General features: G+C 43.4%; 4 protein-coding genes across 4 annotated transcripts; 2 read left to right on the top strand and 2 right to left on the bottom strand.

Annotated features, from left to right (window-relative positions):
* The first annotated feature begins 1,333 nt into the window (after positions 1–1,333).
* On the top strand, positions 1,334–3,395 carry Swt1 (Swt1 RNA endoribonuclease). The gene is made up of 2 exons (XM_065236364.1): positions 1,334–2,792; positions 2,848–3,395. Exons 1-2 carry the CDS (start codon positions 1,334–1,336, stop codon positions 3,252–3,254), a joined length of 1,866 nt encoding a protein of 621 aa, XP_065092436.1. The 3' UTR covers positions 3,255–3,395.
* A 12,872-nt stretch (positions 3,396–16,267) lies between these two features.
* LOC135713335 (probable E3 ubiquitin-protein ligase makorin-1) lies at positions 16,268–33,561 on the top strand. Its single transcript, XM_065236438.1, has 4 exons — positions 16,268–16,432; positions 30,229–31,147; positions 31,209–31,470; positions 32,967–33,561. Exons 2-4 carry the CDS (start codon positions 30,246–30,248, stop codon positions 33,084–33,086), a joined length of 1,284 nt encoding a protein of 427 aa, XP_065092510.1. The 5' UTR covers positions 16,268–16,432; positions 30,229–30,245; the 3' UTR covers positions 33,087–33,561.
* A 2,783-nt stretch (positions 33,562–36,344) lies between these two features.
* LOC135713278 (uncharacterized) lies at positions 36,345–37,559 on the bottom strand. The gene has a single exon (XM_065236363.1). It carries the CDS (start codon positions 37,557–37,559, stop codon positions 36,345–36,347), a length of 1,215 nt encoding a protein of 404 aa, XP_065092435.1.
* A 4,456-nt stretch (positions 37,560–42,015) lies between these two features.
* On the bottom strand, positions 42,016–44,239 carry Orc2 (origin recognition complex subunit 2). Its single transcript, XM_065236384.1, has 3 exons — positions 43,484–44,239; positions 42,558–43,424; positions 42,016–42,485 (listed from the first exon to the last, which is right to left on the bottom strand). The coding sequence occupies exons 1-3, from the start codon at positions 44,166–44,168 to the stop codon at positions 42,049–42,051; spliced, it is 1,989 nt and encodes a 662-aa protein (XP_065092456.1). The 5' UTR covers positions 44,169–44,239; the 3' UTR covers positions 42,016–42,048.
* Between the last annotated feature and the right edge of the window lie 27,623 nt (positions 44,240–71,862).

The raw sequence follows: 71,862 nt of genomic DNA, 5'->3' as shown, positions 1-71,862 counted from the left end.
TACACGGGCTCCGTAATCTCAGCGTCCATGGTTCGGTTCCAGTCTGCTCCGATTTATTATTTTTTGTCAACATTATGTTTCATATAAGGCAAATCAATGAAATTCATGCTGATTTCTTGTGGCTAAAATTCATAAGTGTTTCTAATGGAATTCTTACGTTCTTTTGCCTGCGTGTATACTATTATACCATAGAGGTAACTCTAAGACCACTGGGTCCCGAAGAAAATCATTATTATTTTTGGCTCACTCAGTACCAGAACAACGGTCCCAAGCAGTCCCAAGCTATTTCACTCACCCCTGCATGTTCTGCATGAATCCACACACCCCTGATGTTATCTGTCAAACTTTCATAGCGAATCAAAACAAACATAGTGTAGTAATAGAATTTCAACTAGAATAGGGTACGTTAATCGTTTGCTTGGGACCAATAGGCTACTAAAGTGGTGAGCCAATTTAAAATCGTTAGTTTCGTATTGATTGTTGATTATACTCCCCGTAAATCGGATCCTCATCATACTGCGACACACGGGAAATGGTCGATCCGGTTCAGGTTGTTGTACGACGAAACTAATCTCTCCCAGATACAGTACACCTTCTTCTCGCATGGAAGCACCTTGTTTTAAATGGTGTACAATTTTTCGATCACGTTGCCATCTTATTGATTCGCCAAGGCACTTTCCATCCGTATACATCAACTCAGACCCGGAAGTAGCCCAACGACCGAGTGTTTTTTATGTAGATCTGGCGTTGAAATGACCAGAAGTTTTGACTATAGGAAGAACCTCAGAAGACTCGATCACCGAACGGAATAGGCCATAGTTAAAACATCACCATCTAAAATAATGATGCTGCATTTAAAGAATGATTTATAAGCACTTACTGAAGTTTTTTTTACACTTGAAGCTTGGATAAAAATACTTGTTTGAGACTTTTTATGTCGATTCATGACAAGAGCTAAACAGAGAAACGAATTGTTATACATAATCATGAACTATGACATGTTATTCATACTCATGCATAAAAACAAAACTGGAATAGATTACTTTTTAATCAAAGCTATGAATAAACAAAGCTAAATAAAATAAAGATTAAATTTTAATCTATTTTCGATTAGTAATATTTTTGAGTGTAGATTCAGAATAGCGTGCAGTCTATTTTGTAAATTTTTGTCAATCTTCCAAATTTGGGTTGTTCTCAAGTGGCCGTGCAGGTATTTTTCTACGAACGTGTAATATTTGTTTTTGTTTTCATTTTCGCATCTGCAGTCATGCCTGGGACCGAAAAAAACGGGAAAATCCAGCGCGCGTAGTTCCGACAGATAAACGGATTGTGAATGTCCTCCAAGGCAACGTCCATTGATCCTGCAGAAGACGCCAAATCAGTGCGGCAACAACAGGAACCAAAAGTGAGCAGCAGCAGCAGCAATAACAATGAACAGCAGGAAGATGAGCTTCCGCAGCATTGGACCAAGATCGCTTCCAAGAAGCATCCGGGCAAGTACTACTATTTCAACGTGACCACCAAGGAAAGCCTTTGGGAACATCCAGGTAAGACGAAAGCACTTGACGCGGAGAAGAATATTATTCGGAATGTTAAAGCGTCCAAGGAAAAGTCCAGTCCCAAATCGGAGAAGGTGATTCAACTGAAGAATGACACTGTACAGTTTAAGAAGAAGAACTTGGCCAAGAACCGATTGGAAAAGTTGCAGAAGCAGCTGGAGGTTGAGCGGAAGCAAGATGCCGGAAAAAAGAAGGTGGAATTGGAGAAGGTTGAAAAGGAAGCGAAGACTCCGGAGACTCCAAAGAAGAAATCTCCGGTCAAATCTTCACATGTAAAAGAAACCGAAACCGAAAAGACAACACCTTCGAGGCAGAAGCGAAAACTAGTTGGATCGGATAATTTGTCGGGTTCGCCTTCGAGCAGGTCGAAAACAAGTAAGCTGAGTCCGAAGAGTAAGGTGATTTCCAAGAAGGTTTCCCCTAAAGTTGAACAGAAGAAATTAAGCAATGCTGAAAATACCAAGAAAAAGGGTCAGGAAGAACCGGGAGCAAGTAAAATATTGAAGTCGTTTAAAATTCCGAAAAAAACCAAGCTGGAATCTGTTTCGTCTTCCATTTTTGTGGACATTCAAAAATTGACTGAAGCGAAGCCAGTTGATTCCCAATCTCCAAAGACTGATTCGATAAGAAGTCTACCTCTAAAAGATCCTGTTCCGAAAGAACGGAAAAAAGTTCCAGAAGCAGTTGCAAAATCTTCTCCTAAGGTCTCATATGCTCAAAAGCTGCTAGAGGCTATCGAACGACCTCAAGCTTCACCATCGCCGAGGACCGTAAGCGGAAAGGCACCTGCCTTTACTTCAACCCCAAAAGTACAAACCCTAATCCGAGCTGAAGTTGACAGTCCCAGTTTTGTGAAATCTCCAGCCAACGAGCGTTTGGTTGGAATTCGTGAGAAACTCGCCCAGGAAGTGGCCCTCGAGTCCACCCTTCTAGACGAGGATGCCGAGATGACCGATTTGAGCGATGCACTTCCTCAGGAGCAACACTCTAGCGTGATGGCGGAAGCAATGGACTGGGAAGACATTCCGGAAGACGTTGCCCTTCGGGAAGTGGTTGCCGTTCGACAGCTGCCAATTAGCAAGGAATCCGTACTGGATGCAACGATTCCGGGATACGGCACGCAACTGTTTGAGCAGGGCCACTTCCAGAGATACGTTTTACTGGTGATGGACACCAACGTCTTCCTATCGCATCTTAAAGGTGTTGAACGGCTGCTGGAGAAAGGATTTCCCCGTAAGTCTGTTTTGGCAGTTGTACTGAACGATTTGATATCGATTTTTTGTTTCAGACATTGGTCAACCGATTCTGATCGTTCCGTACATTGTTCTCCAGGAATTGGACCGGATCAAGCACAGAGAACAGGGAACACCGCTCTCGCAAGCGGCAGCTCGCTCAATCCGGTTTCTTAACGATCACCTCAAGCGGCGTGACCCACGCGTGATAGGGCAATCCTCCATGGAAGCAGCTAAGCAGCTGATCCCGGTGGAAAATGCCGACGATAACATCATGAACTGTTGTCTGCAGGTGCGGCTGATTATTGCGGGAATTGCGACAGATCTGATGCTGCTGTCGAACGATGTCAATCTGCGCAACAAGGCCTTGGTGAACGGAATACAGGCCTTCGGCTATGGGGAACTGATGGCCGAAGCGGATCGTATCCGGTTCGCGGCGGATGAGCAGATCGCGGGTCGGTGATGTCCGGGGTTGGTTATGGCTTCAACGGTGGTATTATCGTATTGTTACTTGGTACTTGGAAACGTGAAACATTTCCGAACTGATATATATTTTGAATTTGTAGAAAGTAACGAAGATGTTGAATTATTTTTTGATAACATGTTATTGCAGGAACATTATGTGAGATTTTGAATTTTTTGAAGAAATCCTTGGGAACAAGTGTGGTTGATTGCATACGGAAATAGTTGGAGAAAGGGATTCTTATTCGTCGGGACAAGTGGGTCAGGAGAGGCAATTTGGGGGGTTTTAGATGGGACAAAGGAACGAACGACAGCCTTGCGTTGCTTCCTACTGAAATTCAACTGGCTAATGCACGAAAACAGCAATAAATGGGATCAGTTTTCCTGGACTTCAAGCGAGCTTTTTATTCTATGTGTGTCGATATCCTTTTGGACTCTCGAGCAAGGATGTCAGAGATCAGGATTGCAAATTGGAAAGCTGATGAAATGACTGTATCAGGAATTTTTAATAGTGAGAGCGACGGAAGGCTAGGTTGTTTGATGGTTATTTCAGAACAAGGTTGCAAATGCTCATTTATTGTTGTTGTTGTTTATTGTTTATTGAAAAATTCAACTGACAATTACTGTCTAAATGAATAAAACTTAAACTAAATAGTTACGGTCAACGGTACGGAAAAGGCCAAGTAGCATCCACAGCAGTTGACGAGATGCCAAGTATCTCCAGCTTGGCCAGCAAGATATTATGGTCCACGGTGTCAAATGCAGCTTTTAGATCCATATACGCCGTATCGACTTGCCATCCTGAATCCATGCATCGCAGACAGTTAGAAGTGAACTGCACCAGGTTCGTGGATAGGAGCGCTACGGGTAGAAACCGTGTTGTTCTGTATCGATATAATTATTGCAGCGTGCGAACAGAGCACCTTTTATGATAATCTCGAACAGTTTTGAGCGGCACACAGGGAGGTGATTCCACGATAATTTATGACATTCCGTTTATCTCCTTTTTTGTGCACTGGGAACAGATAAGAAAGTTTCCAGCGGCAGGGGAACTCACATTGCTGTGCCGAGAGATTGAATAGCCTCGCAAGTGGAAGGCAGAGATTGGCTACACAACGTTTTAGAACTGATGACGGAATGCCGTCAGGTCCGGAGGCGAACGAGAGCTTCAGTTTGCGTGTTGCGGCTATCACCATGTCTTCTGAAATGCGCGGAATAACGAAACTAAACACATCACGTGGCATCCCAACAGCAGCATCCAGCACTTGTGTTGGCGAAGCGGAGAAATCGTTGAACACTTGCTTGAAATGACGAGCAAACAAGTCGCATTTTTCTCTTTCACTATTAGCCGAGTCATTCCCGAGAAACATGGAACAAGGCAACCCGGATTCCTTCCGTTTTGAGTTGACAAACGACCAACAACTTTTCGGATTCGTGCGAAGGTTTGCATCCGTGCGTCTCACGTGTCGATTATAGAGAAAACGATTGTAATTTCGATAACTACGACTCGCAAAATTGAACAGTCGTTTGTAGTACGGCGAGCGAGAGTTACAATACTTTCGGAGGGCGACAGAGCGTTGACGTTTTAGCACGCGTAGGCGTGGGTTAGACCATGCAGGCTTTAGCGGAGGTCGTCGAGCTGGGACAATGCGGAAAATAGCATCTTCCAGTGCAGCACTGAAAAAATCCACTGCATCATTCACGCTAGCGGCAGTTTCGATAAATTGCCAATCAATTTCCGCAAGTGCATTGTTCAATGCAACATAATCGGCCCGGCGAAAGTCCAAAGAGTAGCACTTAGATGACGGCGTAAAATAATCGGCGCAGGTAAACTAAATGACACGACGAGAGCGGGATGATCGGCATCTAGAAACAGAAGTGCCCGGTAGTGCGGAATCATTTGCCAGGAAAAGATCTAGCAAACGTCCATTTCGGTTTGGAAAAGTATTCACTTGTGTGAACCCGTAAAAGTTAAAACCGTCAAAAAGAGCACAGCAAGCAACCGGCATATGCGAAAGCAGTGGATCAATTAATGGTGTGCCACTGTCTGTAAAGCGCCACTGCAGACCAGCTTGATTGTAGTCACCAAATACGAAAGCGGGAGAGCAGGGACTTAATTGTGACGAAATTGACCCTAACGATTCCACAGTCGTTTTTGCGGTCGGGAGGCAGGTAGATTGCGCCTACACTAAGCTTGCTTTGTGGAAGTTCTACGACAATCCACAGCTGTTCCAGTTGACTGGAAATGGGTGACGTACTTACGTAGCTGGCTAGTCTAGTAGATACTGCAATCAGGACTCCGCCTCCGCGCGATTTTTGACTGTTTAGGGCAGACCGGTCAGTTCTGAAGACGGAATAGAGTGACCCGAAAAGTTGCGATGAGTAAATTCCGTCCGTCCGGCCACGTTTCCGTCAGCACAATCAAATCATATTCGGCCTCCGCAACAGCCAGGAAAAACGAGTCGATTTTAGTCCTCAGCCCACACACGTTTTGGTAGTAGTTCCGGAGACCATTCGAGGAGCAATCACGGGAAGTAGAAATCGAAAGGACATCAGGTACCGAAAGCTCGGAATCGCTAACATACTCGCCTGAGGTTGCAGGCCGGAAGCCCCCGATACCATCACCGACCACAGGACCGGAACGATTACGATGGCGGATGACTGCAGCAAGCGCGACTGGGTCGGGAGGTTCGGAAGCTTCCTCAGTGCCTGTTTTAGGGTGTCCCGGATTCGAGGAAGAGCAGGTGGCGGCATAAACTTGCTGGTAGTTGGCAGGACGGATGCATGGACATGATGTGGCTAGTGTGGAGATCGCAGAACCGGAAACACAGCTAGAAGTTGAAGCGGTATCAGGCAAAGGAGAAGCTGAATCGTCAATATACTTGCCAGTAATAGCTGGTTGGAAGACCCCCGACCTACATCTACACTCAGGGCCGAGACGACTATGCAGAGCGCTGGCTGGAATAAGCGCGACTGAGGCAGAGAAATCAGGGGCTTCCACAGTGCTATCCACGATGCGTCTCGGTGGTGATGGTGGTGGTCCAGAAGCAATAGAGGTAGCAGCATTATTCTTGGAAATCGTGGAAACATCATGAAGCTTTGCACTGGAACACGGAAAGTGATCAGGCAAATTACTTTAACTAATGTATACACACTTGCCTAAAGACGATGCTTGGGAAACCCCACCACCGAATTGAACGACTATGATGGCAGGAAATAGAAGGACTTTGTTGGAGTAAATCGGTAACGCAGTGTGCTGATCACCTCCTTGGAGACCGAACGTCACCCCTAGCAACCTAAGTTTTCTTAAATAAACAACGGTGGAAAACTTTTCATTCCTGTTCAAGACTCCACTCAAGCTAGTCGTTAAATAAAATCCATTCTACTTTTAAACTTTGCTGTTCCGGTTCTTTCTAACAATCAAGAGGTTATGGGCGACTCACGCAAGGATTTGGTCCACGGGATCCCGCAGTTCTCGGGCACCGGTTTCGACAATTGGCAATTTCGAGTGGAGAAGTATCTGAAGTCCGTGAAGCTGTTGGATATCATCAAGAAGGATCCTCCGATGGAAGCGGCCGAGCTCACGAAGTTCCAGGAAGATGACGGTAAGGCGGCGTTCCTGCTGACGTCATTTGTTCATGACGATTTGCTGCATTTGGTGCGGGACAAGGAGACGTCCAAGGAGATGTGGATGAGCCTTGAATCCGCCTACGCCAAGAAGTCCGTCTCGTCGCAGACATTCGTCAGGAAGCAACTTGCGAAGCTACGAATGATGGAAGGTTCGTCTGTGAAAGATCACCTGAAAACCTTCGAAGAGCTGATCCGACAACTGAAGCTGGCCGGAGCGAAGCTTGAAGAGAACGATATTGTGTCCCAGCTGTTTGCTACCCTTCCCGAGTCGTTCGATCCGTTGGTTACGGCACTGGAAAATCTAGGTGAGGAAAACCTAAAACTGGATGTTGTTCGCGAGCGCCTTCTTGCCGAGGAGCTCAAGAAAACCGACCGGGCAGCGAATTCCTGCCAAGAGAAACCTGCAGCATTCCAAGGATCGAAACAGAAGCCTGGTAAGTTCACCGGAAAGTGTAACCGTTGCCAGAAGAAGGGGCACAAGGCCAAGGACTGTCGTGTGAAGTTGAAGACAGATGGGCGCGCTGAAGCTAACGCTGCTGCTGGAGGTAAGGCGGTGGCTTTTATGACCGGGAGATGCTCCCAAACAAAGGACGAGGGAGCAGTTTCCTTTAAGATGGATTCCGGAGCCTCGGACCACCTTGTGAATGTGAAGCACTGTTTCGCCGACCTCAGGAAGCTGAAGCACCCTGTCGTCATAAACGTGGCGAAGGATGATCAATCCCTGATTTCCCAGCACAGTGGCACGATCAACGGCGTCAACAAGGAAGGTAACTATATCAGCTTGAAGAACGTCCTCTTCGTACCAGATCTTCGAGCGAACTTGCTATCTGTGAAGAAGATGGCAAAAGCGGATCTTGATGTCACATTCACGAAAAAGGAAGCGATCATGAAGCAAGGTCGTGACCTGATTGCGAGATGTCCCATGCGGGGCGATTTTTACGAGCTCGATCTCCGTGTCGATACGGTGGCGGCCAACATGTGTGGAGCTGTGACTGGTAACCTGTGGCATCGTCGACTGGCTCATTTGGGGAGCAAGAGTTTGCAGACACTCGCGAAGCATGGCATGGTAACAGGTATTCCCGAGAAACCAGATAAATTGGATTTTTGTGATGTTTGTGTTCTCGGAAAGCAGTGCCGAGAACCATTCACGGGTACTAGAGTCCGTGCTACAAGACCTCTAGAACGAGTGCACTCCGATGTGTGCGGTCCAATTACACCAGCGGCTTGGGATGATTCTCGGTACTTCGTCACCTTTATTGATGATTACACGCACTTTGCAGTAGTATATCCCATCAAGAAGAAGTCCGAGGTGTTCCAGAAGTTTCGAGAGTACGAGGCCATGGCGAGTGCCGCTCTGGGACATTCGATTTCGAAGCTGACTGTCGACCAAGGGCGCGAGTATTGCTCCAATGACCAGCGTGATTGGTACGTTTCCAAGGGGATCCAAGTCGAGCCAACCGCAGCGTACACACCACAGCAGAATGGAGTGTCCGAACGGTTCAATCGGACAATCGTCGAAAAGGTGCGTGCGATGCTGATTGAAGCCCAAACTCCGAAGAATCTGTGGAATGAAGCGGTTCTAGCGGCGGTATACCTGACGAACAGAAGTCCAACCACCGCGGTATCTGATTGGAAGACTCCTGCGGAAATGTGGACTGGTCACAAGCCGGACGTTAGTAAACTACGTGTGTAAACTGCTGTGATGATCGGCTATGCGCCGAACGCCTACCGCCTGTGGAACAAAGAGAAGAAGCAGTTATTCCTAGCCAGAGATGTCAAGTTCGATGAAAACAGTTTTCCGTTTGCCACCCAGATCCGTGACGAAACTCCTTTGGTTGTTGCTCCGTACGAGTTCGAGGATCAAGATGAGGAAGACGTGCAAACCCCTGAACAGTCCGTTCAACCCGATGAGCCGCTGGTGGCTCAACATGACGACATCCTGACTGATGATGAAGAAGGCGAGGTTGAAGACGACGGTGTTGAAGAAACCGGAGCGCTCCCTTCGCAACTAGACCGTGGTTCAAACCTCGAAATGGAAACCCCGAGGCGCAGCGAACGGGAGCGCTGACTCCCCGGTAAGTTGAAAGAATTTCTGGTTGGAAAAATTTTCACTGCCGCGCAATCCCATTCTGCAGATGTTCCCCATAACGTTTCCGATGTACTATTTGACGGTTCCGTTGGACGAGATGAGGCCGAGCGTTCGATCTTCGATATCCCGGAGGCGTACAAGGAGATCGCTGGACGAGCCGACGAAGCTCTTTGGCAGCAAGCGGTCCGTGAGGAACTGCAGTCGCTAGCGGACAACCATGCTTGGCGATTGGTGAGATGCCCTGCTGGTGTGGTTCCGCTCAAATCGAAATGGGTCTTCCGAATCAAGCCGGACGAGCATGGCGAACCGATCCGTTACAAGGCGCGCTTGGTGGCGAAGGGATTCCAACAGAAGCCCGGAGTCGACTACAACGAAACATATTCCCCCGTAGCAAAGCCACGATACGAACCGTTCTTGCTGTAGCAACCCACCGAAGGATGCACTGTCTATATACCAGGATCGACGATCGAGGGGGGGTATACATAATCATCTACGTGGACGATTTGCTCATTGCTGGCGATCGACTGGACCTGGTGAAGGAGATCAAGCGTGCTCTTTCCAAGAAGCTCCAGATGACGGATTGCGGCGTGGTTAATCATTTCCTTGGAATGAAGATCCGATACGACCGCGCCACCGGATGCATGTACCTGGCGCAAGAAGCTGCTGTGGATCGTGTGCTGACGAAGTTCGGCATGCAAGACTGTAACCATGTCAAAACCCCAATGGAGAAAGGCTGTTTCCTGCCACCACAAGCTGCGAATCCTGTGTCGCATCCATACCGTCAATTGCTGGGCAGCCTGATGTATACGATGCTGTGTGTTCGACCGGACATATGCTACGTTGTTGGATACCTAGGGCGCTTCCAAGTTCAACCTGATGAGGCCCACTGGCAAGCCCTGAAGAGAGTGGTCCGTTACGTGAAGGGAACGAAGAACTTGAAGCTCCAGTACAAGCAAAACGACGACGCCGAGGCACTTGTCGGGTACGCAGACGCTGACTGGGCATCGGATGCTGAGGATAGGAAATCCGTTAGTGGCTTCGTCTTTAAGGTCTTTGGGAACACCGTGTCTTGGGCAAGCCGCAAGCAACAAACCGTTGCACTGTCGTCGTGTGAAGCCGAGTATGCAGCTTTAAGTGCCGCGGCCTCCGAAGGGCTGTGGCTGCACGGAATCCTTGAAGACCTGAAGCAAGTTCGACCGGACACGGCATTCAAGGTGTACGAAGACAACCGTGGGTGCATTGCAATGGCCACAAACACCGAAAGCAAGCGTGTCAAGCACATCGATGTAAAGCACCATTTTTTGCGCGACCATGTGGCACAAGGAAGACTTCAAATCGAAGCAATTGATACAGCAAACCAAATAGCGGACACGCTCACCAAGCCCCTGGAACCTGGACGTTTCCGCGAACTGAGGACCCTCCTAGGACTGACCGATTCAGGGGGGGTGTTGGAGTAAATCGGTAACGCAGTGTGCTGATCACCTCCTTGGAGACCGAACGTCACCCCTAGCAACCTAAGTTTTCTTAAATAAACAACGGTGAAAAACTTTTCATTCCTGTTCAAGACTCCACTCAAGCTAGTCGTTAAATAAAATCCATTCTACTTTTAAACTTTGCTGTTCCGGTTCTTTCTAACAATCAAGAGACTTCGATGGCGGGAAACAGCTAGCGTGACTGGATCGAGTGGTTCGAGGTCTCCCATAATGCGACAGGCAGTGCGTTCTGGTCTACAGCGCTCCAATTCACAACGCAAAATCCAATTCTGAATCAGCAGACTGGGTCTAGTCCGGAAATGGGAGTTGAGAACTCGGAAGGTCCCGGAATAGGATAGATCGTGATGGTAGGCGTGTTCAAACGAGGCAACCACATGTTTTTTTGAACCGTCTTCAAATTCACGGAACAAAATTCCTTTCGGCCATGTATCCGATCTAAGAGCAGCTTCGCGTAGTTTGGGATCCATTCCGCCTTTGTACGAGATGAAGCTCATACGGCTGATGTCGGATCCTTTTTTGACTAGCGGCACAACCTTAATCGGATCTTTACACTGTACACAACCTTTGACCAGCTTCTCGATTGATTCAGATTTCACGCTAGGATGAATACGAGAAAGGTAAAGCCAAAACAGCTCGGTGGGTTCAGGGACAGTAAGGACCTCGGTAAAGGCATTGTCACCTGTTACTGCTTTAGAACCACCAACAAGTGGTTTGCTAGTGAGCGATCCTTCATCGCGGCGCCGTTTTAATGGCGGTTGACGCATGAAATCGGAGTTTGTCGGAGTTATCAATGCGATTCGTTTCGATAGCTGAGCGATCTGCTGTTCTTGCTTAGCCATTTCCTTCCTAAGCTCAGCGTGTGCGATTTCCTGTCTCTCAGTGATAGAATTAATCACACTGCCAAACGACGAGACGGCAGTTTTGAACCGAGCACATTTCATCAGCTTGGCGCACTCGTTACACATCCAAAACAGGTTCGGGCTAGTGTGGACAATATTCAAAAAAGCCTTATTCAGCTTTGTGCCGCCGCACTTTAGGTGAATCATCCTGTCGCAAAAAGCCATGCAGTAGTAAGTATTTTTGAGGATCCTTGAATTATGTTAAGTTTCTTTGGACCTCTTTATAGTACTAAAGTTCTTAAATTTCCTGTAACTTTCTTAGATCTTAATAAAGGTTTCCAAAGGAATTTCGAGATTGAGGCGCTTCTAAAATTACCTAAGCTTCCCTCAGGTTCCTTAGAACGTCTCCGAAGAGCCTTTCTGAGGTTCCCAAACTTTTCTGAGGTATTATCTGAGTCTTTCTGGTATTCCCTAAACTATGTAAAATTAAGTTCCTTTAGCTAGAATTTATCTGAAGTTCATTGATTAAAACTTCAATCAAACTTCAAACAATTTCTCCAAAATGTTGCTAGACTTATCTAGAGTTTACTACTGTGTTACCTGACTTATAACGAATATACGTTCTATAAGAGTACCCCGAATACAACGTATGACTCGTCTAATTTTGCATAGCATTTGCAATGTTCAATTAGACGAACTATACGTTGTATTCGGGGTACACGTATACAACGTATATTCGTTATAAGTAAGGTAACACAGTAGTCTCCTCTGAAATTAACCCAGACATCGTTGAAGTGTTCCCTGAGTCTTTTTGATTTTGTTTTAAACTATTATGAAGTTCCTTGTGCTTCTCTAAATTTCATTGAATTTCTCTGAAATCTGATAGGTATCCACTGACCTTTTTTAAATACAGGAAAATTATATATATAATTTGCAAGACTGGAGTTTACTGAACTTCTCTAAGACAATTAAGAAGGTAATGCAAAGAAGAAACGGCGAAGCTTGAAGAACTTCGGAATTTGACAAACTATATATAGATTCAGTGAAAAGCGAAGACCTATGTGCCTAAGAGATAGTCTCCAAACTTTAGAGCTATTCAGAGGACTTCGGAAAGCTTCAGAGATCTCCGAATGAATCCATATAGCTTAACTGGTGATCAAGAAGCTGATGAGGTCGTAGAAGTTCTGAAAGATTTTGGAAGTAACGATAGGTTTCAAATAGTGCACGGGTCTTCCAACTCGATGTCAAAGGCAAGTACGATGATTTAGTGTACTCGATGACTCCTGATCCATTCATCGCTTGCAGCCAATTTCCGACAGCCTTACCTCATCAGCTATCACAATGCAACTCGACACTGCAGCAGTCGTCTCGGCCCTGCGTGCGGGAGTAGTGCAGGGGTCTTCTAACTCGACAGCATAGGCAAGTCAACTTCTGTTATCGATTCAACGACTCCTGATCCGTCCCTCGATCCGTCCATTGTTTCCAGCCAATATTTCCCTGCATCATCAAGGCATCCTTCGCAAGTTGCTCAGACTCTAGGACGTATTGAAACTATACCTGCTGCTTCAGACTTGCTGGTTGTTGCATACGACCTTTGCTTGTATGGGAAAGCTTGGGTCGGATCGGCTAGCAAAATAAACACCCCAAAAAATTACACAATCAACATAGGCAAGCTTTTATTATTTGCATATTCTGCCACCTCATTCTCTCCTACCTGCCTCCTTATCCCTGTCCTTGCCTCCTTTCATCGCGCTTTGCGCCTCCGCTCTTAAACTACTGTTCTTTCTAACTATACATAATTTTCTTCATATGAGTACTCACGAAATACCGGCCGGGTGCGCCCTTTACCGCCGCTCCATGTGGGTGAAGCTGCGCCGCTCGAATTGGATGGGCACGACACACACGGCACACCGATGCTCCCTTTCACTTCGTCGCTTGGGATCCACGCCGCTTCGCATCCGCCAGACACGATCGAAAATCGGTCGCTCCGATGACCTCTCAACTTGAGGAGACTCGCGAGTAGGTACGCCTCCCTCTCGCGCTCGTCGTGGATGGTTCTTGCCGATTGTGATGACCTGTGCCCGGTCAATGCAGCCTCTTGTCATCAGCGTGATCTGCTGCTTCGAATCCGTGCATCCTGACAATACTTTGTTACCTGACTTATAACGAATATACGTTGTATACGTGTACCCCGAATACAACGTATAGTTCGCCCAACAAACATTGCATTCAGAATAAGAGCTTATTCAGGCAAAAATATGCTTGTTCAGCTAAAAAATGGCTTATTCAGCCATTATTCAGCTCAAATTGTTTGTTGGGCGTCTAATTTTACATTGCAAATGCTATGCAAATTAGACGAGTCATACGTTGTATTCGGGGTACTCGTATACAACGTATATTCGTTATAAGTCAGGTAACACAGTAGGAATCGTACGGCCAACACGTCGCTCGATGAGCCTACCGTTCTGGTGCCTACCCTGTACCACCGCGAGGAGATCCGACCTGTGAATAGAGCACTCGAAACTAAAGCCCTAGGACACCTTTGGTTAGTTTCAAAGGGATGGCGGTTTCATCTGAAGCAACACACTTCTTCGAGAAGGCTTTTGTTTCCCAACGTGGTAATGTGCCGTAATCGAACACCGCCAGGGTGATTTTGACTCGCGCTGTCATGGTATTGATCTGCGCAAATATCAGAAGAGAACTCAGTACAGGCTATATCATCGTACGAATGGTTCCTGCGTCCACCTTACCGGTTACTTCGATGGTGATACCATAGAGGTAACTCTAAGACCACTGGGTCCCGAAGAAAATCATTATTATTTTTGGCTCACTCAGTACCAGAACAACGGTCCCAAGCAGTCCCAAGCTATTTCACTCACCCCTGCATGTTCTGCATGAATCCACACACCCCTGATGTTATCTGTCAAACTTTCATAGCGAATCAAAACAAACATAGTGTAGTAATAGAATTTCAACTAGAATAGGGTACGTTAATCGTTTGCTTGGGACCAATAGGCTACTAAAGTGGTGAGCCAATTTAAAATCGTTAGTTTCGTATTGATTGTTGGTATTACCATAGAGGTAACTCTAAGACTAGAAGGTCCCGCAGAAATGTGCTCAACTTTTTGGCTCAGCTCTGGTACTCTCTTCGGTCCCAAGCTAATCGATTCACCCCTCGAAACATAGGAAAAACTAATAATCCCTCATTTTATCTGTCAAACTTTCATAGCGAATCAAAACAAACGTTGCGTAGTACTAGAATTTCGACTAGAATAGGGTACGTTAATCGTTTGCTTGGGACCAATAGGCTACTAAAGTGGTGAGCCAATTTAAAATCGTTAGTTTCGTATTGATTGTTGGTATTACCGACTTGTGTACGTCGTCAAAAAATTTTCCAATTGATTGTCCTGGACTTCTTAGGGCCTGTTCATAAATTACGTAGACAGTTTTTTTGGGATTCTTGACCCCCCCCTCCCCCTGCGTAGACAATTGTCCATACAAAAAAAATTAAAATTTGTATGGGCCGTGGATAATTCTCAACCCCCCCCCCCCCCCCCCTAAACTGTCCACGTAGTTTATGAACAGCCCCTTATCACAGAAATTCTCGCAATATATCACATCAGATCAACATGGATTTGCTACCAAACGGTCGACTACCACCAACCTTGTGACATTTACTTCTTTCGTCGTTAACCAAATGGAGAAAGGCTCGCAACTAGATGCGATTTTTACGGATCTGTCGGCTGCTTTCGATAAAATGGATCACGAAATTGCCCTGCCCAAGTTTGACAGATTAGGAATCCTTCACTGTTGACTGTGCTCGTACCTGACTGGACGAAATATGTCGGTCAAGCTTGATGATCATGTTTCGTTTTGGTTTCCAGTTAAGTCCGGAGCAAAGTATAAACATTTATATTTTTGATATAAATGAACAAAATTCGTATCCGTGTAAAGTACGAGGTAAAGTATATACGAATGTTTCCAGCGTTTCTCAAAGGAGTAATCTGGGACCTCTTCTGTTTTCGATGTCCATCACCGAGATTTCTTTCCTACTGCCACCTGGCCGCCGGCTATTCTACCGGTATTGAAACGAAAACTTCGACAGTGAGCATGCATAAGGGCGTAAACGCGATGATCGATTCTCTTCGACGATTTTCTCTTTTGGTAATAATTCGCTAGATTTAACGTTTCTCGATGCGTTTGCTGTTGCTTTTGATTGCAAATACAACCTGTTAGAACTCTACATTGAACCTCGCATTGAACAATTCTAGAAAATTGTTTCACTGTCGTCTTGTTGATCGTAGCTCGGATCGTAGTTGGCAGTTACTTCACATTCTAGATTTTCCAAATTTGACGTGTTCAAAATTTCCGCTCCGCGCTTTCTCAATTTCTTTTTCGAGCTGATTCAAGCACCTTTTTTGCTCGGCCGCAGACAAGCACATCCCTGCAACATTGGCTCAAACTTCGAGCAGTTCCGCGGTCGTGACGTTTCGTCAGTTCAGTCAATCTTTTGTTTGCTGCACCGTTTCAGTAGTTGCACTTGTGTGTGCGTTTCTTTCTCTTAGAATCGCTCGCGGTTTGGTTGAAGTTGTGAAAATCTCTCGCTGGGAATTTGAAGGTGTGTGCGACCAATGACGTTCATTGGTGTGCATTGTCGACCAAGAGCAATGTCTTTATATAAGGTCCAGGCCAACAGGGTTATTGGGGTAGTGAAATGTGCAAATGTTTAGTGGTGTTCGTATTTCATTGCAATGTTTATCTTTTTCACGAAACAGCTGTTGGCAGTGACGTAATCTCACTGTTTGAGTGACGTCGTCGCTTGAGTATTCAGCAATGTTTACAATATTTTTGCTTCTAACACCAGTAAGCTGCCTGTTGGCTCGGACCTTATATGAACATCATTGGACCAAGAGACCAAAAGAGTTCTGTTTGTGCTGTAAGTGTGACGGAATTCATCGTATTTTTCAATCGTCTCCGCGACAGTTGTATAGCAGCAGCAGCAACAGCACCAGTGAGGAAAAGTCTATTTTCTGTGTCGATTTTTGCGGATTTTACGAGCGATTCCCCAGTGGAACTCACCGTCTACGGATTGCGACCCGCACGGACTTCCGTTAGCAGCTGGTTTCAGGTGAGTAGCGTTTAGGTTTATGCCATTTTTTTTGCGTTTTTAATTTTTGCACCAGGGCTTTGCACTCATCTCGGGAGGGGATTAGCCTCTGAAGTATACCTCGGTAGAAAGAAAGAAAGGAAAAAAAGCATCGACATTTTGACAACACGTCTTGTTTGCTTTATAATATTGGAAGGTTAATGGTTAATGTATTTTTTGTAATTATTAGCCAAGGAAAGGCACTTTATGACCCACAATTCCGCTGGGGATTCGCCCCCATGTAGTTGGAAGGATATCGATCCCTTGTTCGAAGGCACCTGTTTTGTTTATATCTGTGTGGACTGCTGCCTCAGCTGAGCTTCCCTCTGCGCTGCTGGAGCAGCACGGTAGACGAGTGCGGGGCGAGCGAGGATTGCATCGTTGCCGTTCGTTGGTTGAGCTATGTTTGGCATGTTCAAACAGCTGTACGCGAAGAGCAGAAAAGCGAAAAACCATAGGAAAGTAGCACTTTGGAAGTGGTAAGCTCGAATGCGTATTTCTGCAAATTTCAACGTAGTCATCGATGACTGTCATGTCTTTTCTTATTGTGTAATAATGGTGTTTCATACATGTTCGCAAGACGCAAGACACGACTTGGAGACTTTATACGTACGGAGATCGGAATCCGGAACAGAAGAAGTAGATACTATGGTCCATCGTGACGATCACTGGTCAGTTTTGTAGTACTGCTAGTTTCCCGACAGGGATGGTAAGCTCCGCAGTGCAGAGTTTGGTAGTCAATCAAGTCTAAATAACTCAATGAAAAAGTACAGTATACTTGGAGGACAATTCGAGGGACGTTTCTGAGGACTTAACAGAATAATTTAAAAATGAATTTTCAAACAGACGTATCTGCTATTCACAGCAATTTTGGATTAATCACTGCTTCTTAGCTGGAAGCGATACAAACTCAAATGATCGAAAACTGTCCTGGCGCTCTATTCGATGTATGGTATACAGCAAAAGCATTCCCAAACAGATGCGTTGTCTCGCAAATTTTGATAGTAGATGCGCAAGAGATGAGCTACTTACTTCCTGTAACAGATCCGTTGTTGACGATGGAGTCGTGATACAATGTGGAGTGCTGCATACAATACCGCTAAAATTTGAACACTACACTTACGAGGTACTTGCCTGCTGAAGCTGGTTGGAAAACCCTATCTCGTGTCGGAGAGATCGAGGGCTTTCAAAATGCCTTCCAGAGTGCGTCCCAGAACTGAAGACGCCGGACTGAGTCGAGGGGATCAGGAGCTTCCAAAAAGCTTTTTACGGCGCGTCTCGGTTGCAGAAAGGTTGAAAAGGATGTCGTAGAGGAAACCATTGCTACAAACAGGAAGAACTACAGGAAATGAAGCACTATCAAATTGAGACTTGCCTGAGCAATCTACGAGGAAATGGTTTTCTTGAAACGGGTAATTTTCATCAGTCTACTGCCTTAAAATACATGGAAAAACTTGGAAAACCGAGAATCCTCAGGGAATTTTGAAATTCTCAAGCATCAAGCAATACTTAGAAATATGAATAGAATAAATTAAAGTACGTCAATGATTTTCAAAACATTATATAATACAACCAACTTAATCTTCCGCTCCAGCTACTACAGTAACATACCAGCATGAATTGTTATGATATATACTATATATATGTTTAACTAATCATGTTAGTATTGCTTCATGCGTGAAGTTAACGATTTACATAGTTGGAGCTGCTTAACGTCAAATATCAGACTCAAAGTGGTCATTTTTTATATGATAGATAGATGAGGATTTGAAAGTATAGAGTTGATAGTTCCGTTAGAGTATGGCAGTGAAGCGAGCGAAGGTCAATTTTGAGGAAAGTACGAATCGGGTTGATCATCTCCTTTACCAAACTCCTCCGTTGGGGAGGGATGGTGACGGGTATCCCCACTTATGTCGATCTTGAAAAAAAATAATATTCCAGGATAAACTTTAGATAATTTGGTCAAAGTTTTCAATGCTGAGACTTAAACATTCTAGATCCCTATGATAAACAATTTAAGAAACTTGTGCGACCTGGAACAATTTTCTCGATCCTACTCTTCTCGATCCTTGGCAACACTTTGCCAGCCTCGCAATCTGCGAAGGTTCCGCATGTCGCCTTCTACTTGGTCGATTCACCTTGCCCGCTGCGCGCCTCTTCTTGTTCCTGTTGGGTCGCTTTCGAGAACCATTTTCACTGGATCGCCCATTGTGAACGATGGTCGGTTCTCCCAGCAGCTGGTGCAATTCGTGGTTCATTCGCCTCCTCCACGTTTCGTCATCCATCTGCACTCCACCGTATATGAGAGCGACCTCCGGAGTCCAAACTAGGCACGATTCCCTGCCATAATGCGTCTTTGAATTTCTCTGCTGGTATCATTTTCGGTGGTCACCAGTGAGCCCAAATATACGAACTCGTCGACCACCTCGATTTCATCACCGTCAATCTGAACTCGGGGTGGGAGGCTAACGTTGTCTTCCCTAGATCCTCATCCTCTCATGTATTTCGTCTTCGATGCGTTGATGGCAAGTCCAACCCACCTAGCTTCAGCCTTCAGTCTGATGTACGTTTCCGCCATCGATTTCAAAGTTCTGTGTCATGATGTCGATGTCATCGGCGAAGCCAATGAGTTGGATGAACTTACTGAAGATCGTGCCACTCGTGTCTATCCCAGCTCTTCTGATCACACCTTCTAACGCGATGTTGAATAGCAGGCACGAAAGTCCATCACCTTGGCCACTCGAGATTTAAAGGGACTCGAGAGTGTCCCCGATACTCGAACAACGCGTGTCACTCGATCCATCGTCGCCTTGACCAATCGTGTCAGTTTATCCGGAAATCAGTACTCGTGCATAATCTGCCATAACTGATCTCGATCGATTGTGTCGTATGCGGATTTGAAATCTGAAGGAACTACGTGGACAGGACGGGGCCGAGTCTTAACGAACAAAAGAATGTTTTATTAAAGCAAACTTGAAAGACCCACTTCGACTGCAAGGGCTTGACACCGGTAGGGCATTCCACCGTCGTCCACACCTTATTCTCCTCAAGAGATTTTAACTCGTCTCTAACTGCGGTCATCCAGAGCTGTCGATCTTCTTGATCTTCGATTTCGGCGTACGATTCCGGGGGATCTAGTGTCAGACTCTGAATAGTCATCACCTCTATGTTGTGAAGGGAGTGCCCCAGGGTTTTCGGATGGAGCTAACGTATTCATCGTGGTCTGACTGGCGTGGCCCAAACAACGATACCAGAGATTGCTGACCTCCGCTGCGCAGAGATTTGCTGTAGGTCCTACCACGTCCAGATCTAACTCCAACTCGTAAAGATTTCCTCGCAACTGTGCCACACCGATCGCCGCATCACCTTGCTTCATCAGCGTGAACAACAGGTCAATCCCGGATTGGGACATTTTCTTGACAGAAAGCAGGTTGCCTCGCAGCTCTGGTACGAAAATTACATTTTTTATCAGGAACAGAATACTTTCTTTGGAAATCCCCTTGACTTCGCCTTCATATTTCCCAACAATCGACACACCATATTTGACCACATCAATAACGAAAGGTTGTTTGAGAAACCGGACCGACTGCATGCAATCTAAACTGTTAACCAGATGGTCGCTACATCCGGAGTCCACGTAGAAGATGGTTCGCTTGTTCTGCACCTTCGGTTGCTTCTGGTTCACAATAAACGAAACTGCTTTGCTTCCAACCGCTGCGTTGACGTTACCATCGGTCTTCTTGACACGACAATCTTTCATCATGTGGCTAGTTTTGCCACATCGATGACACTTTCCGTTGAACTTTCGTTGCTTCTTATTTCTGCCTCCAACAAACGCTGCTGCCTTGTCTTCGCTCGAATCTTCCATCCTATCAGACCGCTTGGATTCTTCAGCCAGTAACCGCTGTTTAACAGTCTCCAATGTGAGGTCGTTCTCGTTGATATTCGAGCTTCGCGCCTGCCAATTTGAGTTGGCGTATGATATCGTCGAACTGTTGAAAATTAAGCCGCATCGAAGTTCCTTCTTTCATACGGAGTCTGGCCAACTGCTTCCGCAACAGGGTCTGACATGCTACAGACTTCTTCGCATATGTATCTTCCAGTGCCTTCCACATTTCTCGGGCAGTCTCCTTGTCCTGCACTATGCCTAGACATTCCTCAGAAAAGAATCCAACTAGCAAGGACTTCGCTTTCCGATCTGTCTGCAAAAACTTCGCCTTTCCCTGGTCCGATTCACCGGGAGCTGGCTTGGTTAATACGTCCGAAACTTCTGCCGCATACAGGTACAGTTGAACTCGAAACCACCAATTCTCGAAGTTCGTTCCATTCAACTGCGGAATTCCGTAGACGAGCCCATAACCTGAAGGAACTACGTGGACAGGACGGGGCAATAATGAACAGGCCGAGACGTAACGAACAAAAGAATGTTTTATTAAAGCAAACTTGAATTGCTCACATCGAGCTCTTGAATTGGAATGACAGCGAAAAATAACAGGAGTGACCAGGTCAGGTAATCCAACGACTACTTTGATTTCAAAATCGATGAACAAATGATGTGTGGGCACGTTGTATTCGCGGCATTTCTGCAGAACCTGCCGAATCGCGAAAATTTGGTCCATGGTAGCGCGGGCACCCATGAATCCCGCCTGGTATTGCCCCACGAACTCTCTTGCAAATGGTGACAGGCAGCGGCATAGAATTTGGGAGAGTACCTTGTATGCGGCGCTCAGCAGTGGGATCGCGCGGTAGTTGCAGCAATCCAACTTGTCGCCCTTTTTGTAGATTGGACATACGACACCTTCCATCCACTCATCCGGTAATATCTCCGTCTTCCAAATCTTGGCAATTACCCAGTGCAGCGCTCTAGCCAGTGCTTCACCACCGTATTTTAATAGATCCTCAACTTCTTGAAGATCAGGGGCTGGTAGCCTGTCGTCTTCTGCGCGTGCTCCCAGGTCTGTTACCGGACCACATTCGTTTGCTGCTGCATCACCGTTGAGATGCTCGCCATATTACTGCTTCCGCCTCTCAATCACCTCACACTCGTTCGTGAGAAGGTTACCGTCCAAGACCTTGCACATATCGGCTTGTGGCACGTAGCCTTTGTGCGAACTATTTAGCTTCTCATAGAACTTCCGTGTGTCGTTTACGTGGTACAGATTTTCCATCGCATCGCTATCTCGGTCTTCCTGCTGACGCTTCTTCCTTCGGATAACCGAGTTTTGTCTGTTCTGCACTTGTCTGCATCGCTGCACATTCAATCTCGTGCGGTGTTGCAGCATTCTCGCTCGTGCTGCACTAACAGTTTGCATTCGCCGTCAAACCAGTCATTTCTTCGGTCCGGGATCGCAGTACCTAGTGCCGCTGCAGCAGTACTATCTATGGCGGAACGGATGTCCCTTCAGCCATCTTAAAGAGTAGCTGCGCCTAGCTGCTCTTCTGTGGGTAGTGCAGCTTACAGCTGCTGCACGTAGCCCTGGGCAACTCCGGCGTCTCGTAATTGCTCAATGTTGGGTCGCGCCGTTCGACTTCGAAGGGTGTTATGATATCCTTGCGGTGGAAACAAGGTACTTCGTTGGCCGTTGTCGTGCGATACGGCATGCAGGCTGTTTGGTCCGGATGCCGGTTGCCTTCCGTCCTGTTCATGTCGCCGATGACGATTTTGACGTCCCGTTGCGAACAGCCGTCGTACACCTGCGCTTCTTTCTCGTCGTTGGGTGGGCAGTGCACGTTAATGATGCTGTAGTTGAAGAAGGGCCTCAATCCTCAGTCTGCACAGCCTCGCGTTGATCGGCTGTCAACCACTAATGCGTTGGCGCATCTTAACCAGTAAGTACAAAGCCGGTTCCACAGGTGGTGCCACAGCTCTGGTAGAAAGTAGTTGCTCGATGCCCGCTATTCCATACCTTTGTTTAAGTTCCGCAGTGCTACGACGGGAAACCGAGCGATGGCAGTTCCATGTTCCGAGTTTCCAATCGTAATCCTTATTTCGCTGGCACTAGGACGGTGATCAGCCGCTCCCTAACATGGAGAACAGCCGCCGTTTTGAGCCGTACCTCCATGGTGAACAGACGCTCGGGTTTAGTGAAGCATTTCCTCTATCACCGTACTATGGTTACCGCGCCAGTGTTCGCGGCACACCTCTTCACTTTGATATTGCTGGACTGGAAACATTGCCCAGGCTACGCCACTCAGCTGTGTCCATGCTTCAGCTGGTAGTCTTTTGTTATCATATGACTCGGGGTGGCGTGAGGTAGGAACTTGTTAGGACCAAAGCTAGGTATTCCGCTCCTTCCAGGTTGTCAACTCACTATTTTGCCACTAAAAAGAGACTTCGAGAGAGACCTGCTACAAGCCCTAAACATGGCACATATTTGTCATACAAGCACTTGGAACTAGTCTTACACGGCCTCAGGACTCAAACAAGGTCAGAGACACAAACACCCAAACTTTGGACTTGTTTTATTATGCCTGTTCCTCAATTCTTGACCTTTAAAGTTGTCAGTTAAAGACTCAAGACCACTTCTATACATATATAAACACCACTGTTAGGTTTTCTCGTGAAGCCTCTGGGCTATTAACTAGGGGAAAAGTTGGCTTCGGCAATACCTTAACCTATTATCGTCAGGGGGTAAACAACGTCCTTGAGAGCTCAATTTAGGCATGTGGATACATTGTGTTTCAGAGCAACTATTGGCCAAATTTGAGTGCTCTAGGACTTTGTTTACCCCCTGACGATAATAGGTTAAGGTATTGCCGAAGCCAACTTTTCCCCTATCACAAGTTATTTGAAAATGCCTCCTGAATCGTCTTCCTTTGTGTCCTCCGGACCCATCTTAAATGCCTGGACGTGTCCAAAAAGCATTTTGAAGGGGAGTTCCCCATTTGACATAACTTCCCTTCAAAAGAAGGGAAAATTATCATTTGATCGATAGCGGAAAGGTAACTACTTCGGCCTAATCGCCCATTTCCGGCCTATCGAGCACAAAACATCAAATATATATGATTTTCAAACAAACGTTTGGTACGATACTTCTGTTCAATAGCTGCAGGACGAAGTGCTTGAAGTACTCAAAATAAGATCAAAAGGCGCGAATTCACTTTTCTTTCCGTTCGGTAGGACAAAGAGAATCCCAATGGCGTTTCAATGACTAATAGGCCCAAGTAAACCCGTAGGCCATGTTCAGCCGCCAGAAGCAGTTTTGCAATTTCAACAATAAACGGATATTTCACGACCCCTTCTCAGAACTAACGGATATGGAAAGGTAAATAAATTTGGAAGTCATCTATAATAAAACAATCCTTTTGGTGGTAAACAACGCTAGATTAAGAAAGACTAAGTGCGGGTTGTGCTGAATAGGCCGGAAATGGGGTAGTTAACCCTATTGTTGTTGTATCAAGCGGAATTTTCAGTTTAGTTTTCGGAAATAAATTCGCGACGAACTATTTTGCGTTGTATCTTGTTTGGGTTTTTATTTGCAACTGACTAAAACAAAGGTACATAATGAGCGGGAATTCACTTGAGCGAGGGAGTGGTTGGTTGATGTACTCTAAAACAATTTACTCTAACCAACTCCCCAACTTGAGGCAGGAGCCTCAATATCTTAAGCTGTCGGCAGCGGTACCAACTTGTGGATCGGTCGTTGGTATTCAGATGATCCTCTGCGAAGTGTGACAGTCCTCACAACACCTTGACGATCCGGATGGACCGCGATAATCCGGGCAAGCTCCCACTGTGCTGGTGGAGTGTTCTCATTTTTACTAGAACAAGTCTGTTGATCTGCAGGTTATCCTCCATAGATTGCCACTTGGTTCGTGGTTGCAAAGATGAAACGTATACATTTCTCCAGCGCTGCCAAATTTCTTCTAGCTGCTTCTGGCATATCTGCCAAGAGTCGAGTCGATTAACGGGTACGTTTGGGACTGATGGTTCTGGCAGCAGATTCATCGGCTGCCCAATGATGAAATGCCCTGGAGTCAAAACATTGTAGTCGTCCGGTGAATTGGATATGGCACACAACGGTCTTGAATTAAGGCAGGCTTCTACTTGGGTGAGAATAGTATACAGATGTTCGAAGGTTTGCGGTCCACGACTGAGCACCTTGTATAAGTGCGTTTTGACACTCTTCACTGCCACCTCCCACAAACCACCCATGTGGGGTGCGGATGGTGGTATGAATGTCCACTTGATGCCTACATTCGAAGAAAAGCGGCTTGCTTGAGCTCTAAATTCATCGGATTGGAAAAACTCCTGCATCTGGCGATCAGCACCGATGAAATGTGTCCCATTGTCAGACCAAATCTCTGTACATAAACCACGACGAGCGATGAACCTCTTGAGCGCTTCGATGAATACTGCGGACGACAAATCACTGGCAGCCTCTAGATGAATAGCTTTAGTGAAAAGGCACACGAACACAACTATGTAACCCTTGGTTAGGAGAGGTTTACGAGGATTGCCGCTTTTGAGGATGATTGGACCGGCATAATCAATCCCAACGTGGATGAAAGCTCGCACTGGCATGGTGCGAACGGCTGGCAAGCAACCCATAAGTTGAGTGGCAGTCTTCGCTTTCATACGACAGCAGCGGACCCGCATAAACGGGAACCATAAATTGACCTTACCTAAAATGGTTAAAAATTGTTTATAATCCCTGCTAAACTTTAACTGAAATGGTTATGTAACTTTACATGAACGTTTAATGATAAAGTTTCAACCTTATGTATTATGGTTTTTTGGAACTGGACCTTACAAATAATGGGTTGTTAAGAACCATTACCATTCCAAATTCTTGTTTTCTCCATACACTTTCAGAAAGAGAACTATATAAGAACGTTTTTACTTATGATTTGAGAACATTAATGGTAATGGTAATGGTAGTCAGTAAAGTCCATTAATGGTTTTGTATTATCGCTCAACTTTACGTGGAATATATCGTGAATTGGTAATCAGTAAATTACAGGCAACCAATTCGTGATATATTCCACATAAAGTTGATCGATGTTACAAAACCATTCGTGGACCTTACTGACTACCATAACCATTACCATTAAAGTTCTCAAACCATAATTTAAAAGGTTCTAATATAGTTCTCTTTCCGAAAATGTATGGAGAAAACAAGAATTTGGAACGGTAATGGTTCTTAACAACCCATTATTTGTAAGGTCCAGTTCCAAAAAACCATAATACATAAGGTTGAAACTTTATCATTAAACGTTCATGTAAAGTTCCATAACCATTTCAGTTAAAGTTTAGCAGGGATTATAAACAATTTTTAACCATTTTAGGTAAGGTCAATTTATGGTTCACGTTTATGCGGGGAGGCAGTTCTGTACTGCACGACGAATCATGTTCTGGCATCCAATTATCCAAAATCGTTGATTGAGTGTAGCTAGCAACAATGTGGGTCCTGCATGTAGATTGACAAGGTGTGTGTCTTGAATAATCAGCTCCGTGAAACGATGGTGACTTGGTAGAATTGCTGGGTGTTTTATTTCGTAGGGGATATTGGCGTTCTGGAGTCTTCCTCCTACACGAAGTGTTCCTTCTCCATCGATGAAAGGATGTAGCGAGCGTAATTTGCTTTTACTGGGCAGGTTGGTTCCTTTGTGGAGACATGTCAGTTCGGTGATGAATGCGTCGTTTTGAGCCATGTGTATTAGCTGAGGGTAGACGCTTGTTGTTCTGTTGGAGTTATTGTTCCCACTTTTCGGTCTTCTCTAAGAACAGATTTGAGGTTACAAATGAATCGGTTGATAACCGCGAGAATTCGACATACTACTCGAATCGAAGAGTAGCGATTCAAAAGATACTGTTCTATGGTGAAATCACTCCTTGGGACAATATTGGTATTTAAAATCGTGACTTGATGGTTTGCTTCACATATTGCAGGTTGTGCGACTAGGTGATCTAGGAATTCATCTTGCTTGTAAAGCCAGGAAGGTCCTGTCCACCAAAGTGGGTGCTCCAAGAGTTCAGATGGCGTTATTCCTCTTGACGCACAGTCCGCTGGGTTTTCTCCGGAAGCTACATGATGCCATGAGCTTCTTGGAAGTACATTCAGGATGGTTGCAGTGCGATTGGCAACATGTTTTCCACTTTCGTGGGTGCGATGATAACCATTCTAGTACTATTGTTGAGTCCGACCAAGCATGCATCTGCAGATTGAGGTGATCGAGAGCAGAAGAGATTTTCTTCATCAGCGTCGTCAGGAGCACAGCAGCATTCAACTCGAGGCGTGGTAATGTAATTTGCTTGATAGGTGCTACCTTGGTTTTAGCGGCGATTAGTGTAACTCGTACTTCACCGTTCGGATCAATCGAACGGCCATAGACTACTGCGGCATATGCGGACTCTGATGAGTCTGAGAACCCAACAAGCTGCATTCTTCCTTCGTGATTAACAATCCAACGTGGTATACGGACCTTTTCCAACAGGTGAAGATTGTTTTTAACGCCAACCCACTCTTCCTCAATTGCTGCGGGAAGTAGGTCATCCCAGGTCAAGTCGTACAACCAGAGCTGCTGGAACAGGATCTTGATTTTGACGATGCACGGTGAAAGCCACCCAAAAGGATCGAACAGCTTCGATGCGTCCGACAGAAGCTGACGTTTGGTGTTGCTGCTATCGATGTTTAGATACACCTTGAAGTCGAACGAGTCTTCTCTGGGCGACCAACGTATACCCAAGGCTTTAACAGAATCCGAGGCATTTGTAAACTGCAAAGGAATTGGGCCATCTCTACTAATGTCCTCGACGAGTTCTGGTAAATTCGACGATCATTTCCTAAGGACAAATCCAGCATGGCTTAGAATTGTTGAGATTTCGGTGACTAGTTGCTTCGCTTCTTCTAGTGTGTCAGCACCAGACATCAAATCATCTACATAAAACCCTTTGAGGATTCTTTCAGCAGCAACCGGGAAATTTTCAGCACTATCTCGAGCGGCTTGTACGTAACGTAACGGTAAGCAGGCGAAAGTGTTGGATGGGATCTTCGGGATTCTTCCTAAACACCACTCGAAGGTAGTCCACTTGATCCTCAGCTACCCATACTTGTCTATATATCTTCTCTGCATCGCTTGTGAACACTACTGGATAACTACGAAAGCGAGACAAAACATCCAGCAAGTTTTCAGTGTTATTAGGTCCAATAAGCAATCGATCGTTGAGCGAGATTCCCGATGAACTAACACATGAACCGCCAAAAACGACACGTAACTTAGTCGTTGAGCTATCTTCATTGTGCACAGCGTGATGCGGTAAATAGAAACATTCGTTCGGCTGCTTGTCGATTTCCTCGTCCGGGACAGGTTCCATGTGGCCCAAACGCAAATACTACGACATAAAGTGTTCGTACTGCTGCTTAAACGTCGGATTCACCAAAAATTTTCGCTCCATGGCATGCAACCTCTTGACGGCTGCCACTAGCGATTCTCCTAGCGCAGTTTTCGTTTCGTCAAATGGTAGCCGAACCACAAATCTGCCAGTTTCATCTCGCTTGTGAGTCGTTTTGAAAATCTCAGTAGCACGGATCTCATCAGCTGTGAGCACCTTCTGCCACGGAACTTCTTCACTCTCCCAAAACATTCGCAGCGATTTGTCGATGTTGACATCGGAGTCGACATTGAGGGACGTACAATGTGTTTGAATACAAGCCCCTCCTTCGAATCGTCCAGCTACCAGCCAGCCAAACACCGAGTTCTGTGCTACTGGCAATCCATCTTCATCGGTAATTTGACCCATTCGGAGCATAGGTAGGAACAACTCTACTCCGAGAATGACGTCGATTTCTCCTGGTTTCCAAAAGTTCGGATCAGCTAACGGGATCGCTTCCAAGAACATCATTCGCTTTACGTCGAAAGTCTGACTTGGCATAGTTGTAGTCAAAACATCCAGAACGTATGCTTGAGTAGTCAGGATTACTTCATCGTTGAATCGAGATGACAGTTCCACATGTACTATCCCCTTGGTAGTACCAGCTGCGGCGCCTGCCACCCCAGTGACAGCGAACCTGGCATTGCTTCGGTTGAGACCGAGACGCGTCATACAAGCTTCACTGATCAGCGACGCGCCGGAGCAGGAATCGATCATGGCTCTCACTATCTGAAAAGAACCACTCTTACCTCGAATCTTAATGAGTGCCGTAGGTAGCACCGCAATATTGGTAGGCGACTGTGTTGGAAGTACATCCGCTTTGAAGCTCGAGACCTCATTCGTTGAGCGAACTTCCTGTACCGCTGGCTCTGAGGCCGGTGAGCTGTATGCCGATTGAATTGACGGTGTTTGCACTAAATGCGCTGCCTGGCTGTCACCCTGTTGACAGATGAGCGTGTGATGTCGCTGATTGCAACCATTGACCCTACACGAAGACTTCGATGAACAATTCTTCACTGAGTGCGACGGCCTGAGGCAGTTGAAGCACAGTCTTGATTTCTGCACTAACTCCCTACGGTCAGCGACGCTTAAGGCTTTGAAGGAGTCACACTGATAGATCTGATGCTGTTCTGAAGAGCACTTCGGGCACAGCTGGGGTGCGATGTGAAAGCTTTGAAACTTCCTCTCTATCGGCTTCGCTTGATCCTTCCGAATTTCCTTTTTCGTAGCTTCCGGATTCGTAAAGATCTTCCGCGTGAACGAGGAACATGTCTCGAGGGCATCACAACGGTTTTCGAGGAATTTCAGGAACTCTTGAAACGTAGGATTCTGCATATCGACGATTTTTGTGGCCCACTGAGAACGTGTTTCCTTGTCGATTTTTTCCAAAAGGAGGTGAATGAGCCACGGGTCACGCGATTCGTACTGGGCACCCATGGCACTCAGTTGTCTAATAACTTCGTCGGATGTCGTTACTAGTTTCCGAAGGCTGCTCGGGTGCGTAGATGACACGACTGGCTGTTCAAGGAATTCCTTTACTAGCGAGAAAACGGTGTACTTATGTTGATCATATCGTTCCACTAACTTGTCCCACACTTGGTTGTAATTCGCATCCGTGATCGCAAACGAGCTTACCAATGCCTTAGCTTCACCGTCAAGGTATGAAAGGAGATACTGCAGCTTTTGTGAGTTACGCAACGTCTCCTTGTCGTGAATGGTACTAACAAAAAGGTCCTTGAAAGAGCGCCAGTCCTTGCGGTCACCCTTGAAGATAGGAATGTTGATTGGAGGGAGTCGTACGTTGAGCATTGGTTCAGCTGCAGTGGCACGAAGTGATGCTTGTCGAAAGTCCCCTAGCTGGGCAGTTAACGCACTCGTTTGGCTTGAAACTGCAGCTTGGTTCGACAGGAGCAACCGTTGCGTTTCCAGCAGTACCGAAACTGCATGCCGTAGATTGTTGGTTGGTTCCTCAAACCTGTCATCACCACCAACAGACCCTTCCTCCATCTGCGAGTAGATACATTTGGCTTCATAATATAACTCCTCAAACTCAGTCCGGTAGTTGAAAACCGATGAAACCGCTTCCAATGACGGCGTTTTGTCTTCGATTTCACTCTGCAAGTCGAAAAATTGTTTCCGAGATGGTGCAGCCGATCGACGCGTTCCCTAACCTCACAAAGTGGAGGGCTCCGGCTCTGGACGCGTTTCGCCGTATTTAGCTCCCACTTCATCTTCTCGAGTTCCGCTTGATCGTCAGTTCTTCCATAGTCAACCGTTAATCGTGACATCCGGTTCGAAGGACCATAAAATGTTGTTGTATCAAGCGGAATTTTCAGTTGCGCTGCCCTAGAAAGCCTTTCTTGTTGACATTAACACTCGTTTATCTCTCTCCGTCCCATTTCAGACAAATCAAACACGACCATGGACTCGCCGACGGCCCTGCTGGTTGCCGTTGCCAGTTCATCGCTTTCGGTAGCTGGTCCCTCATCATCGTCGTCGTCACTGTCGTCCTCGTCGACGCTGGGATCCTCGTCACCGGCCGCCGCAGTGCAGGAGATTTGCAAGTTCTTCAAGATGGGCACCTGTCGCTACGGGACGTCCTGCCGTAATGCACACGTCGAACCGGAACTGTCCGGTCCGTCGTTTGCTAGTGCGGCAGAACCTGGACCCAGTACCAGCTTCACCATTGATCCTCTCAAGTGGATCAACGCCCCGGTGTTTGTGCCGAAGTTCAAACAATGGCAACCAACTCCGGTTCCGGTGCATGCCGATGCCGAGCAGAACGATGAACGAGAATCGGAGGAGGAACTGCAGGAGCAGATTTTACACGAGGAAATGGCGGTAGAGGACGGACAAGACGACGATCAGGAAGAGGCTGCACCCGCTGCTGGAGGCGGAATGTCCTATGCTGCGATTGTCACTATGAACAACAACCACAACGGATTGGGAATTATTGAAGAACATGGAGATTCGGTGCTATGTCCGTATTATGAGAACAGTGGTGTTTGTATGTTGGATACGTGTCCCTATGCCCACGGGGAACTGTGTGAGTTGTGTGGCAAGTTTTGTATGAACCCGTTGGACAAGGAACAACAGCGGCAGCACAATGTCGAGTGCATCAAGCAGCACGAGCTGGACATGGAGCACTCGTTTGCCATACAGCGGTCCAAAGATAAAATCTGCGGCATCTGTCTGGAGGTGATTCTGGAGAAGCCGAGCCGTGAACAGCGATTTGGCATTCTTCCTAATTGTAATCACATCTTCTGCCTGGAGTGTATCCGGACGTGGCGACAGGCGAAGAACTTCGAGAACAAAATCAAACGGTGCGGGTTGAAGCGGGAGTCTGAAAAAGAATCTAAGTAGTATTTTTTCTTACCTTTGCAGGGGATGCCCAACGTGTCGCATCTCGTCGGATTTCGTGTGTCCCAGCATTGTGTGGGTGGAGAGCCGTGAGGAGAAGGACAAGCTGATCAACGATTACAAGAAGGCCTGCAACACGACCCACTGCAAGCACTTCAAGCAGGGTTCGGGCAAGTGCCCGTTCGGTAACAAGTGCTTCTACAAGCATGCCCTTCCGAATGGGCAGCTGGTCGACGTGGGTGGACCTTCTCGGACGGACAGTCGCTTGAGGATCAGCCATCTGCATGTACGTACGATTTTGTTAGCCTTTTGGCACAAGGTTTTACCCTTCTTCTTAAGTAGTGTTGTTTGAAAAGTATAACAGCCGTAGAGTAGAGAGCTTTTGCAGATGGAAGGATCATTCTTGGAAAAAAGGAACGGTTATGGTACATCTAATCTAAAGTGTGGTGGAAAGTGACAAGTGCGCTTTCGCCACGCTGTTGAAGGAGAAACTAGCGGATCGGCTGGGCGTTGTTAGTGTACCATAGAGGCAGATGATCATTATCACTTCGCTATTGGGCTGTTTAAACTTAGTTTAACCAACTAGCACGAATTTAATTTGTTCCTGAAATCTCATGCTGGTAGACACTGACGCCGTGTTTATTAGACTGATGCAAAATTTGAAATTTTCGCTCCACAGTGCTTAAACGGTTCCAAATTGGGTCCTGATTAGCCTCCCAAAATTTGAACTACTTTAGTAAGAAACTGACTTGGCACAAACCATTTTAAGTTTATATGGGAATTACTATGGGAAAACTTATGTTTTTGTTCATTTGTATCTAACAATTCAGCACATCAGTATGCTTTTAAAAATGATAGCAGTGATTATAGCAAATCTTCTCAGCTACAACTTGGTATAAAACCACTTTTCAATCAAATGTAAGGAACAAAAGTTATTAATGATACAATCACTGATGTCTTATGATTATGCTCATTCAACTGTTCAGCAGGCAACATTGGTGTTTCTCGTGCGAAGAATAGAGCACAAATATCATGGCTACTATGTCATACTGCAGAATACAGTGTTGCCTACAGAACAGCTGCTTGATCATGCCATAAGATTATCAATCTCTTAAACAATTAATAACTATTTAATTTGACATTTGGCTGAAAAACGATATTTTACAAAGTTGTAGCTTAGAAAAATTCCCATAAGAATAGTTATAGAACTTTTCGAAAAAGCAATATGGAAAATGGGTAGTAGACAATGAACAAAAAGTTTGGTTTTTACATAGTAATTTCCATATAAACTTCGAATAGTTTGTGCCAAGCCAGTTTCTTACCAAATGAGTTTAAATTTTGGGAGGCTAATCAGGACCTGATTTGAAACCGTTTGAGCACTGTGGAGCGAAAATTTCAAATTTTGCATCAGTCTAGTGTTTATATTATGCTTACTACTTTTTAGTACAGTTTTAGTACACTATAGCACAAGTGTAAACTAGTTATCTAGCATAAGTGTAAACACCCCATTAGGCCCCGAAGTCGATGGTTTCGTCCGGGTTCTCTGGTGAATATTCTTTTCGCTTGCCGTTCTTGCGGAATCAGTGCTATCTGTCCAGCCCACCGTAGCCTGCCGTGTCCATTTCGGTATATACTTGCTACCAATCGTGATTCATGCAACGTTGCTAGATGCCATCTTCTAGTTTACCGTGTACGATTCGTGGCCGGAAATAGCAGCATTTTATACAGAGAAAGCCATACCGAGCAACGTTAGTCAATACGTTCTTCTTTCATCATTCGCAGGACTTCTTCCGCGAGGTGCTGCACCAGCGAGGGCGCCTGCTGGACGATTTCATGTCCTCGATATTCTCCGACAGCGACGACTCGGAGATGTCCGAATTGTACGATCTGTATGACATCTAGTTGCTCAGCACTGCAGCAGTAGCCCGCCGCCGCCGCATCCCGCAGCAACCGCAAGCGCACCAGGAGCAGCATCCGCCGCAGCAGCACGGCAATTTGTGTCAGCAGCAGCAGCAGCAGCAATCACGACGCCAACATTACCACCATTATCTATACTACTATCAACTCTATGGCGATACCCGTAATGGTAGCAGCAACAACAACCGCAGCAGTAATTGTATTTTCGTCTATTTAGTCCATATGGAAAGTGGAGCTATGGTGGCCGGACCTGGTGGAGAGTAAAGTGTGTGTGTGTGATAGTTTTTTTTTCTGAGCTAGCAGGTCATCGGTAGTAGCCCAGAGCCGCCAGGCACACCATTAGAAGAGGCCCCGTTCGTTCGCTTGGTGGCGTGCTTCACTAACTGGCAACAATAGAACTAACGTGTGTAACTGTCCCCCTCTCCTCCCGGACTGTGTCCCGTGCAAAAACCAGCGGGACAGAACAGCAACATTGATGTATCGTATTTTTCTAAATGCCTATATTTTGCCCATTCAAATCTGTCTACCTACCACGTGAATGATTGTTGTTTCTTATTTATTTATTCAAACCACTTTATATATCGATTTTTCTATGTTCAGGCAACGTTGGTGTATACAAGATTAGTTAACACAAAATAAACACCTTTACAAAATTTTCTGTGCTAGCAAGGCTGACTCCTATACCTTTTCGATTATCATTCGTCATCCATCACTCATTTGTGTACAACGTTAGTTAGTTTAGTGTGTAGAGAACCCAGAACGTCGAACTCGATCGAGGTACTGTAAGGAAAAAGAGAAGCCATATTATAGATGAACCCCACCCACCTCTCCTATAAAGTTAGTTGAGATTGCACCGGATATCGCACTTGTCCTCGGAACACAAGAGGAAAGTCGTTGATTATCTGCGATCGCGATCGTTCGGCATTGTTCAAAATTTAGTTCAATTTTATGTTTAGAAATCGATCTGCATCGTTTTGTACCTGATTCCCGCCCTCCCCTAGTCGCTATTTCCTCTCAATTTATTTTAAAACTTGCTAGCCGGAAAAACTTAGATTTTCGTGTCGCTCGACACTGGTATAAGCTCAAAATTTCGCCTGTTAGCTGTATAGGGCTCACATTCGGCTGTTGCGAAGTTTGCAAGCTTAATATTTGCCATATATCAGTCATGTATAGGGAATAAGCACAACAGAATGCTTATTACTTCGGTAGTTCAGTTAGGATGTGGAAGAAGCACGTCACCAGCGAAGCGAAAACAACTAAAAATATGACATATTACTCGGTTTTGAAATTCTATATCAGTGGTAAACAACTCTAATAAAACAAAATAATATCTATTTCTATATTAGGAATCGATTGATTATTAACAAACATCAAAAGCAGATGCAGTGCATACCTATGAAGATAATAGCATTGTTGTATCCCTCCCCATGAATAACAAATCAACAATAGCGTTGAGATAAAAACATAAAACCGAAAAGATCACAACACAGACCCACACAAACACACACACACACACTTAACAACAGAGACTACTCATTAGAAAACAAAACAGAACATAACACAAAAAGCGCAAGAACCCGCTAATGCCTATACTACGGTTATTATTATCATCATTATATACGGATTATTAAACGATAATATATCTTACAATAATAGTTGTTTTTAGAAGAAAAAAAAAGAGGAAAAAACAAACACTTAAAACATTAACAAACGACAAACTTCTGACCTATAGCAGCCAATCGACTGTGGTGGTATTTGGATCCGAACACAAAAGCATAAAACTGGCAAATGGAACAAAACAAGCGTTAAGGAAGAATGTTGAAGCGATTCCTGGAATCGAACAGCTACATGTGTTATTAGAGAAAAGAAACAAAAGATTGATAAACTTGCAAAACAAAATATAACGATATCTACTTAATTGAAGCAAACAGTTACGCCAACGTGTTATTTTTTGTTTGCAGAGCAAACTAGAACATGAAAGAATGCCTTTTGACGTAGGATTACGTCTTTCGGAAACATATGGGGAGTGCAAAATTATCACCGATTGCCTGAAAAGAGCGCTTTTCCTAACACAGATTTCAAAATCGAATTCCATCCGGTCGCGCCCTACGTTGCTCATTCAATCATGTGTGGTGGTGTCCAGTCGGTTGTCATCAGTAGCAGTAGCAGCAGTGCTGTCGGCGTGTGGCGTTGAACATTAATCTCCAGTACACAACGAAAGGCGGCCCGCTCCGAAGAAAGAGCTGCACCGCTACTGATCGGCCAAGCGCGTCACCCTCGTTCCAACATACAGCACGTCAGCCTCATCTATGTTGAACACCCTAATAGGTCAGCATTACTCATCATACTTAAGGGTCCTGTACACCACCGGAGGTGCAAAGGGCCAACGTGAAAGACTTCCATCCTGGGCGGCTGCTCGCTTTTGCCTTGACCTGCGCCCAGGTCAGATTCCTATCGACTTGCTTTATTTCCTTGTTGACGCTCTTGCCGGATTCCAATCGCAAGCGCTTGCTTGCAGATATCGTTTCCGCCCCGTCGAAGTGTGTGGCCGACCCACCTCCACTTTCGCTCTCGAATTTCTATTGCTATCGGCTTCTGATGACATCGACGATGGAGCTCGGCATTCGAGATTCAGTTGTGAGGCCACCAGGCACGAATTATATACCGCAGGCATCGGTTGATGAAGACCTGCAGCTTTTGAGTGTTCTCCGCTGATACACACCACGTCTCGCTGGCGTATAACAACACAGATTTCACGTTCGAGTTGAAAATTCGGATGTTGGTGCGTTGACTTATCTGATTTGATCTCCATACGTTTCGTAAACTCACAAAGGCAGTCCTAGCCTTCTTGATTCGTACACCTATGTCGCTCTTGGTCCCACCGTCCGACGCTATTTGGCTGCCAAGATCTTGGAAATTTTCGACCTTCTCCACTGCTTGCCCCACTACTGTAGCAAAATTGGAAGGATTGCCCGTTGTTGACGTTGATGGTGAGACCCGCTGCAGAGAAGTGTTCGGTTAGATCATTGAGGCTACTCTGCATATCAGAGCGCCGTTGTGCTAGTAGAGCAACATCATCACCCAAATCGAAGTCGTTGAGATGCTCCATACAGCCCACGGTTCGGTACACGGTCAATTGCACCAACCATGATCTCGTCGATTACAATGAGGATCAGTAGCGGTGATAGTATACATCCTTGTCTCACACTAGCGACTACCCGGATAGGGTCAGACTAGATTCCGTTACGCAGAACTCGCCTTGCTGCCAATTCCCAGCTCCAACGATGTACTCTTGCACAGCAAATTAGCCCCTGTTTCGTTATCCACAACATACACGTCGTGAAATACACGCTTCGAACGGGTGGTAATTTCCGTTTTGAAAGTCTTGTGAACTGTTAGTTTACCGTTACCGTAGACCCGCAGAAATTTCCGTGATTTCTGGACGTCGGTAAATTTACATCCGTGTTGTTTCAGATGACGCCATGTAGTTCGGCTGATGACGTTAACGTGAGCGCCGGTGTCGACAATCCAATCCAATTTTACACCACCTGTGTAATATGTCACCAGATCGTGTTTATTTCCGGTAGCGTAAATGTGCTGAACGTCGTCGTCACTATCTTCGCTGCTGACTTCGCTGCCGCCTGGGACATTGCTCTCGTCTTCGGAATCTTGAACTTGCCACACCTTCTTCTTGCTTCTTTTATCCTTCGATTTTCGGTTCTCCGGCTTGGTTTTGCACATTTTCCGGAAATGTCCCACTAGCTTACAGCTATCACACACTTTGTTTTTCGCGGGACAACTTTTATCGTTGGCAAAATGTCCAACATTTCCGCATCGGAAACACTTTTCTTTCTTCGCACCCTTTTTGATTTGGTTCACACAGCTTTGGCCCATAGGAGCCGAATTTCTCTTCATATCCTCCTTATTACGATTCACTGTTTCCAAGATCCGTGCCTCCTGCACGATTTCTTCCACATTCATCAACTTCTTCTTAATAATCACTTCACGCAGCTCGTCCGATCGGCTGTTGTCAAACACTTGTTCTGCAACTCGCATATCGAGTGCATTCCCGTACTCGCACAGGCGCCCTTGCTCTCGAAGACGGGCGACGAATTTCTCCACCGATTCATCTTCAGTTTGCTTCATTTTCCGGAACACGTACCGATCGTAAGGAACATTGGAGAATGGTGCAAAATGAGCATCCAGTAATCTTATCGCCTCCTTGTAAACGTCCGAGTCCGCTGGCGGGGGTGCATCGTGTCCAGGTGTATCGAAAAAAATGTCCTGTATCTGTGTTCCACTGAAATGCAGCAGATACGACTTCTTCCTGGATGGGAGAGCAACAATATTCACCTCTAGGAACAACTCCAGAGATCTCTTCCATTTCATCCAGCGTGTTTCAATCGATGCGGTGTTATTGGTGTCAAAAGGTAACAAAGTAGATTTGCTGTTCTCCATCTTCTTTTACGCAACTATGGCGAGACACTGTTTATTTTCACGTTTGTTTTGGCTTCTCTTCACAGCAATCTTTCCCTTCGTCAAAAAACCCCGAGTGTCGGATGCGTTTTCCGTCTTGCTTTCAGCTCGTCTACCGTCCTTGTCACAAAGGCGTCAATTTGAGGTTATACCCCAAATATTATTTTTGGTTTATTTCTCACGTAAAACCACTATTCCGAATCGTAAACTCACGTTTACCGAATTTAATCATTGCTCCATTACGTATACTGCCGCTCTTCGCATGTCCGTCCCATAGCGAAAATCGGCAAGCCGAGAAAATCGCGTTTTAAGTTTGCTTCGTACGATTGCTTCTTATGTGATGGGACAACCAATGTGACTGTCTTTCCAAACTTTGTCAGAACAAAGTTGATAAGTTCATCCAGTATTATGAAAATATGGGTAGTTTGCTACCATTTGCATTGAAAAACTCAGTTTTGACAAAAACGACTATGGGACCGACATGCGAAGAGCGGCAGTATAGAGCCTTCCTCAGCGAATTTAATCCCGGTTTTTTCCGATCGTCGCCAAAATGTTAGGAGTCGAATTAAAATACACGCGTACACGAGGAAGTAACTTTTTATTATCTTTCTCCAATTCAAAGTTTATGACGTACATACATTACTGTGTTGCCAGTTAGTGGGAATCACTACAATACCGAATACCAAGACAAACCAAGAAGACTGACAACTCTTTCATTTTCTCATACGAACGCTATGAGACAGGTACAATCGCCTCATCTGCCGCTCAAAGGTAAATGCTTCGAACGAATTTGTTAGCAAAGATTACATCCTCAGAAGAAAGGTTTTTGCACAGACAAACAGACGTAACACTTCATTGTGTATCTTCGTTCACGCATTTAACGGTTGATTTGAATATTTTCAGTTCCGCGAACTACTCGCCGCAGCGCTGGTATCGGATCACTTTGACGTTTCTATACATTCTATAGAACTTTTATGCAATATTGTTTGCGAGTTAGCGAGCAAGCTTGTTTTCCGCGAGAAGCCCGAGAGATGTCGTTACTGAGGTCCTATGTTTTGAGATACTATGTTTTCAAGTAAAACTTTTTCAAAGAGTTACGTCTGTTTGTCTGTGGTTTTTGTATGTATTTGCTTATTTTTCTATGCGTTGCTTCCACCTTCACTCAAGCGCCGCGGTATTGTATCTGTCGCTTGGATTCTGGCAAAGTTGCCAGTCTTCTTGATATGATGTCTTCGATCATACTGAACTAGCATGGCTCCTAGTCCATGTGGTGAGGCATCCACGAATAACTCCGTTTTGGTTTTATCATCGCGACAGAAATATCCCAAGGTCTTTATGATATTCCACGCCTCACCCTTCAGGTGGTTAACCTCGTTCTCCAAAGTTAGATGACAGCTTAAAGCCCAAGAAGTTCACTTCCTGCTGTCTAAAAGAGCATTTTTCTTTATTTAGTCTGACGTTATGGTCTTCAAGTTTTCTGTAGATTTTGATCGTATTCTTCCTGTGTTTGTCCAAATACCAAGATGTCGTCAAGATAGTTTACATCACATTTTGAAATTATTATGGTTTACATAACCTCATTTGTTAATCCGAAGGGCAACCGACAGCATCTATAAAGTGCATAACCAGCGAAGAAATTCGTCAGGTGCCTTGATTTTTCATCGAGCTCAGTATGGAAGAAGGCGCTAGTTAAGCCAATCGTGGAAAAATGTGTCGCTCCATGTAGGTCCAGTAATCAGGGCTCTACATTTTCGAAGCTCTGAAATGAACTCGAGTTTTGTTTCTCTCATAAAAACGTGTTCAACGCTTCATTTCTATAACGCCTAGCTATCAGCAAGAATTAATTAATGTCAATTCTTTGAATGCAGCTGGGATATGCGTATAAACGTTTCTTGAAGGTGGCATTTTCGGTAGCTTGTGGATACCTGTGTACGGTAGCACATTCACGTCGCCAGGCTGTGTCCGTAGCTTGTGCTACTGGCACTTCTAGGCCTATCGTAACAGGTCTTTCCTTCGAAATGAAGAGTTCAGCCGAAAACAATTCAAGCTGAACAATGCATTAGGTCCTAAGTAACATTGATCGATTCTCTTCATCAACTTTCTCTTTCCACAATGACTTGGCTACAGAACCGTTTCATGTTGTGTTTGTCTCCTATTGGAAGCTAGATAATAGCTTCTTTCATCGATCTGTGTGCTAAAAATAGCTGGTCATGTCCATGGCCGTGAGAATGCAAAGAAAAAGTCGACGAAGAGAATCTGCATCTGACCTAATGCATTGTTCAGCTTGAACTTTCCTCATTTTCCGGCAGATTTTGGAGGTTTTCCATGGTCTTTTGGCGATTATGAGTGAACTAAACTCAAATTAGGGTCGCTCTCATTCGCCGTGTCCTCCGACAGCTGAAATCAGCAGGAGCAAATCTAGAGGAAAACGACCTGGTTTCCCAGCTGTTCCTGACGCTTCCAGACAGCTACAACCACCTCGTGATTGCGCTGGAAAACATCGTCGAAAAAGAGCTCACCTTGGATACCGTCAAACAACGGTTGGTATAGGCGAAGAATCGAAGCGCGCCGATCGAGTGGATTACTCGATTGAGGAAAAAATCTGTTCTTTCGTTGGTGGTAGAAGCAAGAAGCAGAAGTAACTCAACGATGAGAACGACCCAAATTTGTAAATTTGGTAAAACGAGTAAATTTGGCTCATGTTTTTCTGTGGAAAACCTCAAAAATTTGCCGGAAAATGAGGAAATTTGATGAAAATTTTACTCAGTGTAGGAGTAGTACCAATAGTGAATCCAATCTTACCTTTTCTCATCTTCGGGAATTTGTTCCTGGAAAAACAAATTTACTCACCGCTGAGTGCCTGCCTAGGTTCCTGTACTTGCACCGTCGTCTGTCATACGCAAGTCAGCAAGCCATGGATGCCCTGGTGAGGCATGACATGGGTGACAGGGCTTGAACCGAAGCCAAAATGTAACGGTTTCTGCGACACGTGCGTGCTTGGAAAGCAATGCAGAGAAGCATTCGATGGTACCCGAGGACGAGCAACGCGGCCGTGGAAAAGGGTGCACTCCGACGTGTGTGGGTCAATTGATCCTCCAGCCAATTGATTATCGACGACTTCAGCCATTTCGCCGTCATACAGCCAATAAAGAAGACTTCGAAGGAATTGCACGCTGCAAGGAGTACGAAACGATGGCCCCCCCCTATTCTGCGAGTCACGTGACTCTCTCTCACCGGTGAGGTGACAATTGTCACCTCACCGGTGACAGAGAGTCACGTGACTCGCAGAATAAGGGGGGGGGGGCATCTGGGAGAAGAAAATCAGCAAGTTAACCGTGGACCAGGATCGGGAATACTGTTCGGACGAGCAACGGAAGTACTGCAAGCACAAGGGAATCCAGTGGCATTGCGGAACACTTCAACAGGACGTTGATCGAAAAAGTGGTGAAGATGCCAATGGACTCCAATATGCCGAAAAGCTAGTGGTCGGAGGCGGTGCCGCAGGGTAGGTATTTGCTGAACCACACTAGTGCACTAGATGAACACGTGACTCCTACCGAATGCTGGTTGAAAGCGAAGCCAGATGTTGAGTCGCTCCGTATATTAATAATCATTCTCACTTTGCTTAGTAACCAGCATAGGCCTGGAACAGGAACTCATCCGGTGCCCATTCATCTTGCATAGTTTTTTTTGTAGATTGCTGTATTTGTACAGGCTCAATCGAATAAGCTTTACAGAGCCAGTTTATTTTTTTATTTTTTATTCGCGGCTGTTCATAAGGTTCGTAGACCGATTTTGAGAGGATTTAGACCCCCACTGCCCCGGTTATACAATGTCCCCGGTTGCAGTTCGTAACCGATGATACTGTCTAAGCAGTGTATCATCTGATCTCAATTGCAAGACAATGTTGTTCGTGTTGCTGATGTAGATGCCGATGGTAGGTAGCATGACTACCTTATCTACTCAACCGGGCAGAGATAAACATACACCATGTGGCTTCCAATGTCCTGGACAGCAGGAGTTTCCTAACGAACCGGAAATCGAGAGGAATCCATTCGGTATCCCTCCATTTTTACAAATGCATCATTTAGTTTCAAAGCTCTCCAAGCAGATTATTTAACTACGATCATATCTCACTCAAAGCATTGCTGCTCAAAGCCCCAAAGATTGACAATTATTGTGCTAAGCAGATCAGTGCACGGAACCTGACCTAAATTTTCCTGTATCTATTTCTCACCCAAAAACTCTGGCAGTTCTGCCAGGTTTGTTTTGGCTCTCGTTTACTCGCATGCAGAATGAGGAATAAGAGCAAGGGAAAAGGTGCGGTTAGCTACCGCGTGCACTGATTCACGGTCGTCTATTATAGATGGTGGATCGTTCTTTCCTGCTAAGATAGCCTACTTTCCCATACTGTCACAATAATTTATTGACTTAAAATCTACTTAGAAAAATAATTAAATAACTTACCCTCTTACTTGTCTTCATTCTCTTCGACAAACTGCTGCAAAAGCCCGGCTCCGATCGGAATCAGCAGATTCTCCGCCCCGTCGACGGTCCGCTTCACCTTGACCAGTTTGTGATCGGTAAACTCGGTCAGCTGGGCCCTCAGGGCCAGATCCGTGCTGACGAGGAACGCCTCCCGGCAGTTGGAATACAGTTCCTTGAACGGCATTCCCGGATAGTGCGGGTTGCCCTTGTTGACCAATTGGTGTCGCACGATGGCCAGAAAGATGCCCCGCGAGTTGGACGTCAGCGATTGGAATACGTTCTTCATCGAGGACAGAGCCAGGGCGCCGGAGTTCTGCACCAGCAGCGAATTCTCGAAAGCGGTTTCGTCCGAGTAGGGCAACATCGTCGTTACGTCCCACCATGAGAAGTTGTAGTAGCTCAGCTTGGACGAGTCCCAGACTGTGAAATGGTATCGTTAAAGTGTCGATTAGTTTTCTGGACTTTTTTTTCCGGTGCCGATAGGAAACTTACTCAGTGGGGTGTTGATGTGATCGATTGAGGCCAGCAAGTGGATATTATCGATTTTCGCCAAACGAGCTAGGATGTTTTGGGCTTTGCTGTTTCGGAGCATGGTCCCGTCTAGATTGTGAACGATCAGGAAGAGGTGCGTGTCTGGGAGGTAGCTGAACTCCTCTTCGATTATGTCCACTAGTTCGTGGAAATTGGCACTGTGGACGCTGAGATCGAGAACGTCACAGGTGATCGCCTCGAGAATGTCCTTGACGGTCAGTGTCGGGAAGAATCCGTTGACCACGATCACCGGTTGGTTGGCAAGCACTTTCCGATGGAAGGCCTGCAGGAGATTTCGCTTGGAACCCAACCCGTATAGCAGAATGTTGTAACCTTCATTCATCAGGAAGAGCCACTTGGTAAAGTAGCCTTCGTACTCGTCGTGCAGTTCTTGAATGGCTTTCTGATGTTCCGTCGAACCGCGAAGTTCCTTCAGCAAACGAAACAGGTGGTCGTGTGGCAAACGAGGAGTATTCAAGCGATCCAAAGTGGAATCCGATGTGACGACTTTGGACGAGCTGTGCGACGAGAAATACTCGTTACTCTGCAGAACATAGTTCAGGTCCGCCTTCTTGCCTCTTCGGATCCGACTGCTAACCCGCGTTGCAGCCGTCGAAGAGGCAGAAGCTTTTCCCGGAGCAATACTGATCGAAGCTAACTGATTGCGAATGACGGGACGTTTCGGTTTTTCTTCTTCCTCTTCCTCAGTGTCGTCGTCGTCGTCGTCATCCTCATCATCGTCTTCCTCTTCTTCCGATGAAGGGACAAAGTCACTTTCACTTGCTGAAAAGTCCGACCCGGAATCGTTCTGAACCATTTTTGTTATATCTAAAAGGAAAAATTAAATCAAAAAGAAATCCTTCGCCTGAAAAAACCACCCAACTCACTCTTTTTCAGCTTGCTTCTCACCCGGTGGGGAGTTTTGGCCAAATCCAGCTTGCTCTTCCTCTTGTCCGCCGTTTTTGGTGTTTTAGGGGTCTTTGGTGTTCCGACCAGCTTACTGGCACTTTTCCTGCTGGGTGTTCTAGCAGAAGGAGTCACCCGGTGCTGCAAACTCGACACCAGAACGCTCATTGAGCTCCTCTTCTTCGGTGTCTTGAAACCGTAAATCTTCTGCCCTTCCACGTCCATACGATCCTCGAACAGGGTTGTCGCCTTAACCTTACCTACTAGCTCATCCAGTTGACTCTCTTCCTCGGAATCCAAAGTTCCTTCCCCCGCTCGATCGTCATCATCGTCTTCCGAATCGTCGGTTGGTATGTGACGACCTCTCTTCTTGGGCGTACCTTGAACGACAAAATCCTTGGTGTACCGCTTGTTTGGCGACCGATGTCGCGTCGAACGCCGCCGTAGAGCTTCCCGGACCGATTTATCTGCTTCCTTCTCTTCATTCAGTTCTTCCGGTTCGGAGGGCACTATCATTTCCGGTTGTTGCTTACCGGACGATACCGAACTTTTTGTCCTACTGCTGCTGCGGGACGATCGCGAGGAGGCACTGTACTCATCGCCGGAACTTATCAAGACCGGATTGTCGTCCAACTTAGAGACGTGAGTTGATTTGCGACGGTTCATTCCGGATTGTAATTAATTGCATGCAAACGATGCGGTTTTTTTTTAACAATAACTAAACAGCGCGCGATTAGTTTACAAACAACTGCGCACGCTCGCGCGGATCAACCGAAGGAACGAACAAAATTTTGACAGCTGATTGCGCGCCATTGGGGTGCTATAAAACATGCACGGACGATAAAATCACCTCAAAAGTAAGTTGAATTCGACTCAAATTTGCCAAAAATTGGATTTGCTCAAAAGTGAGCTGAATTTTCCGAGATTTTCCAGGAAGAACTTCTCGAATATGAAGAAAATCGAGAGTGGTTTCATTTATGGCGGTAAGTTCCAACTCAGATTTACTTTTAATCCCGTCCCTGTTTCCCTGATGTCGACATTAAAGCAGTTTTTCTGTGGAAAACCTAAAAAATCTGCCAGAAAATGAGGAAATTTCACGAAAATGTTACTCTGTCTAGGAGTTTGAGTTCAGTGTGCTCGTCAATCGCAAAAAAGTGCAGGAACTCAGCGATGAGTACATTTTCCTCATGTCCTGGTTTATACAGGAAAAAAATCCTGAATATGAGAAAAACAAATATTGGATTCTCTCAGTATATTGGTACTACTCCTAGACTGAATAAAATGTTCATCAATTTTCCTCATGAGGCAAATTTAATCATTGCTGATTTCTTGCACTTTTTGAGATTTATGAGCAAACTGAACTCAAATTTGGGTTTATCTCATTGGCCGTGCTCAGAGCTCGGAAAATTTTACTCACTTTATAGTACACTGAAAACGAAACTAACTCAGAGAAAGTGACTTTTATTCATTCGTATGGAGAAATATCTAAAAGCGTATACCTATAGGTCACTTAGCGCATGAGTAACCTATGTTTAAAGAAATTTATCCGTACGAATGAGGAAAGTGACTCAAAACTGAGTGAAAATGACTCACTCTCTGAGTTATTTTCGTCTTCGGTATGCCATTTTGACAAAATTGAGTAAAATTCAATTCACTTTTGTATATTTTAATTGTCCGTACTACTGTAATTTATTTCATTTTAATTTATCCAGGACAAACACCAAATCTCAATGTAGCACGGCAGTAAAAAACAAACCATTAATGGTTAAAATTTAATCATTTCGACAGTGTGCGTTCATAAGGTCCTTGTTGAAATCTCGGGTCAAATAGACCAATCCGACAATGAGCATATCGACAGTGAGCATGCATATGGGCGTAAACGCGATGATCGATTCTCTTCGTCGATTTTCCCTTTTGTTAATAACTCGCTAGATTTAACGTTTCTCGGTGCGTTTGCTGTTGCTTTTGTATTGGCTACACGTAGAAAAAATACTGAGGCGTAAACCAAAAAAATATTTTGTTATTATTCAATGCAAAATTTCTATTTGTTTCAGTTCATAAACAAGTTTCAAATTAATACAGAAGCCCATTTAAATCAAACCAATAAAATTGTTTAAACCTGTTTTTGATTGTTGTGTGTGTAGTGCACGTTTCAAACTGTCAGTCGACATCGTTGTTAGTCAAAAAGGTTCTCCGTATGGAAAGTCTGCCTTCGATTGTTAATCTTAACAAGTAAGTTTTAGTTTTTTATGTCTTAGTATAAAGTTTCTCAACTAGCAATCAACCTTAACTAACATTTGAAATTTCAGTGTTGACGTGTGATAGCGCACAATTTGCATGAGGATTTGGTTCGGTTGAACCAACGAGAAGGTGAAGATGGGGATTCCAACTTGGATAGATGCTGAATAAATTCAGCAGCGTGGGAATCATTTAGAAATGAATAATGACAAGTTGTCAGAAGCGCATCTTCAAGAGGGTGCATACATCTGGGCGTGGCTGAGCATATCGGAAACTTCGATGTTGTGACCCGGAGAACCAGGTGGGTTTAGATGTGGAAATTGAATGGTTCAAAACAAGCATTTTAGAATATTCTACCATTATAGGAACTCCTCCTCTGCCATTGCGTATGCTGCACCGTCCGAGGGGGATGACTCTAGCTACAATGCAGAAAAGATTGTGTTTTGCTGTGGCTAGCTGCGCGCACACTGAGTAGATAGAAAGAAGATTGATGACGATTCTGAAGATTTCCTGTAAAAAGATGATGCGCGATGCAAGTAGAAGCGACAAATGAAAAAAATATTGTTCGAAGTGTGAGATATGTTGAGCATCTAATTTTGAGATTTAGATGTGTCGCCCCCCTCGGCACCGTCTAAGGCTCCACTTAAATGCGTCAACACCAGCAGCTGCAGCAGAATCTCCACTAGCAGCAAAACAATGTTCAAAATTACCACAAACAATAACGTAAGAATCTACACCATGGTGCATTGAAAGGCACACAAGGAAAACAAGTTTTTCCACCCATTCACGCACCAAATGCTTCAATGCAATGAGCTGATTGACTGATTAATAATTTATTAAAAAAAAACAGTGGATTAGTTAGAAAATTGATTGAAATTATAATTGAGAAAATATTGGTTTATTTTTTAATAATGACAGCTAATCTGACCTGAGAGTTTTAATAAATTTGATTTTGAAATAATAGAAATAACGTTTCAATACAACTAAAAACGATAATTACTTTAAATAATGCTTCAACTTGATTTAAGCAAACATTTTTTTCAAATCAATAAAAATCGATGTTCAATTCAATAAAGTTAGTAGTATTATTCCAACTCAATTTTTTTGTTGAATTAATCCATCAATTTTATTGATCCATATTCTATTCAAAACTTTGTTTAAAATGAAACATAATCTGTTTGTTTGAACCATGTTTTTTTCTGCGTGTACAACCTGTTACAACTCTGCATTGAACAAATTCTTAGGTAACATTTGAAATGGGCCTATGTCCAAAACATAAACAAATCGGGTTTTGATACCATTCTTTAGCACCGCTTGATAGCTACTAATCGTGTAGGAAAGTTCCGCATAATCGAGAAAAATCATTAAAAATAACTCGATATTGGAAACGGCCGATCAACGAAATTTTTCGATTCATTAATAGGCCCGCACGCTAAAACGGCCAACCATTCATTTATTTCATTTCATTGATAAGTCTAGGACGTAGAAGGGCCGATGATTGAAAATTTTCAAACCAAAGCTAGGCCGTACTGGTTGAGGCAGGGCCGATGATTTGTTTTGATTTTATTTGACGTTGTGAAAAGGCTTAGCAAAGGGCGTACCATTTGTGATGACAAGCACAACGGCTTAACAAAAAGGGCCTATCCATTGAAAGATTATCGAAAGGCTTAATAATTTATGAAATTAAATTGTTATCGATTTTTATATTTTTTTGAAAGCTTTTCGCATATTTTGGATATTGTATACTGAGATACAGTTACTATTGTTATTGTGAACAATATAAATGCCTAAAATACTTCAAATTTCTGAAATATGCTCTGTATTGAAAAATTTTCAGAAAATTGCATCCCATAGCTGTAGCAACTTAAAGAGAAAATCGATGAAGAAAATCGATCATCGCAGTCAGGCCCTTATGCATTCTCTGTTTCGAATTGATCGATTCTCTTCATAGACTCTCTCTTTCGTTAATAACTTAAACGCTGTCCAGACTGGAGAGTTATAACATCTTATAACAGTTGTCAAATAATTGCAACCCAGAAACCACCATCAAGATAGCGCTATAACATGTTATAACTCTGTAGTCTGAACGTACTATTAGCTGCTTTCATATTTCGGGTTAATGTGTCTACATAGTCTGTTAAAAGAAAGTATTATTAATCGTTTTGAACGATAAGAACAGCTGAACATGTTTTTGGAGCCGAGTTATTAACGAAAGAGAGATTGGTCTATTTGAAAAGTGACGTGAGAATGATCGATTCTCTTCATCGATTTTCTCTTTGCATTGTTACAGCACCCGCATCAATGCGTTGCTAAAGCTAAATTGGGGGTTAGAAGAAAAGCAAAGTTATGATGCGTTAAAAAATGTTATTCAAATGAAAAAAAGTGTTAAAAAAAATTAAAACTTGAATGGAATGGCACAACGGCACTACTGTCAAATACCCTTCAATATTAGTATTTTTGGAATCGATGTGACGTATATAGAGACTGGAAATCGATGCCTGACACCATCTTGAAACCTTCCAGTGCACAGTGATCTAGGATTGGAATTTAGCAAGACAAAAGTCCATAGTACTTTTGTTTTAGAATTTAGGTGTTTGGTGTCTTCAGTGAAGCTTATCCTTCTTTTGGTGCCTTCAAACATTAGGGCGATCCTTTAATTTTTTGAAATCCAAATTCTAATTTTCGTATTTAAAAAAAAATAAAGACACACATTGTTCAAAGAAGTTGTTGGTGAGTTAATTTCAAGCACATTGTTCAAAAAAGTTGTTTTGTATCTCTTACGTTTTCATTTTAGAGTTTTTTTCTGAACTGCATTAGGGTGCACCCAAAAAAATCAGTTTTTCAGCTCTAACTTTTTTATTTCAAATTTTTCGTAAAAACTGTTGTCGAAGAACTTTTAGAACTAAATTTGGTCTCCTTCTAAAATAGAGCAAGAAACGATATTTTAAAAGAAAAACGTGTGTCTTGCTAAACTACAAAAGTCTGTCTAATACCCTTTTATGTAAAATTGTAAATTACCCGACAACAGTTAAAAAATAGTTTTCAGAGAACCAAACAAACTGCAAATTTTAATGTGTTAGTAATTCTAATCCTTTGCTTAGTGTACTTTTTTTTCAATATTTCTCGTCTTGTTCTTCTTCTCCTTCTTCTCTCGTCTGAATTCAGGTTATTTATAATATAACACTATCAGTGCTCCGAAAGACCGTTCCGATAATAAGCTTATGTTCTTCTTTGGTAATGTTCTGCGATCTGTTTCCTAATATCTCTTTGGTTTTCTTCATTCTATACAATGAATGACGTTCGAGCAAGGTCGAACTGAAAAGTGTTCAGATTAAATGCGGTCATATTAACGGTACATGCTTTCTTAGGTGCGTTTCCAACGCAACGTAAATCAACCCGAACATTGCATTAGCCCTAATAAACAAATACCATAAACGAACTGTATCCCGGATGGGTAAACTATCCCACAAATGGTTTGGATGATACCCCGAACACGTCGTTAAGCTCTCTTTTATGGTTATTTTTATTAGGGAGGTCCAATGTAACATTGACAGATTCTCTTCGTCGGCTTTCTCTTTTGTTAATAACTTGGCTACAAAACCTTTACTCACAGACAAACAGACATAACACATAGAATATTTCTCACTGTAAAACATCGTCGCTAAAACATTACCGCCATCTGTTGAGTACACTGTGGTGGGCACTACACTGAAAAGATGGCGGTAGTGTGTAAACGTCAAACGCAAGGGAATTGACTATGCGCGCCACAGGTGGCGGTACTAGCAACTACGATACTTTTAAATTGTCCCTTAAATGCTTGTTCGATGAACAACTTGCGAGTGTTTTTTTTTTATATCTTTATTAAGGAGACTTTCAGCCGTTGGCTGGCTCGTCTCCGAATACTTGCGAGTGTTATGTCTGCTTGTCTGTGCTTTACTTGTCCTGTTTTTGGTATGAGATGGTAGATGATAACTACTTTTATCGCACTGCGCGTTGTAAACAGCTAAAAATGACTGTGGGGATGCAAAGAGAAAATCGACGAAGAGAATCTTTCTATGTTACATTGGACCTAATGCAATGTTCGGGTTGAAACAACAGTTAAATAGTTGTCTGCTTATGTCAGTGGTTTCAGCACGTGTTTAGCATAGCAGGCTGGTTACAAAACACGAGGTTATTGATATTAGTGTGGGGCTTTAGATTTCTTCCGGAAAGAATCACCCCTACAAACCGTGATACACACAACTTACCCAGTCGTTCGATCGCAAATGGGGCAGCATGGCCACAACTTAGTGTTGTGAGCCTGTGCCAGCGTTGCCAGATTGTTTTCATGATTATCGGTATAAAATGATTAAAAAATCGGTATTTATCGGTATTCACTATTTTAATTAGTTTTAATTTTTTCAAACTTTTGGACTTAAGTCAAATTTTCCATGTAAGTCGGAAGAAACTTCTGGGAAATATTTGAATTAGTCTCTTAATGGTACCGACTATTCTTCCAAAGGAAGAATAATGAAGATTTTCTGGAGAAAGTTTGAATGAAGTTCAAAAAATATCTAAAAAACATCCGATGGGGATCTTCCAAGACAAATATTGAGAAAATTCTGGCTAAACTTTTTAGAAACATTCGGAACAAATCCAGAAGCCAGAAAAGTTTGGAAATCGGAAGCAAATTCCGGAGGAGCCATTTCCAAGGGAAGTTAGGAGAAGCTCGGAAAAACCTTCCAATAAGTCGGAAAAAAAAACTACGGATTCTGACTCATGGAGAAATTTCCAGAGGAAGACGAAACCAAGGGGTAAGTCACTCAGCACATTGTGCCAAAATTAGATTCGGCACAGCTTGGGCACATCCATCGGTACAGCTTTGGCACAATCTCGTACGTATTGGATTGTTGTAAATAAAATGGGAGCACTGCTGGACAACTGTCATTTAAATTGTTCACTATTATTTTCTGTTTGACCGTATATTCAGGTACATCTTCCATATATCAGAGGAACTAAGAACAGCAGTTCACCAATTAGCATCCTTAATTCAAATAATGCTGCAACTCCAAATGCAACTCACACATAACAAACTAAAGAAGTCATATTCATCCTCCTCTATAGTCAGTCTCCAACAATGTTCCGCACCGGTTCCAACTCTTTTCATAGACCTTTGCTTTTCACATCACGAAAGGCTAGGTTTCTAGTTTGCCTTTGAGAGCATTAAAACCCTAAAACACAGTACTTTTATTATTTTATGAACACAAAACACCAACATTCCACATACCCGCCACTTCCTGCATCATTCTCAATCCGATATATCCTTGCGATTTCAAACCAAAACATTCAAGGTGTCATAAATACCGGGTTGCCGGGATGGATATTTTACAAACAATCGCAGCTTGCTCTATGACCGGCACAATTGGTTCACCTCCGCCAAAATAGTGACATAGTGACAAAAAAGATGACCCAAGATTGGTGTGCGGAGTGACCTACCCCTTGTACGAAACAAACTTCTGGGAAAACTCGATAGATACATCCGGTAGAACTTTATTTGAAATTTTTTGAGAAGGCTGAAGAAATTTCCAGGAGACACTTGGAGAAACTTCTTAAGGTAGATTGGAAGAAACTTCAGGAAAAAGTTGGACGCCAGAGAGTTTATGGAACAGTCGAAAGATACTTCAAGGATAATATGGGAAAATATCTAGACAAAATAGGTTTCTGGGGATGTTAGCACAATATTCCCTGAAGTTCGTCACATGCTTTATTGACCCAGCAATTTTCCTGATATTCATAAAACATACCTGAAAATCCCACAACGTTCCTGAAGTTTTCGAAACATGCCTGAATTGCACTTCTAAATATTCCAGTTTCTTCGGAACTCCTTAAAAGTTCTTGCAATTTTCCTAAAGTTAATGGGGCTGTTTTGAAGATCTCTGATTTTCCTGGTTATTATAGAACTACCGGAAAATCTCTTATCTTCGTTAAAAGTCCCTGAATTTTCTTTAGCGGTCTCCTTTTTTTTGGTGTAGGACTACGTCCGTGATTTCAACATGGGGGTACACTTTGTGAAAACCAAAAATAGAACATGTAACTAAATTATGAAATATATAGAACGTTAATAACACAGCTGCCTCTGGACCAATTTCAATAAATTTATCACCCATGGATTAGAAATGTTTCTACGCATCTTTTAAATTAAAGACTTTATCGTTTTTCAAAATGTCACTATTGAAAATTGCACGAATGTGAAATTGTTGCTATGATAATTAAAATTATCACCGATTGCCTGCGAAAAGCGATTTCCCTAACACAAATTTCAAAGTTGAATTGCATCCGGTATCACCAAACGGCATTCAATCACCGCGTGATGAGTGGTGGTGTCCTCCAGTACACAACGAAAGGCTCCCCACAAGCAACTAGCTATCAAGGCTGCCCCCGCTCATCGGATTCAGTTCAATCACCGTGTGTGGTGGTGTCCGGTCGTCAGCATCAGCAGCGGCAGTGCTTTCGGCGCGTGGCGTTGAACATTGTTCTCCAGCACACAACGAAAGGCTGTCTGCAAGCAATGAGCTGCAGTCCACATCTATGCCAAGCGCATCACCCTCAATCCAAACAATATAAAGCTCACCAGTCTCATATGTGTTTAATACCCTAATAGCTCAGCATTACTCAACCATCACGGATGTCAGTTGTCATATCACGATATAGCTGGAATTAGGGCGTAACAGCTTTCGTAAACAATGACTTCTTTCGATGATGTCTAGAAAGTCAAAGTTCGCCCATGCAAAACAACATCACCTTTAGGTAGGGTAAGACTTCCCTACTCGGGCGTGCCTTGAATTGCTAAAGATCATCCAGAGAAGTCCTTGTTGACAAAAGCCGTTTCGCCTAATTCCAGCTCTATCTAGATATGTTTAAATCTAATTAATCATGTTCTTGAAGGCAACATTGGGATTCAATTTCAAAAACCAAAGTCGGTTGCGACATGAAAGTGGTCTTATTTTGATCCTGAGATGATGGATTTTAATTCTACGTTTCTGTTAAAATTAAGACTTTATCATTTTTCAAAATGTCATTATTGAAATTTCCACGAATGTGTAACTGTTGCTATGAAAATTAAAATTATCACCGATTGCCTGCGTAAAGCGATTTCCCTAACACAGATTTCAAAGTTGAATCCCATCCGATCTCACCAAATGGTGTTTATTCAATCACCACGTGGTGAGTGGTGGTGTTCTCCAGTACACAACGAAAGGCTGCCTACAAGCAGCCAGCTGCAGCCCACATGAGCATCTATAGAAGGAGGAAGAAGGCGCACCGCTATTGATCGGAATCAGTACCTCTTCGTGAGTCGCTGTGGGTCATCAATGTCAAGCGCGTCATACTAAAGAGTATAAACAGAGAGACCCCGCTCAAATTCCTATTCCTACACAAAACAGAAGCTCCTGCACTAGTTAACAAATAATATTTATTATATAAAACCACGTAGTCCTACGTCACCATTGCGTACAACTTCACTGAGCTGTCCCTTGTAGTTTTTTAATTAATAAACATCAGCATTAAAGCTGATCTTCACGATTTTTTTTTTAAAGATCTCGAAACTGCCGATAAAAAACACAGAAGTTCCCTCAAAATTTTCTCACAATTCTCTAATGTTCATGTAACTTACATTTCCAAAATTTTCATGAACCTCTCGAACCTTAACTAAAGTTTTCGGAAATTCCCTGAATTTCTCGGAACTCATTTAAAGCTCAGAAATATCAATGAATTTATATGCTTCCCTAAAGTTATCTCAATTCTCCTGAAACAAATGGAATTATCCTGAAAACCATTAAATTTCTTCAAAATTATTTGGGCTTGTGAAGTTTCCAAAATATTTCAGTTTCCTAAAGTTCATTGGATGCCCGGGTTCTCGGATTTGAACAGTAGTAGATGAAACTGTCTTTAATTTATCGGAGCCTACCCAAAAGTTCGAACTGTTCTAAAGTTTCAGAAGTTTCTGAAGTTTTCCTGAAACTAATGGAACCTTAATAAAACTCTAGAAGCAATTCTGAAGTCCCGGGGAAGTTGAAAAAACTGACAGGAGGAGACGGAATATCCTTTCGAGTGCAGCCAGAACAAGCTTCCAAGAGAAGTCAAAATAGCTTTCCGGAAGGAATCGGAAAATTATTTTATAGCGTAAGGTGGACGGAAATTCTTAGGCAAGTTGGAAGAAACTTCGAAGGGAAGATTAAAGAAATTTAAGGATGTTAAAAAATTAACGTTTTTATGGACCTATTTTTCACTGAATAAAAGTATTTCTTGATTTCCAGAAAGTACTGGGATGAGCCATCAGCTGTTTCTCGACTCCTGGGTAAAAACGTCGAGGAAATGGAAGCATTAATCGAAAGAGTATCAAGCATATGACATTTTTCTAAATGATTTTTTTAGAGCAGCCTTAAAATTTTAATTTTCAAAGAGAAATTTTTTTCACAAAAGTTTCCTCTGATAATTCAGGCAGGCAGTAATCATTTTGATTATTAATAAAAAATCGGCATAAATCGGTATTAAAACCCAAAAATCGGTATTCTGAGAAACTTTATCTGTAAATCGGTATCAAGTTTGAAAATCGGTATAAATTCCGATAAATCGGTATATCTGGCAACGCTGGCCTGTGCTCTCGTTTCGCCCAGTGATGCCAACATTGACGACTTGACAGTTCCTTTTACAACACATTCTTCTTGCTCACCACAGTGCCATCTATACCTCACAATTAGTTCGGTTTGTGAAAATGTCTGCACAATTGCAACTGGAAATAGCATACAAAGCCTTAGCGGATATCCTAATATTGAAAGGGACATTGAATAACCTGGTTGAATTTGTGGAAGCAAGGCTGGCTGGTCTCTAAAACTAACGCCGCGGTAAAAGACAGGGAAAAGTATATTGCTACAGAAATAAGAAATCGGCTGGGGCTTCGGATAGGTGAACCGCTGCCTAGAGGTGGAAACTCCAACGACGGGAATACCGCCAGAAATTTTTTCCAACAATTCAATGTGATATGCGAAATCACAGGGTTAGACCAAGTTAGACAGAGATATAATGGAGCGCATGCATGTGATTTTGATGATCGTGAACAGCCGTAAGCAAATCAACTACAAAGCATACCATTCTTACGCAGAAGAAACGCGTAGGTTATATGTTATTAAATATGTACGCAAACCAAAAATCTATTACAATGAATGTTAGTTCCGTTTCCTATCATCCTCTGTTCATGAACATCGCAACGAATGTTAGAAATTGACCATGCAGACGATGTAATGGTTTTTTGTCTTTTTTTATTTTTTTTTTTAATTTTATACCAGGAAGCTTGTAGAACGACGCACACACTTGTCTCGAATCTCTCCAGCAGAAAAAGCATACGAAGTCGAGCATGCGAGAAAATGAGCGCTTCATGTTTGCTTTTAGGCTGACCATATTCAGAAGCATGAAGAGAGCAGTGGAGAAAGCACAGGTCTGATAATCGCAACGTTTGTCCAGTCGGCAACCTTTTTCCATTTTTTTTTCGACATAATTCATTTCACTCACTAATACACTCCACATTTTCGGTCTCCAATTTTCTTGCATTGGACCGCAGCTAGGTATATCGCATCCTCGGTTCATGCGGTCTCCACTAACATCCTCTGATGATGAATCCCACATAATTGTAAGCGAATCTTACATCCACCGGTTGGGTGTGGATGGTATCCGCTGTCGCCAACGGTCCATAAATTATTGATTCGTGGAGCGACATTGATTAAGCACACCATACTACCAATTGGCATATGCAGCGAAGAAGCGCAGGAAACGCGTAATATGTCGATTAGGAAATTTCGAGAATTTCACGCGTGAATGTTCAATATGCTTGTTAATATTGAAGATGTATTTTTGAGGTTGCTTTTGACATCTGACCCCCTGATTTCCTTTAGAAATACAGCTTCACCAAATCAATCTACTTTAGAATTACCAGATAATGCGAAATATCTGCTGGCGGATTAGATTAGTTTAATTTTTAATTTTAATTAAATAAATTGATTAATTAATAAGGAATAGATAAGATACAAAAACATAAAATACATAAACTTGAACGAATACTGAACACAACGTACTCAAATGATGGTCTCCTTTCAAACCTACTTGACAACTTTCTATATTACAAGAAGCTAACATTTTTTTTTGGGCGGTCATTTCATAACCTTTTTTTGACTGTTTCCTGTTAATTTTAAATTTTACAAAAAAAGGTATTAAAAGACTTTTGTAGTTTAGCAAGACACACGTTTTTCTTTTAAAATATCGTTTCTTCCTCTATTTTAGAAGGAGTTATTACCAAATTTAATTGCAAAAGTGAGTGAACTTAAATACGTTTAACTTAAGATAAAGAAAACCATATCTCCAGTTTTCCCATATAATATACACTAAAGTATGCCTTTTCACAAGATGGCTAATAAATGTCTGTACGTTTGCCCCATTTTGAGTGGCTGACATTTGAAAAGAGCCTATATTTTGTATAGAAAACCTTCAATATCTTTTGATAGTCGAAAGATACAGATTTCATTTTGATCAAAGTTGTGTATTTTGATGAGTTCTAAAAGTTCTTTGACAACAGTTTTTACGAAAAATTTGAAATAAAAAAGTTAGAGCTGAAAAACTGATTTTTTTGGGTAACGCAGTTCAGAAAAAAATCTCTAAATTGAAAACGGTAAGAGATACAAAACAACTTTTTTGAACAAAGTTGCTTGAAATTAACTCACCAACAACTTCTTTGAACAATTGAACAATGTGTGTCTTTATTTTTTTAAATAAGAAAGTTAATTTTTGGATTTCAAAAAATTAAAGGATCACCCTAATGCTTGAAGGCACCAAAAGAAGGATAATTTTAAGAAGAAAAACTTCACTGAAGACACCAAACGTCTAAATCCTAAAACAAAAGTACTATGAACTTTTGTCTTGGCTAAATTCCAATCCTGGAACACAGTGCAGTGTCTTTACAGCAATCCGATTACGAAAATACCCATATTGAAGGGTATTTGACGGTATTTTCTAATTTTTCTACAACCGGAAGCCGCCATCTTGAATTTAAAGATAGCGTTGTGTATCGATTTTCGGTCTCTAGATGGCACCCCAATTCCGAAGAATATTAGACTGAATTCCCAAGCCTGAAACCGGAAGCCGCGATCCTTGATTTCAAGATGGCGTCAGGCATCGATTTTGAGTCTCAAGACGTCACTCATATTGAAGGATATTTGACTGTATTCCCCAGTTTTTCTGTGACCGGAAGCCGCTATCTTTGATTTCAAGATGGCGTCAGACATCGATTACCTGTCTCTATACGTCATCCCGATTCCGAAAATACCCTTTATTGACAGTATTTCCCAGTTTTTTTTGCAACTAGAAGCCGCTATCAAGGAGCCGTCAGACAACGATTTCCGGTCTCTAGACGGCATACCGATTCCGAAAATACCACGGGTCTGACATCCCTATATGTCAAGCAACAACTGGTAGAAGTCAACATAAGCGGGGACTCATATTGTGGGCCTATACTAGCCATGTTATACTTTGAATGCTGGCTGCAATACAGATACGGCATGCCAAGCCCTTGGAAAATACCCACATTGAAGGGTATTTGACAGTTTGTCTCAGTTTTTTTGTAACTGGAAGCCGCCATCAAGGTGGTGTCAGATAACGATTTCCGGTCTCTAGACGGCATCCCGATTCTGAAAATACCCATATTTTTGCTTGAATAAGTCCTTATTTTACTTCGAATGTTTGTTGGGTAGAATCTGTGTTTGTTTTGATCCGCCTCTTAAATTTGTGAGAGCTGATGGGGGTTTCGTGGATTTTCCTACGTTTCGAGGGGTGCTTCTATTAGCTTGGGACCGAAGGTCGGGTTTTTCCTGAGCCCAAGGATTCAGCATGTCGTAGGCATTGGATTGTTGTAAATAAAATGGGAGCACTGCTGGATAACTGTCATTGAAGTTGCTCACAACATTAAGTGTATTCAGGAACATCCTCTAATTGAATATACCAGAGGAACTGAGACCAGCAGTTTACTTCTTGGGTCACTTATAGATCTATATACGAAATGTGGGTTCTAGAGTGAGCTCAAGAGAAAGAGGCAGTTAATCAGACCCCACTCTTAATTCAAATAATGCTCCAACTCACACAAAACAAACTACAGAAGTCATATTCATCATCCTCTATAGTCGGCCTCCATCAATGTTCCCCACCGGTTCCAACTTTTTCCGGGCGCTGATAGACCGTTGATTTTCACATCAAAAAAAGTTAGGTTTCTGGTCTGCCTCTGAGGGCATTATAAAACCCTAAAACACAGGACTTTTATAATCCTATGAATTCAAAACACCACTTCCCGCGTCATCCTCAATCCGATTTATCCCTGCGACTTCAAACCAAAACATTCAAGGTGTCAGAAATACCGGGTTACCGGGATGGATATTTTACAAACAATCGCAGCTTGCTCTATGACCGGCACAATTGGCACACTGACAACAAAGATGACCCAAGATTGGTGTACGGAGTGACCTGCCCCTTGGCTTTGACAAATATGTAGTATTTTGACTAGAGATTCTTTGAAGCCTTGCTTATTTGAAAGCTGGGATGGAACCTCTTCTTCTTGGAATTAATCAGTAAAATGGAAATAAATCTCTGGATGAGAAATATTGTTCACAAAAAATTACATTTTTCATAAAATATTTACTTCATTTCAACGGAAAAAAACGCGTCATGGTTTACTCAACCTATCTCCACCACATGATCGTACGATCGTTGCTTGTCGTTTGCAATGCATTCCCAATTCTGAACGGTAATAAAATCTGATCATAGCAAGCCTCTTATGCTCTCTCCATCCGGAGCCTCGAAGGTGCATTTCGGTGGGAGGGGGAGGGGGTGCAGAGGGTTCGCAAAAATCGCCATACAAAGCGTTCGTCGATGTGTCAAGTATTTTGCCAAAAATTTGTATGCCCGCTCGTTCGTACAACATATCAAGCTGAACAATGCATTAGGTCCTAAGTAACATTGATCGATACTCTTCGTCGGCTTTCTCTTTCGTTAGTAACTCGAGCACATAACCGTTGTTGTGTTTGTCGTATTTGTTAGATAAAAGCTTCTTCTACCGATCTGTGTGCTGAAAATACAAAGAGAAAGTCGGCGAAAAGAATCTGTCAATGTTACTTAGGACCTCATGCAATGTTCACCTTGATATGAATGCACACATTCCTGCTTTTTCGAAGATTCCAATAAACCAAATCTCTTCCGAAAGATCAGCCAAACGGGACGGGGGAGAAAGAAAAATCGGTTAACAGGAGGAAGGTGAGAAGACAGTTAGCAAGTAGCATTATAAATCCCCGAAAGAAAGAATTCCATACCCCATCATCGTAAGAATCAGCAGCACAAGTAAAAGGAGAACGAGCGACCGGACGAAATGAATGACGAAGTTCGACCGAAGAAGAACAAGCCGAAAGCCGATATTTTATGTGTCAACACAATAGCCTTTTTAGTGGAAATTCATTGATCGTTAAGATAATTTATTTACGTATGTATATGTGTGTGCAGTGCGCGTTCGGTTCGGCTTCATATCATCCATCGCCGCTCCTCCACAACCACCCACTCCGACTCCGAAGAGAATGCGTCTGTGTGTCGATCGTCTTTTTTTAAGGTCTCTTCATTTTCCTCCCGGCCTATATCTCGCTCTCTCTACTGGCCGCCGGAAACTACTCTTTCGACCAGTGAGCGGCCTACCTGAGAAGCGAACAGACTGGCAGGCACTGCCCATTGTTGGTGCATATCGCACGAAGATCAAGATCATTCATCTCTCGCTCGATCAGAGAAGGCCGAAGCGAAGCGCAACGAGCCGGCGACTGTCAGTGTCAGCCCACGAATTCCTAATTTGGGCGCATGTGATGTGATCATGCTATTAGAGCCCCTGATGGTAGAGACTAATTTTTCGGAGAACTAATAAAATCATAACGATTATGAAACCGTTCATTTCGGACAAAGGAGACCGGCCAAACTAGAATGGGCCGAAGGTGTGAAACAATGGGCACGTAAAAGCAGGACGTACCAATGCGGGTGAGCGTTTTTATGCGCATCACCAAGGGGTCCCTCGGCTAATTTCCGTGCCGCCATTACCGCATGCTGTGGCAGAAATCGAAGGTGCTAAGATTTCCGCATCATCTTTCGGATGGATGATTCCGGCCGGCCACAGCAACGAGACACCCTAATCGATCCATCTGATTTGAGCTGAGCCGGGCTGTGTTGTGCCTGCCTATGATGGGCTGCGAAAATAACACCAACCAGGAATCACAGAATTCCGATCTTTTTAACGAGATAAATTCCAGGTCCATTCGAATTCAAAAGAAGCTAAAGGTACCTAAAGGAAAGAGAATGAACTGGATGGAGAGGTCCAATGAAAAGAACCAATCTTCCTCCCCAATCGCAGGAGGCGCAGCAACGGAGGCGAGAAAAAAAACGTTGAGGAATCGAATAATAAATGAGCCAAGCAGGCGCTGGCGTTTTGTGTGGCACATTAATTCCGTTTAACACTTTTCTTCTTCCTTCCATGAGCCGGCCGACCGACCCAGAGCACGCCGAGCGAACGAACCGTCATCATCTTCTTCGGGACGCAATTCAGACAGCTCTCGGGCTTTCGGGCCTCTTTTTTTCTTCTTTGGTCCAAATAAGCACCGGAGTGGCTCCCTTCAACAGGGACAAGACAGCAAGAGACGGAGCAGGAGCGGAAGCCGATACTTGAGAAACGGGAGAACGCCAAGGTGAGAAATACAAGAATGGACCACAGTTTTTTTCCTTTTGAATAAAAATCTTATTGAAAATTCGAATGCCAAAGTTTAATGAGAAAAAGGGATGCGACGGGTGGGGGGCCGGCGGAATTCCCGGAAATTCTCACCGCATGTCATTGTGGAGCAGTAGTGCCGCGGAGCTTCTGCCGGGTGTCGGTCGCTAGCCAGCCGGCCGGCGAGCTAATCAACAAAGGAATTTTCGAATAAATCACTCACCGTGGAATGCTCTCGTTTCTGTTAATCCGCACAACCTTCGCTTCGGAACGCTCCCGGTGTGCAGTAACCGTCCGCGTAGAAGGAAGAAGGAGACGGGGTTTCGATTCGGTCCAAGAATGCGCTGACTTCTCGGAATCGCACTGACTAATTTCGGGGCTGTCAAATGGGTATAGCTTTATAGGATATTTTGTGCTTTCAAAATTGGAAAACTAGTCCTACATAAATAATGGGTAAGTAACGATTTGATAGGTCGAATTTCAATTAAAGAAAATAAAAATAATTAATATCAGTATAATACACACACTTCATCTAGCTCGGTAAAATCTTCCACAGCCGATTACCTCGGCATTTACTTTTGCTGATATCTCGAAAAAATATCTGTTTGTTAGCTGAGATCTCAGCTAAATTTTAAGCTGAGTCTCGGCAATTGTTTTACCGAATCTCAGCAAAATAAATTGCAGAACTACTCGGCTGTTGGAATCTCGGCGAAAAAATTTAAGTGTGCACATACTTCGAAAAAATTACCAATCATTCAAAATTCATCAATCGAGTTCTCAACAGATATGAACGGTCGGTAATGGTTTCGGTAATTGAGAACATTATCGAAAAATCTGAATCTAAAACAGCAAAATTAGTTGTCAAACTTACCGAACTACCGGTAAGGTTTACCGAAAAAAAAAACAAGCTTGCTTTGTAGAAAATATTATGAACTAACAATATGGTTTACTCTGGAGTCCTTTTTGATTGGGTCGTATGTAATATTTTTGTCAATTAGAGAAACGAGGTGTTTTGTTTTGGTGAACAAAAAATGGTTTCTATTTGCAATGAGATAGATAATTCATTCAAATTCCCATTAACTAAAATCTCAGGAGTGCTGCTATTCCTGCGCAAGGTATTGATAGCGTTCCTGCACACAAAAAACGAAAATTGTATCAATAAAAAATATTGACCTTTCAATTTAATAGTACTCAAAAATTCGTTACTTCAACAATGAAAATGTTTAAAATAACAAGGGAATTTTCAATTCAAAAGTAGATGTTTTGATTTTAACTTGTGGTTGTAAAAGTGCAAATTTTCAAATCAAAAATTGTTTAACTGTCAAAATTACTTCTTCTGCGGTAGATTTTTACTCATTTCTGGATAGCTTTAGAATAACGTGAGTAAATAAAAAGAAAAACGCGCAAACCGGGAGGTGAAAAACATTATATCAGAACAGTTTTTCAGTATTCACGGAGTGTTTAATTATTCGTATGGAGATGAAATACGGCCGTAAAAGTTTTGTTTTGCTTCCACTGGTTATTCCCGGCAGTCGCCTAACCGGACAAGAAGGGAATCGAGGGGATAAAGGAGTGTTTTCACGATTTGACCATCTGTGGAATCATCTGGTTCGAGATGAGGAAGATCTCACCAATGCCCAATCCTACGGAAGAGTGGGCCAAATGTAAATACGGGAGAAGGCAATCACCAAGTCCAGCCGTGTATTGGTATGTAATGTAATGTACTGAATTGATAATTTTTGCCCTAAATACGTTTTCTACTGTCTCCACAGCGCTTCCATCATCGCATCTGGTGATTGTTACCATCACCAAAACGATCTACTGAGTAACCGAGTCGTTGGAGAGTCGTGTCTCAGCTGGTGATGCTCAATCTTCTCGTTGAACGATCTCGAGTCGGAAGGTGCAGCCAAGTACCTGAGCATAATATCCCAAAAAAGATGTTCAGTTGAAGAAAACAAATATAGGAATTTAAAGTGTCCACGAGATCAGAATAATATATGGTTATTCATAAAACAAATGATATATAACAATTGAAAAATATACTTTTATAACTTACAATTGAATAATTAAGACTTTGAATTTGATATTCATTAGAATTAAAATGAAAAATAAAACTGTTATGTTGATAATTCTGATGTTTAAATTGAGAATAGTTTTATTTGTTTTGAAACAGTGAACGTTATTTCAACTAATCCCAAGTTTCATGCCAAAAGTTTGTTTTGAATTCGTGCTTTTCATTTGACAGTACTACAATTCATTTTGAAAGTTTCAACTTTCAAAAGCAGAGAATGGGTAACTTTTGAATTAACAGTTGGCTAACTTTTGTTTTGAAAGTTAACCGCTTTCTACCAAAAAGAACCAATGCAAACTTTTAGTTCTACCAATGGTTTTTTTAATTCTAGTAACGTTTATTTTTTGTGTGTGTTAAAAACACACTAATCAATATTATACGACCTTTTGCATGCCATGGTGTTCCATTCGACCATGCGCATTTTAAAGGTTTAAAAATGTATTAGGGTAAAGTATTTTGGTTGGACCTATTTAAGTCATTTTCACACTGCGTCTAAATGCAAGCCGTGTTTTTCTATGAATATAACATATGGACATGAAAAATTTCTGTTTGGTGAGAAAGTCTACCTTTCTAGGTTTTAATAATACTGAAGAAAGTACATTTTTGACGTAGGACTGCGTCTGTGATTTCTATATGGGGGTACACTTTGTGAAAACCGAAAATGGAACATGTAACAAAAGTATGAAGGATTCTGAACGTTGATAACTCAGCTGCCCCTGGACCAATTTCAATAATTTTATCACCAATCAATCAGATATATTTCTACTTACTTACCTTACCAATCAGGCTAAGGCCTTGTTGTCCTCTGCTGTCCGAAGAAGTCTTCTCCACTCTACTCGATCCATGGCCACAGTTCGCCAGCCTCGTAGTCTGCGAAGGGTCCGCAGGTCACCTTCTACTTGGTCGATTTGAAGTTCGTCATAGATTAACCTATCGCAACCCGGGATGTCGAGCGATTTGCAGTTCCATGTTCCGAGTTTCCAATCGTAGTCCTTATTTCGTCACGTAGGTCTGTGCCGATTGTTCCGATCCGTATTTCTTTCTTCGGTATTTGCAACTTTGTTTTTTTTTCCAGGGTGGCTTGTTGGGCCTGCCCCAACCCCCTGTCTCGCCGGGGGACCATCGTGCACAGCTCTGTTTAGAGTCCTACGCTGGCACTAGGACGGTGATCAGCCGCTCCTAACATGGAGAACAGACGCCCTTTTGAGCCGCACCTCCATGGTGAACAGACGCTCGGGCTTGGTGAAGCATTTCCTCTATCACCGTACTATGGTTACCGCGCCAGTGTTCGCGTCTCACCTCTTCACTTTGCTATTGCCGGACTGGCAACATTGCCCAGGCTACGCCACCGCCACCTAGCTGTGTCCATGTTTCAGCTGGTAGTCTTTTGTTATCATATGACTCGAGGAGGCGTGAAGTAGGAACTTGTGAGGACCAGGGCTAGGTATTCCGCTCCTTCCAGGTTGTCAACTCACCATTTTGTAGCCCAATGTTTCTACGCATCTGTTAAATTTAAGACTTTATCATTTTTCAAAATGTCACTATTGAAAATTGCATGATTGCCTGCGAAAAGCGATTTCCCTAACACAGATTTCAAATTTGAATTCTATCCGGTCTCACCGCGTGGTGAGTGGTAGTGTTCCCCAGGACACAACAAAAGGTTGCCTGCAAGCAGCGAGCTGCAGCCCACATGAGCATCCATAGAAGGAGGAAGAAGCCGCACCGCTATTTATCGGAATCAGTAACTCTTCGTGAGTTGCTGTGGGCCATCTATGTCAAGCGCGTCATACTAAAGAGTATAACCAGAGAGAACCCCGCTTATATTCCTATTTCTACACAAAATACAAGCTCCTGCTGCAGTTAACAAATAACATTTATTATATAAGACCACGTAGTCCTACGTCACTATATTGCGTACAACCCCATAGAGCTGTCCCTTTTAGGTTTTTCTAAATAGAATGTAATTAAGGTTTTTATTCAGCAATGAATTTGAATCAATTTTTTTTATTTATTTATTTATTTAATAATTCTTCTGACAAAGTTGTCTTATTGAATAAACTATTCGTTATCTTAACTAAGGTTCAGTCTTCTTACTCTATTCACAAATTGAGGTGTGGACATACCAAAATCAAACGCGGACTCGACGGATACAAACATACGAACCATTGCACAAATAGGCTGGTTGTAGCCATCAAGAGTACGATGAAAGCTCGGTTGCATCAGGGATTGCTGACGTAACATCCTACCTGAAGCACGGAAATCAAGCAGTGACAGAAGATGAGAGCAATAGACGTCACCGTTGAGTAATTTAGCTATAAACGTAGCCTGTTGTAGCTTCCGTCTTCGATCAAGCATTTCGAGGTCAAGTAGACGGCATCTATCGGGATACGCTGGAAGGTTCAAAGGATCACACCATGGTAGGTTCCTGAGCGCAAGCCGTATGAATCTTTTTTGTACACGCTCGATTCTTAGGTTCCTGGTAACGGCGTTTGGAGCCAGTCCATACAATTGAATCATTTTCTAGGATCGACCTTACGAGTGAACAATACAATGCTTTTAGAGAGTGTGGATTCGTGAAATCCTTGGCAATCTTAGAGATGAAGCCAAGTTGACGATTAAACAAAAATTAAAGCAAAAAATGTTTAATTCACTAACGAAAATTACGGCTCAAAATACAAACACGTCAGCTTTCAAACGCGGCCTACTGCGATCCTTCGATGGAGGCTCATGGCAGTTCATGAGCAAAAACTAAAAATTTAATATTTAAAGAAGTGCCCATTTTTTAAAGATGGATGTCTATTCGAAATATCATGTTTTTTCTAGGGGTGTTCAACTCTGCACACCTAAATCTGTGCCGAGCAAGGGGTGAGACTGCTTTACTTTGAGCTGCTTTTTTGCAGCGAGTAACTCGCGAGTAGCTCAATGTACCCCAAAATTCAATCGACGTTCATCGATTTTTTCTCTGCCTACACCGTTTACTCTCTTTGAAAAGATTTATCTCATATTAGACGTCAGTTTTGTTTGTAAACATACTAAGATTGTACAGATCTGCTATTAAAACCATGTGAATTCCAGTACCACTTGAATCAAAAGGAATTTGTCCGGAAAACGGCTCGAACTTTGCTGGGAATGATTCCAAAGGGGGCCTCCGTCACCAGCTGTTGTAACTGTTTTGGAAGTGATTTTTATTTGTAAGTGCTAGCTACCTCAGTTGGGAGCGATCCTGAGAATCCCTGACTACAATGGCCTCAGGGTCGGCACGCTTACCGAACTAGGTAAGTTTTCCACGTGGCAAGGAATGATCGCACTGGATACAGCAAAAACTCCTACAGCACTTCAATATTCAAAATTTCCACTTTTTATTGTCGGATTCTACTAACACGTCTATTCCTCCCTACGTACACAGAAAAAAAAGTTGTTGAATATTGCATCCAAACAGCTGCACAGAGGTCATTCCGTCGGTTGTGTAATATTACGTTGTACGATGTACATCGATTTTGCGAACAAAATTACATCTATTGATGTAATATTGTATCTGCTTTTTGCTATTACATCATTATTTCATACATCAGTTTGAATTACGTTGATCGATATTACATTTTTTTTTGCTGTGTATGTAACTCTCCCACTTTCTTAATTTCTATCTGACCTGTTTCTGTTGTCTTTCCCTTCTTCTTCGGGACCCCTTGCAGATCCACCACCACGTTTCCTTGACGACGGCTTCTTATCTTCCTTCTCTCCTTCGGCGCCGTTGGAAATCTCGTTCGCGCGCTATTCCACTTCTTATGCTGGGACACCGAGTGTGTTGACGGACTCGGCTTCAGCGGTTCGTGCCGGAATTGTCCTTACTTGGCTGGGGACTGGCGTAGCCTACCGGTACGTCTACCATGTAAACCTCAGCGGTTCTGTCTAAAATTTACAGCGGGGTCCTGCTGTCCGTTTTTTCCTCTCACTCTTTTTCACTTTCGCCTTCAACTATCTTCTGTCTGGACAGTAATGTTTGGTATATTTCATCAGAGACTATCGACCGTTTATCTTGATGGTTCTTTGATGATCGACCTGATCGTATGTAGCCTAGAAATACGTTCTTTGGGTCACTGTCCTTTGACTATTGGTCAGTGACCCAGGCCATTCGTTTTCCATCGCCAGTCATCGTGTCCGGTATGCCGTTTATAATGGCCTTTTTTTTCGTCACCTCTCATGGACGCCTAAATGCTGCTTTTACTCCATCTGGTGGTGGGTTTTGTAGACTACGGTGGGTGGATGGCAGAAGGTCCCGAAGATACGTGCTCAACTTTTTGGCTCAGCTCTGGTACTATCTTCGGTCCCAAGCTAATCGATGCACCCCTCGAAACACAAGAAAATCCACGAACCCCTAAATTTATCTGTCAAACTTTCATAGCAAATCAAAACAAACATAGTGTAGCACTAGAATTTTGACTAGAATGGGATACGTTAATCGTTTGCTTGGGACCAATAGGCTAGTCAAGCAGTGAGCCAATTTAAAATCGTTAGTTTCGAATTGATTGTTGGTAATACTGTAGGCTACTCTACTCTGGCCTACCAGGGAGATTTACTGACGTAGAAAAACTGCACACATATACGAACATTAATTGCCATGATTTTTCAACATCTGGATCAACAATAGAAAAGGGCCCATCAGCATTTGTAAACAAACCGTTCCAAAGCCCATTACTCACAAAACGAAGGACACCCACGTTAACCAACACCATCATCGGATAGGGGAAACTTCTACCTACACGATGATGGTGTTGGTTTGTGTGAGAGGCCTTCGATTTGTGAGGAATGGGCATTCGAACGGTTTGTTTACAAATGCTGATGGGCCCTTTTCTATTGTTGATCCAGACATATTAACGAGTACTCTACACGATATTCTAAAAATTACTCGACACTGAAACGTGAACACTCACACTCTCCCCCAGCTCGGGTAAAAATATTTACAAAGTAAATATTTTTGTTTGAAATCACACAATACTTCCCCGGTTACACGTACCTCTGAACCTGCACAATATAAGAAAATTCTCACCAGGACACAATTTTCCAGAAGTTTTTAACATTTCTTAGAAGTTCAGGCACGAAACACGGAACACGGGAGCAGTTGATCCGGATATTGCCTACGATACGGATACGCAACACGCGATCAGAATGAAAACCAGAATCTTCTTCTTCTTCTTCTTTTCCTTTATTTAACGTCGGCCTCTGTTCCGCAATCTAGTGCCAATCACCGACGGACATCGATTGCCATCCATTGACGGCAACCGAATGTGCAGGAAGGCAGTTTCCACACCTGCGTAGGATATCGCACCCATTCACAACACACATGGGCCGGGACCAACGGCTTTACTTCCTTTCCGAAGGAAGACGTGACCAGAAATTTTTATGCCTCAGAAAAATCCCACCGACCTCGGCTGGGATTGAACCCAGGCCCATTGGGGTGTTAGAAATCAGTCACGCTTACCACTACACCACCGGCGCCGGCAAAATCAGAATAAGAGAACTTTCAATCCAGCCGACGAAGCAAAAGTTCATTTTTAGTAAACAAAGCTCGCTCTCCTGTCAATTTTTTTTTCTCAGTAGATGAACTCGAAATCACCAGTACACTCGTCAATGGACGAGTGCACCGATGAATTTGAGTTCATTCACTCGAGAAAAAGTGAAATAAGCTGCGGGTAATGATGAACATGAACACAAAATATTCATTATTCTTATTCATGATTAGTAAACATTGCCCGCAGCTTGTGTCACTTTTTCTGCTTTTTCTCGAGTGAAGGCTTGTATAGAGTTCTCCAGATGCAAAAAAGTGTGCGTGAGACCGCGCGCTACCTTTTTAAGTAGTTGTGATATCGCGATACCTTTTTGGTTCTTCTTCTTCTTCATTTTTATATATGAATGTTGGACTTAAGTGTTCGTGAGATTTCGCTTGGAGATCTCTATAGAGATCGAAGCGAAGCGAAAATCTCATACAAAATTCTAAATTTTTCACCAGCGTGAAAAACGCAATTGGCAAATTTTTCACTTCGCTTTGAACTGTAAACAGATACGATCCAGCGAAATCTAATGTTGTGGATCGCATCTTTTCCGCTAACGTTTATTTTTCTTCGCGCATGCAGCGCTCGCGAAAAGAGCAGCAGCTAAGCGAAAAGTTGACGTTTCGGTAGAGCGTATCTGTCAGATTTTCACTTCACCGGAGGTGTAAACTGATCGATTTCGTTTCACATGAACTGTAAACTGCGAAAAAAGGAAACTGGAAGATGTTCCGCAAACATTTTTTCACAACCTTTTTCGCTAGCGAAATTTCATGATTTTTTGATTTCGTTCCGCTTCGATCTGTATACTATGCTTGAGTGAACTCAAATCCATCTGTGCACTCGTCCATTGAACAATAGACGAGTGCACGGATGGATTTGAGTTCACTCACTCGACAAAAAGTGACACAACAGCGGGACCCACATGAATAATACTCGAATAACATTTGCAACGGGCCTACCATCTTGTATACAAAACTTGTCAGGCCCTTTTCGCGCGAACCGAATACGCCCACGCAAACTAACAATACCATCGGGTAGGGGAAATTCTCCCCATCCCGATAGGGTCTTGGTTTGCGTGGGCGTACTTCGGTTATTGTGAAAAGGATTTAGAAAGTTGTTTACAAAAGTTGATAGGCCCTTTTCAAATGTTACGTGAGCATTAATCATGTGTTCATTTTTCGTAAACAGGGCCCCGCTGTTGTGTCACTTTTTGTGGAGTGAGTGAACTCAAATCCATCCGTGTACTCGTCTATAGGGAGCTGCACCGTCGAGGTAACCTCACTTTTTTGACATCTGGCAGTGGTTTGTTTACATGGACTTAGAAAAAAAAGTTTAAATTTTTTTTTAGATTTGTTGGAGAGGAATATTTTTCAAACGAACATAGTCGGATATCATATCCTTTAATTCTTTTTATTTAAAACCTCAAATCCACTTGAATTGACTAACAAGCAAAGGTAAGCAAACCACCACTGGATGTCAAACTGATGAATTCGGGTTCATCGCGTTCATTCGTGACGTCAGCGTGCAGCATCCTATAGACGACTGCACCGATGTATTTGAGTTCATGCACTGATGGAAATTTTCAAAGCATGCGTGGGCGAGCTGCCAGCTACGCGAAATCGACGATCAAATGCATTGTTTACAAAAGCTGATACGTCCCTTTGAAAAAGTTATCGAGATTTAGTGAACATTGCCCCGCTCTCCTGTCAAATTTCCATCAGTGCATGAACTCAAATTCATCGGTGCAGTCGCCGTGCATAGAATGAACTTCACGAAAAAAAATTACGTTTGAGCGGTGCCGTGTTTACTAAAAATCAAACCAACAACACCGGATAGTGTAAATTCTCCCCTTCCCGATAGTGCTTTTGGTTTGAGTGGGCGTTCTTTGGTTCGAGCGATATGTTTTAAATCAAAACAAATAATTGTCAAATGGGAGGCAGGGTGCTCACACATGTTGATGTAATTTTTGTTTCGCTGGGTGTTTTGTAAAATGTAATTTGAATGATTTTTGGAGTACAGGAAAAGGATAGCCAAGTTCACGAAAAAAAAAAACAATCGAAGCTGTTCATCATGACCATAAAGTATAGCGGAAAATCATGTTTCATACGACGAAAACATGTTCAACCTCTTCAGGAAAATTATTTAAGTTAGTGGAGTTGTCATCCTTTTAAAGTTCGAATGCATATTTTTTAGAAAAGCTGTATTTAATAATCTTTCATTTGACCTTTGGATCCAAAAAATCGATCCAGTGGTTCAAAAGTTATGCTTTAAAAATAAAAATAAAAATTAAGAACCATGATGATTTTTCTTACGGAAGGGGCCAATAATTCGTCGTTCATGGCTTCTATCTGTCAAAAAACTAGTCTTGTTATAGATAAGAAGTCAATCCAAGGAGATTTTTGATGATTTAAGTTGGATTGCTCAATAACTTTTACCTCTCAAAGAACAAAACTCGACAATGCTACAATCACGGTTTCTATTCGATAATTTCTGGACGAGTGGTTCCAATCATTACGTGGTTTAAGACTTTCGAAATTGCCTCTCATACATGGGAACCATGGAGACGCACGGTACCTTGACTGCTTCGAGCCTCACGACGAGCGCGCACCCACCTCGAACTAATCTCCGGCACGCGATCTTTTGCGCCTGCTTCGATTGGAATTGCTAAAATCCCTTTCGATCTCCTCGCTCGATCTCAATTTGAATAATTATCTCTTTAGATTTGTTTACTTTCAATCGCGAGGCGCGGGAATGTGTTTATCTAAACAACGTGTTAATAGTATTCACTTCTCGCACCGCATCGCGTTATAGAGCCCTCTGTCTTATGCGCACATAGATCTCTATAAGTAATGTAGGCTGGTACCAATAGTGTGACAATATTACGAGACACGAAAAATGCAATCAACATTGCTGCATTCTTCACCTTCCCGTCTTTCCTCGGTTGTCGAGCCCTTCTTTCCTCATGTTGAATAACGAACTGCATCGCAAGTGTAGATAGAGGCTATAGAGTGGCCTATTCGTGATTTGTTGTCATTTTTCAGCCATTTGTCAGCGACTACAACGACTGTTTAGCAAAATACGATACACGCGTCCTCGTCGCCATTAATTAATCGATCGAGCGGCCAATCGCTGCCGTCGTCGTCGACGTCGTCGTGAACGGTCCGGGGTCGATAGTGTCCTGTGCGCTCCACATGAATCAATCTCACGCCTTCAACCTTTGACAACCTTTCGATGTTGTTGTCACTGTCTGCTTGCCGATCAAGTGATTCGATTCGACGACCGCGCCAATCAGATCCGATCGGAGATGGCGTTTGACTTTCTGATGTTAATTTGTCGCCATAGCAGCAGCAGCAGCAGCAGCAGCAGTTATCGACACGGTGGTGTTGAGTTTTGTTATTGCCATTTTTCGAAAAAAATAAATCAAATAGAGAACGACACTACGCTCCTCCTCGTGAGCGTTTGTCGAGCGGCTGAATAATTCATCAACCATATTCCGTGGAACTATGCCGGAGCGGGGGTTTCCTTTGCGATCGCCCGTCATAGATTTGCACGCTCGAAGGGGGGAAAATTTATATATTCAAATTTAATATTCAATCGATAAGCAATGGAACCGAAGACAAAATCGAAACCAATGCGATCAATAATGGATGCTACGAGATGTGGTATGGTGGGCAGCAATCATTCGCCGGCGATCGGTTT

Source organism: Ochlerotatus camptorhynchus, unplaced genomic scaffold (genome assembly GCF_037179485.1).
Source record: "Ochlerotatus camptorhynchus isolate MF236.1 unplaced genomic scaffold, CSIRO-AGI_Acam_v1.1 ptg000550l, whole genome shotgun sequence".
Taxonomy (NCBI): domain Eukaryota; kingdom Metazoa; phylum Arthropoda; class Insecta; order Diptera; family Culicidae; genus Ochlerotatus; species Ochlerotatus camptorhynchus.
The sequence above is the reverse complement of the archived record's forward strand: the minus strand, read 5'-3'. Positions and strand labels throughout refer to the sequence as shown.

Coding starts and splice junctions, on each gene's coding strand:
- Swt1 (XM_065236364.1), top strand. CDS start 1,334: ATGTCCTCCAAGGCAACGTCCATTGATCCTGCAGAAGACGCCAAATCA. Junction 2,793..2,847: donor GCTGGAGAAAGGATTTCCCC/GTAAGTCTGTTT, acceptor TTTTTGTTTCAG/ACATTGGTCAACCGATTCTG.
- LOC135713335 (XM_065236438.1), top strand. CDS start 30,246: ATGGACTCGCCGACGGCCCTGCTGGTTGCCGTTGCCAGTTCATCGCTT. Junction 31,148..31,208: donor TTCGAGAACAAAATCAAACG/GTGCGGGTTGAA, acceptor TTACCTTTGCAG/GGGATGCCCAACGTGTCGCA. Junction 31,471..32,966: donor TGAGGATCAGCCATCTGCAT/GTACGTACGATT, acceptor CATCATTCGCAG/GACTTCTTCCGCGAGGTGCT.
- LOC135713278 (XM_065236363.1), bottom strand. CDS start 37,559: ATGGAGAACAGCAAATCTACTTTGTTACCTTTTGACACCAATAACACC.
- Orc2 (XM_065236384.1), bottom strand. CDS start 44,168: ATGAACCGTCGCAAATCAACTCACGTCTCTAAGTTGGACGACAATCCG. Junction 43,425..43,483: donor GAGAAGCAAGCTGAAAAAGA/GTGAGTTGGGTG, acceptor TTTTCCTTTTAG/ATATAACAAAAATGGTTCAG. Junction 42,486..42,557: donor TCACATCAACACCCCACTGA/GTAAGTTTCCTA, acceptor ACCATTTCACAG/TCTGGGACTCGTCCAAGCTG.